General features: G+C 42.3%; 3 protein-coding genes and 1 pseudogene across 11 annotated transcripts; 1 reads left to right on the top strand and 3 right to left on the bottom strand.

Annotated features, from left to right (window-relative positions):
• Positions 1-7,105: 7,105 nt before the first annotated feature.
• Positions 7,106-8,442, bottom strand: LOC101288025 (protein ARMCX6-like). The gene is made up of 2 exons (XM_012538141.3): positions 8,439-8,442; positions 7,106-8,264 (listed from the first exon to the last, which is right to left on the bottom strand). The coding sequence occupies exons 1-2, from the start codon at positions 8,440-8,442 to the stop codon at positions 7,714-7,716; spliced, it is 555 nt and encodes a 184-aa protein (XP_012393595.2). The 3' UTR covers positions 7,106-7,713.
• A 20,433-nt stretch (positions 8,443-28,875) lies between these two features.
• Positions 28,876-33,058, bottom strand: ARMCX1 (armadillo repeat containing X-linked 1). Of its 5 annotated transcripts, none has more exons than XM_033412409.2 (3): positions 32,905-33,058; positions 32,495-32,563; positions 28,876-30,770 (listed from the first exon to the last, which is right to left on the bottom strand). In XM_033412409.2, exon 3 carries the CDS (start codon positions 30,638-30,640, stop codon positions 29,276-29,278), a length of 1,365 nt encoding a protein of 454 aa, XP_033268300.1. In that variant the 5' UTR covers positions 30,641-30,770; positions 32,495-32,563; positions 32,905-33,058; the 3' UTR covers positions 28,876-29,275. The 5 variants fall into 5 exon arrangements, with proteins under 5 accessions (XP_033268300.1, XP_049561174.1, XP_033268298.1 ...); XM_049705217.1 differs by having other exon boundaries at positions 32,495-32,560; positions 32,905-33,005; XM_033412407.2 differs by lacking the exons at positions 32,495-32,563; positions 32,905-33,058 and adding exons at positions 31,024-31,138; positions 31,889-31,991.
• Positions 33,059-46,683: 13,625 nt separating this feature from the next.
• LOC101281379 (60S ribosomal protein L23-like) lies at positions 46,684-47,178 on the top strand (annotated as a pseudogene).
• A 1,476-nt stretch (positions 47,179-48,654) lies between these two features.
• ARMCX4 (armadillo repeat containing X-linked 4) lies at positions 48,655-67,173 on the bottom strand. 5 transcript variants are annotated; one of them, XR_004478961.2, is made up of 9 exons: positions 66,730-66,936; positions 66,177-66,253; positions 65,356-65,433; positions 64,928-65,008; positions 64,561-64,651; positions 64,076-64,212; positions 54,692-54,878; positions 52,135-52,241; positions 48,655-51,618 (listed from the first exon to the last, which is right to left on the bottom strand). XR_004478961.2 is itself a non-coding variant. In XM_049705191.1 (6 exons), exon 6 carries the CDS (start codon positions 64,065-64,067, stop codon positions 57,090-57,092), a length of 6,978 nt encoding a protein of 2,325 aa, XP_049561148.1. In that variant the 5' UTR covers positions 64,068-64,212; positions 64,561-64,651; positions 64,928-65,008; positions 65,356-65,433; positions 66,177-66,253; positions 67,039-67,173; the 3' UTR covers positions 55,440-57,089. The 5 variants fall into 5 exon arrangements, 3 of the variants coding, with proteins under 3 accessions (XP_049561148.1, XP_033268316.1, XP_033268317.1); XR_004478962.2 differs by lacking the exon at positions 64,076-64,212 and having other exon boundaries at positions 48,656-51,618; positions 66,730-66,922; XM_049705191.1 differs by lacking the exons at positions 48,655-51,618; positions 52,135-52,241; positions 54,692-54,878; positions 66,730-66,936 and adding an exon at positions 67,039-67,173 and having other exon boundaries at positions 55,440-64,212.
• Between the last annotated feature and the right edge of the window lie 4,916 nt (positions 67,174-72,089).

The raw sequence follows: 72,089 nt of genomic DNA, 5'->3' as shown, positions 1-72,089 counted from the left end.
CAACAAGGATATATTGTATAGCACAGGGAATTATAACCATTATCTTGTAATAACTTTTAATCTGTAAAAGTACTGAATCAGTATGCTGTACACCTGAAACTAATGTAATATTGTTAATCAACTATACTTCAATAAAAAGTATATACTGTTTATTGATTTTCAATGCATAGAGCTGAAGGCAGAAAGCTTTAATGGAAGACTTGGTTGTTATAGAACTTAATGTAAAAGTTAACTGGAACTCACGATAGAGATAGATAGATAGATAGATAGGTAGATATAGAGAAATAGACATATGGCTATGTAAAGCAAAAAAACTAGGAACGTTTTCTCCATTAGAAGGGCAAGTTCCCCTTGCTTTCAATACCCCATGAAGACACCCTTTTGATGATGATACCACCTGACTCCCTCAGGTGCCTTCACGTGTTCAATGTAGGTCTTTCTTGGGATGCAGAAGGGTTGGCTTTATATCTATTTGGTCACTTCAGACTGTTCTGGGAGCCATGTAGCCATGGTCCACTCATGCACTGTCATCTGGTATGGTAGAACTAGGTGTAAGTTATAAATCAATTTTATCAGGGTATGGATGCAACTTATCCTGAGAATACTTACTTAGTAACTTAGGAGCTCATTCAAGCCTGTACCATCCTAGGTGACATGGCCAGATCCCACAGACACCTAAGATTAGCTTTTGCTTCAATCTGGTCCACTATAGTCACTTAGAAATGTTCTGGAATCCGAGGTCAAGGCTCTTAACTTGAGTCACTTAAAGGATACTGTTGTTAGATTCAAGACTAAATAGATTCTTTTTCCTTATACTCCTTCAAATGCTGAACTCACTCTTTATCTTAATTTGCTGCATATTTGAAGCAAGTACACACTTTGAACTTTTTGGGTTTTTTTAAGTCTGTTGTTGATTGCTGCCTAACAAAGCACTCCAAAACTCAATAGCTTAAAACAGCCATTTTATTTACTCATTATTTTGCGTATCAGGAATTTGCACTGGTTGGTTCTTCTGCTAATCTTGCCTGAGGTCATTTATGTGACTGGAGTCAGCTGGCAAATCAGTTGGGGGCTGATTTTCCTCTGACTAAGGTTGGCAGATGTAGCAAATAAAAATACAGGATGCCCAGTTAAATTTGAATTCCAGTTAAATAATTAATAATTGTTTTAGTATAAGTATGCCCCATGCAATATTTGGGACATACTTATACTGAAAAATGTTTTATGTTCATCTGAAATTTAAATTTAACTGGGAGTTCTGAATTTTATCTGGCAGCTCTTCCTAGGGGTCCTCAGAACAGTTCATGGCTGTTCTACATGGTCTCATCCTCTAGCAGGCTAGTCTGCTTGGCACATGGTGGTTTCAGAGCAGGAAGAGTGAAATGCCCACTGAAAATGCACTGTTCAAGCCTCTTCATGGGTCATGTTTTCTAATGTTCAAACTGGCCAAAGCAAATCACATGCCAGGTCCAGATTCAGTGTGGGAGGGGATTATACAATGGTATGGTAACAAGGAGGCATGGTCCATTGGGGGCTTTTACTGTAATATTTTCTTAGAGGTCCTTCTAATTGTTTTTCTTCCCTTATTTGCCTGTATCATACCCTCTAGTTCTTCTAACCTCGCAATTGATTTTAACAAGTCCCCTTTTGTTCACCTACTACCCCAAATCTTCTGTCTTCTTGCTCCACTTTGGTCTGATAAACCAGGGCCTGCTGTTTAGCTGTCGTCTTAAAATTAACCTTTATTGCTTTCCCAAGTTGTGATCACCATTTCCTTGATTCCATATTTACCTTTGACTTGATTACTACCTTCTTTTCTTGGAGTCCATGTTCAAATAATTTCCTAAGAGAAGGTCCACAAGAGGCAAAATTTGTGTACTTTCCGTCCTGAAAACATCTGTATGGTCATCACATACCGATGTGGTATGTGGGTATGTCTGTTTAGAAGTAGAATACTAGAGAAAAGCATATTTTCTAAGAATTTGAAGGCATTTATACATTGTCATATCATATCCAGTATTATGAATAACATGTCTGATGCCAGTCTGCTTGGTAGATGGCTTTATTCCTACCGTTGAGAAATTTTAAGGTCTCCTTTTAATCATTATTATTCTAAAATTTCTTGGCGATATGTCTAGATGAGGGTTTTTTAATTCATTGTATTCGACACAAAATGCAGGTTTCTTTTTAATTAAAAAAAATACAGAGAAGGGGCTTCCCTGGTGGCACAGTGGTTGAGAGTCCGCCTGCCGATGCAGGGGACGCGGGTTGGGACGCGGGTTCGTGCCCCGATCCGGGAAGATCCCACATGCTGCGGAGCGGCTGGGCCCATGAGCCATGGCCGCTGAGCCTGTGCGTCCGGAGCCTGTGCTCTGCAGTGGGAGGGGCCACAGCAGTGAGAGAGGCCCGCATACCGCAAAAAAAAAAAAATACAGAGAAAAATAATGAGGTTCTACATATAAATCATTCATAATTAACAACAAACATTAACACTTTTTTGTATTTGTTTATAATTTCTTTATTAATAGACAAAATTAAACTACAAAATTGTTAGGGTCACATTTTCCTCAATCTCTTCCCAGACGCAAGTAATATTGTAAAATTGATGTGCATCTTTCAGTACCCAGTTTTAATTTTGTATCCAAAATAATATATAGTATTGTTTTATAGTCTTAAAATTATATAAATGGCATTATATTGTATCTTTCTTTAAATTACTTATCTCACTAAACATTAGGTTTCTGAGAATTGTCTAGACTGATCTGTAGAGATCTAGTTCACCTATTTTTACTGTTTTATAAATTCTATTATATAGATAGATGACATATTATATTATTCAAAGACCTACAGCAAATATCAACCTTACTGCTGAAACATCAGACATTAAAATCAGAAACATGACAAGTATGCACTGTATCATCAATACTGTTGCTCTGGAGGTCCTTGACAGTGCAATGAGATAAGAAAAAGAAATGAGCTATAAAATATTGAATAAGAAGAGATAAAACTGTCATAATTTGTAAACTATGTTTGTCTAGTTAAAAAGTCAGAGAGAGGGCTTCCCTGGTGGTGCAGTGGTTGAGAGTCCGCCTGCCGATGTGCCCCAGTCCGGGAAGATCCCACATGCCGCGGAGCGCCTGGGCCCATGAGCCATGGCCACTGAGCCTGCGCGTCCAGAGCCTGTGCTCCACAACAGGAGAGGCCACAACAGTGAGGGGCCCGTGGACTGCAAAAAAAAAAAAAAAAAAAGTCAGAAAGAAAAAAGAGGCAAAAAATAAATATAATAAGAGAGTTCACCAAAGGAGCCTGACTGTAGAAACAATGTTCCATCAAGAGCTTTTATACAAACAAGCAAAAATCATTTCCCATAATACTTACTTTTGATGGAAAAAAATATATATAAGTACAAAATTCCAAAGGCACAAAAGACAGAAAAATAAAAATGAGTCTTTTACTGACTTTTCCCCATACAAACCCAATATATCCAAATGGAGGCAAAAAGTGTTATGCCTATAAATGTGTATCACTACACAATTTTATATGATGATTTAAAAAAGATAATTTTTACTAAAATAGAAAATTTAAAATCATACACGACAGAATATATTACATAAAATGTTTATAATAATATGCATAACACAGTGTGCTCCAACTTGTTTTGCCGCACAAAAATGAGGCAATTTTGGTGAGGGAAGAAAACAGTCCCATCTCCCTTGGTGCTGAAGCAGGCAGGGCGGGGGAGTTCCTAAGTTTCCTGTGGGCCAGAGCATGTCCTGAGAAGGTACCTGGGGCAGATGCCTGCTCACAGGCACCAACACAGCCTCCCTGCCAACACACGCACCCCACCTGCCACAGGCCACCCAGTGAGCAGAGGGTCCCCGAGTCAGTGAGGGGTTCCTGGGAGAAAGGGTTGTGCCCCAAGAGGAATTCCACAGCAGGCAGCCACAGCGAGGATGCTCAGCTGGGTGCATGAAGGTCCCAGAATGCACCAATTATACCGTGAGAATGGAGTGATAAGTGGTGCTGGGTTAACAGGTTATCCATTTGGAAAAGGAGTCAGGAAATTCCAAGTATATCCCTGAGACAACCCTTTAAGTAGAAAGGTATGAAAGAATTAGGAAACCATATAGGAGACTCCTTTTGTAATTGGGAAGTGGGGAAGGCCGTCCTAAGCCACACGCAAAAGCAAGAGGCAATAAGGGAAAATGAGCCTTCAGGGGAAGAGGAGGTCGTGAGTAAAGTGAAGGGGGAAGCGACAGAGTGTAAGGTGATCCATGCAGCATGAGGAGCAGACAAGGGACTGACTGATGCCCCACAGGACTGTGCTGCAGTGCCCATCACATCTTAGACCAACCGGTGGCCGCTACGAGGAGGTGGGGGGCAGTGCTGCACACAGCTGTCACACTCTTAGCCAAAAGGTGCTGTGGTGGCCCAGCGTAGAGACCGACTTGGTGAGGGCTGTGCCTGTCCCTGGTGACATTTCAAAGTGAGGGGATCGTGGTTGAAACTGCTCTGAGAGTGGCACTAAGGGCCCCCGTGGGGATGCATTGTGTGAGACTGGGTGTACCAGCTGGGAAGCTGGATGTCTGCAACCTTGCCTGCACTTATGGCAGGGAGGGGTGCAGTGGGGGGTCAAATAACAAAATTCCCAGGAGATGTAGCAGGCTGGGAGTTAGTGCAGAAATCAGTACCTACAGGCACAAAGTGTAGACAAGATAATGAGATGAAGAAGAAGGGAATCCAAGGCCCTTTCTGGAGCTGGAGGGCAGTCTGTGGAGGCAGTTCCAGATTTACCAAAGAGACAGCTTCGGCTAGGGCGACCCCATCAAGGCAGGCATCTCCCCACAGAGTGTGACAAGCTCAAGCTTTGATGACCTTGTCTAATGTTTGCCATGGGGAAACCTGGCAAGAAGCTCATTTGGTTGCAGAAGAGAGGTGGGTTAGTTTGTGCTTGGTGGTCCCCTGCTGTTTCATTTTTGAATTAAGCATGGGAGGAGGCACCTTAGTCTTTCCAGTGCTGAAAGCCTCTGAATGTCTTAATCAGGCCCTGACTGGCAGGCATGCGCCCCGCCCCCTGCGCCCCCCTCCACGCCCCCCTCTGAAGTCCCCCTCCGCACCCCGGTAGTAGGCAGAACTGGGAACTGGGCTCCTGCCCTGGCACAGCAACCAACAAATGGATGAAGGGCAGACCAGAGCCCTGTGCTTCCACACGCAGGGAGTGTTTTCGGGAGGGCAGTGCCAGCAAATGGAGAAGGGGCTCTTGACTTGGGCCAAGACCACACCGTGGAGACACATCAATGCTGGCAGGCTGCCCTGTGACAGAATTGCTCAGGAGATGGGCAGAAGGTCTCCGAGGTCCTCCCTGCGATAGGAGTCAGCTGTGGCCTGAAAGTGCCAAATGCCTGCCTTGGAGATGGTGGGCCTACTACCTGTGGCAGGACTCAAAACGGGGGACTCGGCAGAGTGCAGAGCAGGAGGGAAGCACGTGTTAATTTGGGACCCCGAGCCAGGAGGAAGGAGAAATGCTCTGCCTTTGGGCTGAGATTACAGAGGCTGAGCAGTAAGGTGTCGCTGAAGACACCATCGGCCAGCAGGCTCCACTGGGACAAGTGCATGCAGGGCTGCCCGCAGGGCAATCCTGCGTGGGAAACAGACTGCCCAGCCCACCTGAGGCTGGCTTGGGAGAAAGGGGGGACCACGTTAGCAGCTCTTTGGAAACAAGACAGAACCCCAGAGCCAGCAAACAAAGCCCCAGCGGGGTGAACGTTGCTGGGGGTGTGATGTTGCAGCAACCACAGTCACATGCTGGCCCATCAAGGCAGCAGGGCCTGGGAAGGGGCAGAGTCCCTGGCAGGCACCCGTGACTACTAGTCAGCCCAAACTGTGGGGTGGATGAGTACAAGCAGGAGAGTGGCAACCCACCTGCTCCCCAAACTCCAGGAGAAGGGAGGAAAAAATTGAAAAAAAAACCCTAAAAATTTGAAATAAAACTATGCTCTATATGGAGGAGGGCAGTCAGAAGGCAGAGCACTTGTACACAGCTGATGCCCAGGGAGCAGTGGCCCAGAGTCACATCCCAGGGAGACCAGGAGAGGGCACCGAGCTCAGAAGCAGCACCGCCCAAAGGAAGCTTCTTGTCCCCTCTGTTAGCCAGGGCTTTGAGGAGGAGAACCATTTCAGGACACATCAACAACACGCGGGGAACCTGGCTTTGGTGATGCAGGGGCTGAGGCTTGCTGGGAGGGGTCTGTAAATGTTGGGAGGGGGTGGTGGAATGAGTTGCCCAGATTCATGGAGTGGTTCAGTGTGCAGGGCTGTGTTCTTCCTTTCCTCCAAGGGGTGCCAGGGGCTTGGAGGGCATGAATATGTCTCCTGATGGATGGACCAGCCATGGCCATGCCACGCCCCTCAGCATCTGCCCTCCCACCCCTTCGGGGATTCACGGAGGCCTCCACTGTCCCCTTCCTGGATCCCACAGAAGTACCAGGGATAGGGCAGAAAGGAGGTTCTGCCCTTCCTTGGCCAGAGGAAGCAACGGCCAAGCCTTTTCACTCGGCCAGGAATTTGAGCTTGGCATCCCAAGGAAGGGAGGGGGCCTGGAAGTAGGTTTCACAGCTGCTTCTCAGGAGAGAGAACAACACAAAGCAGGCACTCAGCAAGTAGCAACTGTTACTGCTATAACTGTGCACTAACTTGTGCAGGGATGGGTTGCCCTGTGGCCCCCAAGGATGTGTAGACAAAACCTCAAGGATACTGACCTTCCTCTCTAAGAGGCCAGCAGGCGAGGAAAGACAACTTCATCGAGGGAAGGATTCCTCTGCATCAGGCACTGTGCTGCCTGCTTCACAGGTGCTGTCTCCTTTAGTCCTCCCAGCAGTCCTTCTTAATTCCACCCTCCACCCCATTCCCCTGCCCCAGCCCCGCCCCCAGCCCCTTCTGGAAGCTTATCCTGAACCCTGCAGCCCATCTCTTCCACTGCCTCCTGTGGGCACTGCTAGGCGGACATTCTTCAGGAGCAAACGCCCCAGTTAGTTAGCACTGATCATGTATTTTGGGCTTCCTCTTCACGCAGACTATAAACTCAAAGACAAGTACCATGTTCTCGTTTTTGCCAGCTAAAGCACACAGCTTTATTGGTGATACATAAAAATGCAGACTTGGTGGACGAGGCTGAGTCAGTACAACTCATAGAAGGGGAGTGTACATTTTTTGCTGAACAGGTTTACCATCCATAGGCTCGTGAAGAAAAGAGAGTAAATGAAAAAGAATTCAACCTACGCAGCAACCAATGCATTTTCGGCACAAGCTCCCATATGGGTCTGGTCTCCACAAGACGGTCCAGCTTAGACAGGGAGACCACCACAGGCAAGGCATCCCTTGTCAGGCTAGAAAATGTTGTCCTTTCACCACACAGCTGAAATGATCCCTTTACCACAGGAAGAAGGCCGCAAGGGAGCAATTTACAATGCGCACTGCCTGCAGACTGCAAAACCAAGAGGTTACTCAAAGCTCTGTGGGAACCCCTGCCTGGCCAACAAGAGAGTGGTCCTGGATTTAGCAAGTGTAACTTTCACCCAGAGATATGGCTACTGGCTAAGGCTGGATCTTCAATAGCACCCACTGCAGAGTCTTTGATTGAGAACACAAGTGTGTGGTTCACTGATCGGGTTTTGGTTCGGGGTGGATCAGTCCCATCCTGTTGGAGGGGGCCATTTAAGAGGCCGGGATTTCTGGGAGAAGCTGTCTGTTTGCGTTCCTGATAAAGAGGGACAAGAAGGAGAGCAACATCTGGGCTCCCAGCAACTCCTCCGCCAAGACTGGCTTTTCAGACAAACCCATCAAGGGTTTCACAACGTGCCCCTCAGCACATTCACTTCCCTCTGGTATCAAAGGAAACTTCAAGTCTGAAACGGACTTGGCAAGCATGTTATTAATAACTGTCATGATTATTAACAAATTTAATCCGGCCTGCTGCAGAAATGAGTTGCAGCAAAGTGACACAGTCTCCCGACACACTTCGTTGATGTACATCTTAATCTGGCCCTGATTTTCAACACTGGCTTTCAAGTTATCCAGGGCACAGAAAGCCTCAACAGCAGGGTCGGGAATAGGGATCGTGTTTCCAGCAATGGAGAGGCTGGCCAAATGACTATTGATATCGTGGCTAAATGAAAAACCAGTGTCCCTGGGCTGAGCTAACAACACTTTTCCCTGAATGAAAGGGCACTTGGAGAGGCCAAGAACACAACTGAAATTTTCAATATCTTAAGCATCACTAAAAAATAGTCCTCATTTTCATTAGTGAAAGAGTGATTTTTCTTCATTCAGACTATTTCCTCTTTGAGAGGCCCTAGGTTCCTACTGCCCATATCTCATGTCAACCTCATCCCCAGGACTTGGCTTTTCCTGGATCTTTGAGTAAAGACCAGACCCCTTACCCATCCTTATCCATATGAAGTTCCCTACAATTCTGGTTGTTTCTCACTGTGGTTATATCCTCTTCTGATTATTGGATGAACACTGTAGCAACTTCTAGCCCTGACCTCCAGAACTGCTTTCACTAAATCAGCATTTCGAGCATACTCTATATCTGTGAGAAGTCACAGGAGGTTCTCACTATTTTAAAAGCTATCTAATTGTAGTGTTCTAGGTAGGAGACTGTTAGACGTTCTTTTCCTGGACACAAATTGCACTAACTGCCGTCTGACCGGAAACTAGTGGAAATGCAAATACATAGAGCTTTCATATGAGTTTCCATAGATATACATGTCAATACTCAGGATACAAGGGTATCAGTATCTCTCTTTCCTGAGTTAGGGTCTTAACTTTCAAACGTTTCTCCTCTGGTATTTATCTCCTTTAAGCTCATTCCCACTGTTTCCTCAGAGGTACAGCATTTAACTTTTCCAGCACCCAAGTAAGAGGAGAGGAGAACAAAGACAAGGAGAGGTAGCTGAGTTGCCTCTAGACCCTGCATTTTGACTCCAACCTCCCTCCCCAACCCTATCTCCAAGAGATAACAATGTGTAGAGCAATTTCGTTCTTCCTTTGCCTAGATTTATGTCTACTTGTAGACACAGAAGAAAGAATGGAGACTGGTAGATGTACAGGCACATATGTGTCCTCTCTCCAGAGTGAGAAGTCTGGCTTTCAAATGTCTCCCATTTAGGTCTTAGGCACAGCCCCTACCCTGCCCTCCAGACCCTTTCATCACCCCATCCTTCCCCCACAAATGCCCACCTTTTCCATTGCTCTGCGCCCCAGTCACTCTCTTGACCTCGGTTTCTTCCATCAAATGGCCACTTTTCTGTTCTACCCGTCATTTCTGCTCTATAAACACTGCTTCCCCAGAGCCTAAAAGGATTGGGGTTAAGTAATGCTTTTCTGAAGGCAGGATAGTGAAAGAACAGGTTCTGGTTTGGGGCCTGCCTCTACCGCCACCTTGTGACCGGCCCAGGCCCCACGTTTCCTTGAAAGAACTCACTTCAGTTTCTACTAAATATCCTGTATGTAATGGGTTTCCTCTTCCTTTCCTTTGGGTTGTGCTGTCCCCTACAGACAGACAAGCTAACCAACAGATAAAGGTCTGTGAACATTTAGTGCAGGGTGTTAGGCCACAGTTCCTACCTTTTACTGATTCAAGACTGTCAAACGGTCCCCACCTCTCACTCCCAGATCCCAGCATCAGCTCTCCCCCCGACCTCATGCACCATTTAGAGAACTAAAATGAGCTGGTAGATAGCCGGAGGGTGTGGGGAAAGCTGACTCTGCCCCTTCAGGTCTCTGCTACCTAACTCCACCGCGACCCCAAGACTCCCCGGGCAATGCTCACTCTCACACCAACCTGAACACAATCAGAGAAGTCTCTTCCTTCTTCACTTGGCTACAAACACATCTCCCTGATATCAACAGGAAGCTGATGGCCGGACCAAAAAGACCACCTCTCCACAATTCTTGGTCAACTGAGATACGTCACCAATGAGCCATGGTCTCCAAGTTTCTCTCCTACCAGTAGTGATGCAAGAGTATGCCCGCCCCTCTCCTTTCCCCCGCAGCACACCAGACCTGTCACTCATTTTTTCTTTGCCAATCCTAGAGACCAAAAGATAAGGCATTTCCATTTTGTTGAAATTTGCCTTTCTCTAATCTCCAAGGAAGGAACCTATCTTCTCCTGGAGCAACTATTTCAGTTTATACTTCTTTATCTTCTCTTAGAATATAGGGCAACAGCCCATCTCTTCACTTCCCCTCCACTCAGCCGCTAATATCCATTATCTTTCTTGGACCCATGAGAAAGCACATTGCATGAAATAAGACATAGAGCAAGAGATAATTTAGATATTTATTGCCTCTGCTCATTTTCTTGGAAATACTGGCTTTTTATAAAGATTTGTACATGCTTTTATATGTATAAGGAGTGATGTTTGCCAAAATGTCACCACTGATTATTTCTGAGACATATATTTAAGGCATAATACATTCTAGGTATAGTGCCAACTGCTAAGGTCAATGGGACATGGAGATGAACAGACTTGTCTCTTAGTAAAGACCACCTGGTTTCTCAGACAGACCCCCACAAGGCAATATTTACCTTGCTGAGTTCACACACTCCAGAATCTAGATCTTAATTTTGTCTTCAGACTAAAAATATGCACAACTGGTGACCTTATGCACAACACAAATGCATACATATGTTCACCAAAAGACAAGAATAACAATATGCATAGTAGCACTGTTCATATTATCCCCAACTGGAAACAACTCAAATATCCATTAACAGTAGAATGGATAAATAAAATACAGTATATTCATAAATGTGGAGTATATTCATAAATGGCAATGAATACTATATATGCAACAGTATGGATTAATCTCACAATGTTAGCTAAAATAAAAAAGATACAAAAGAATACATACTGTGTGACTTCCTTTACAGAAAGTTTAAAAAAAACACATAAAACTAATCCATGGTTTTAGAAGTCAGAATAGTGGTTACCCTTGGGATGCACTATTGACTAGATGGGCACATGGGGGAAGCTTCCAATGTACTGTTCATGTTTTGTTCCTTACTCACTTTGTGAAAATTTATTGAGCTGAACACTTAGGATTTGTTCACTATTCTGTGTATATGGTATACTTCTACAAAAATTTACCAAAAGTTCTCAATAACGAGTTAGGGAAATGGAAGATGAGTAAATGAAACCAATCCTCCTGCTGATCTGGAGAAGCTGGACAAAACATAGATTTTCATTTCCCTGAAGGCACTAGAGGGCTAACAAAATGGTGAAGAATACCTGGTTCAGAATAGGAGTGGGAAAAGTTGAGCTTAATATTACGGCCACTTTTCCCAATGGCACATATGCAGTTATTGAAGGAACTACTGGGAGGCTATGTAGAATTTTGGGTAGCCTTGGGGGACTAGGGAGACAGGTACTGGAATCCAAATCTTGCCAAGAGGTATACCTGGTAAACCCTAAAATCTTTGGATTGTGATACTGAAAGAGCTGCACCTCAGAGTCAGAGTGAAGGAGATGTAGACAGGCTTTTTTTATTTTTTAACATCTTTATTAGAGTATAATTGCTTTACAATGGTGTGTTAGTTTCTGCTTTCTAACAAAGTGAATCAGTTATACATATACATATATCCCCATATCTCTTCCCTCTTGCGTCTTCCTCCCTCCCACCCTCCCTATCCCACCCCTCTAGGTAGTCACAAAGCACCGAGCTGATTTCCCTGTGCTATGCGGCTGCTTCCCACTAGCTATCTACCTTATGTTTGGTAGTGTATATATGTCCATGCCACTCTCTCACTTTGTCCCAGCTTACCCTTCCCCCTTCCCGTGTCCTCAAGTCCATTCTCTAGTAGGTCTGCATCTTTATTCCCGTCTTGCCCCTAGGTTCTTCATGACCATAGGGTCTGTCATACAGAGTGAAGTAAGTCAGAAAGACAAAAACAAATACCATAAGCTAACACATATATATGGAATCTAAAACAAAAAAAAAGGTCATGTAGACAGGCTTTTACAAGGACTTCAGTTTAACTTTAAGTAATCCCAACCATTGGAAATTGGATTAAGGTAATTCCAGAGTGCTAATGCCTCTAGGTGCCTTGCAGAGACAAATACAAATTTTCTTCAGAGAGAAACAATATCAGCCTCAAATTTTTTCTGAAGTTTCGTAAAATACTATATCTAGCATACAATAGAAAACAACCAAGTACACAAGAAGACAAGACAAAATTAACAAAAGTCATCGGAAATGACACACAATAGAAAAAGACACATCAGGGCTTCAGATATTAGAGTTATCAGATATATCAGACATAGATTTAAAATAAATATGCTTACTATGCTTAAGGAGATAAAGGACAATATAGAGAATTTCTGCAGATAAATGGAAACTATTAAAAAGTATAAAACAAATTCTAGACCTGAAAAATAGAATAATCTCAATTAAGAACTGAATGGAAGGATTTAACAGCAGAGTACATATAGGTGAAAAGAAAATTATTGAACAGGAAGGTAGGTTGGAAGAAACTATCCAGAAAAAATGCCAGAGTCACAAAAGGATGAAAACATTGAGTAGCTAAGAGACAGAGAATACAGAAAGATTTCAAGTAACGTATGTATACTTGAAATCCAGGAAGAGAAGAGAATGAATAGAGGAGAGAATGAATGAGGCAGAAGTAATATCTGAGGAAATAATGGTTGACAATTTTCTGAAACTTTCCAAAATGTCAAGCTACATATTCAAGAAGCCATTCAAATCTCAAGTAGGATAAAATTTAGGATTAGAAGATGTGGTATATATCATGATTTCATATATACTTATTTTGTATATTACCACTGAACTCTCTTATAGTTCTTATAGTTTTATATCTTTTTCGGTAACTAATTATGAAATATGCAATATGTGGCATAAATGTTGCAAGTACTTTCTCCAGGGTCAGTGTCAGAAATCATTAATTGGTCATCTGATCGAGGCTAGGTGCAATAAATCCTTCTCAAGCTGCACTCTGTTGGGAGACAATTCTCTGTGGCTTTGTCATGTGCCTGCACATATTCTGAGTAAGGCACTCACTGCCCATTGTTCTGAACTATCTTTTCAAGGTTGTATAGCAAACAGCCTTGGAAGATAGAGATAGTGTCTCCCTCATGAGCAAAGGTAAGATTTGCTAGTAAGGATAAAAGACTCAGATTCTTTAAGCTCAGAGTTCTTCTGTGACACACCTCATTGTGTGTGTTGGTGTCATCTGGCTCTCTTCATATCACCAGCTGGGAAATGGGATCCAGGAACTGGTGTAAAAATGCTGATACTCTGGCTACTGCTATTGATGTGAGTAATAAATTGTCTTTCATCTCTGAAAAAAAAAAGATGTGGTATATAAAGCAAAAAATGGACAGAACTATAAGAAATAATAGAGGTGCCCAATCATAGTGGGAGATTTTAAAATATCTTTTTTTGTAGATGAGAGAATAAGCATATAAAAATAGCAGAAATATAGAAGATTTGAACATGATTAGCAAATATGATTCAATTAGTTCAATCCCTAATTGGTATAAAACTACACTCAACAATCACAAAAGTTTCATTCAAAAAAACATATGGAACATATACAAGGTATACCTCATTTTATTGTACTTCCCTTTATTGCACTTCGCAGATACTACATATTTTACAAATTGAAGGTTTGTAGCAACCCTGCGTCAAGTCTATCGGTACAATTTTTCCAATAGCATTTGCTCACTACATGTCTCTGTGTCACATTTTGGTAATTCTCACAATATTTCGAAGTTTTTCATTATCATTATATTTGTTATGGTGATCTTTGATGTTATTATTGCAAAAAGAGTACAACTCGCTGAAAGCTCAGATGACAGAATTTTTTAGCAATAAAGTATTTTAAATTAAGGTATGTACATTATTTTTTAGACATAATTCTATTGCACACTTAATAGACTACGATACTGTAAGCATAACTTTTATAGGCACTGGGAAACTAAAATATTCATGTGATTCACTTAATTTTGATATTCACTTTGTTGTGGTGATCTGGAACTGAACCCACAATATATCTGAGGTATGTCTGTATCAAAATTGGTCATATACTGGGACATAAAGCAAGTTTTAACAAATTTCAAAAGATTGAAATCATACGGTGTGTGTTCCCTAACCATGGTGCAATAAACTAAAAATCAATCATAAAAATATAACCAATAATCTGCATATTTTTTGGAATTAGGAAATACATTTTTAAATAACCCATGGGTCAAAGAAGAAATCAGAATTAAAATTTGAAAATATTTTGCATGGGATGGTAATAAAAATATTACATTCAAAGTTATAGAGGATAGTTTGCTTCTGGCTATGACAGCCTACTAATAGAAGACCAATCCTCTCACTTAGAAGGACAAGAAAAGCTGAAAAATCAATTGTTATTACATTTAAACAAGTTAAATTGTTTAAAGACATTGGAGAGGGACTTCCCTGGTGGTGCAGCGGTTAAGAATCCGCCTGCAAATGCAGGGGACATGGGTTTGATCCCTGGTCCGGGAAGATCCCACATGCCGCGGGGCAACTAAGCCTGTGCACCACAACTACCGAGCCCGTGCTCTAGAGCCTGTGAGCCACAACTACTGAAGCCCACCCGCTCCAGGTCCCGCGTGCCACGACTACTGAGACAACGTGTTGGAAGCACTGAAGCCCACGCGCCTAGAGCCCACATACCGCAACGAAGAATAGCCCCTGCTCACCACAACTAGAGAAAGCCTGTGCACAGCAATGAAGACCTAACACAACCAAAAAAAAAAAAAGACATTGGAGAGCTGTGAAAGCAGCCAGGATTTGAAGTACCAAAATCGTGGAGAGAAGGGAAACTGAAAGAGGTGAAACACATTTGACACCAATTTTCCTCTTGAAGCATTTGTCAATTCATTATCAACATGGGTGGAGAGACTGAAAAATAAGCTGCTAAGAGTCAAAAAACCTTAGTAGAACTTTCAGCAGTTACACAGAGTTAAGGATTCAAAATCTAGAACTTAGGGCTACCTACACATCCAGGATTTGATGGGCTAAGATCTTGGAGAAAGGAAATTACAAAGAAATGAAACTGATTTTCTCTTTGAGGCATTCACCAATTCTTAAATGGGTGTAGAGCTAGAAGCAAAGAAACCAAGTAGAAAAAGGCGATTAAGAGGCTAGGAAGATAAACTGAGCTTTTGGCAGCTTCATAGTGCAGGGAAGATAAAAGTTGGAGTTTGTAGATTTCCAAGATTGGGGGAACTAATAAATTCCCTAGGCTGTCAGTTAGAACCCCTGATGGATTACACCCTAGGAATAAGGGTGAACTAGAAATAGAATAGGTCTGACAAAGATTGAAATCCAAACTCAAATTAGTTCAATTCTTGATTAGCTTAAGGTAATTTACTCTTATACTGCTTTGCCAAAGCCAAAGCAAATCTTCTACAAATCAAGACAAAGTCATCTACATTTTCTAGAATTTTTCATTCATAATATTTAGCACTCAAACAAAAGCATACCAAGAGATATGACAAACAGAATTTTTTTAAAGGAGGAAAAGAAATGAACAATAGAAATGGACCTATAGAAGATTAAGCTATTAGAGGTATCAGACATAAACTTTAAAAGAATTGTGATTGATATGTTCAAGAAAACAGAAAACAAGATAGATGTTTTCACCCAATAACTGAAATGTGGGGGGAAAAGAATCAAATGGAAATTCTCAAAGTAAAAATGTAATAGTGACCTTCAGCTTCAGCTCCAACATATGAAGAGTTGAAAGTCCTCATTGCCCTCCTTACAATAAGAAAAATGTTGAACAAATAGAAAATCAACAACTTCTCTAAGATTGATCAGAGAATTGAGGTCACAGGGCAAAACAACACCCCCAAAGTCTGGAGATATAGGAAGAATCACAGCTAAGATGAGACTACTTGAAGCAGTAACTGGTCAGAATACCTTCAATGGTCATTTTGAATTGCTAGAGGCTGGATGTAGACTAGCTTAAGAGTTAAAAATCTATGGGCAGGGTCACTTTCGATGGGATCATCACATTTTCACTATTTTCTTCCCTGATGGAAGCCAACAGGTTCTCACAATGAAGATCAGAGAAAATTTCCCTCATATTTCTGTCAGGGGGAGGGGAAAATAACCATTTTGAATTATGCCCAGGGGAAAAATAACCATTTTGAAATACATCCAAAATGTTCTCCATAACAAAGGCTATCCTGAAAGGGAAACTACTTTACCAGGGCCTTATCTGACCTGGGGGAAGGACAACTGGCTGGTTCCAGCTCCATCTAGACTTCCTGTCTCATGTAAAGGGAGAAAAAAAACACCATTAATCAACCGGATCTAATTAACATTGGTAGAATATTTAATCCAACAACAGCAAAAAATACACATACTTCTTAGGCTCACATAAAATATTAACCAAGACAGACCACATTTTAGGCCATAAAACACACTTAACAAGTTTAAAAGAGTAGAAAGCATACAAAGTATTCTCTCAGACCACATGGAATTAAACTAGAAATCAATAACAGAAAGATAGCTGCAAAATCTCTAAATATTTGAAGATTAAACAACACACTCTTAAAACGTGTCAAAGAAGAAGTCACAAAAGAAATTTTTAAATATTTTGATATAAATGAAAATCAAAATATTGATACAACTTATCAAAAATTATGGTATCCAGTGAAAACAGTGCTAAATTTATGGAAATTAATGCATACACAAATTTCCCCTGCTTTTTGAAAGTTTGCTTCATGCTACTTGCTTTTTTACAAAAGACCTACATTAGTACCTGTTTTCACAAACTGAAAGAAATCCAAAGGCAATTTTTGCTTTTATGGAAAAAGATGAAAAGAGAAAATAGCATTCAGCATTTGTTTTGCAGCAAGCCAAGCTATTATGGAAGCAGCATGTACCCCAAGGAGTGAGAGTAGCATTCACTGCCAAGCTCCTTCCCTGTGAACTACACTCATCATCTCAGCATCAAGGTGCCATAGCTTTGAACTGTGTCTGTGAGCATCTGTGCTTTATCTCAGTTTATTTTGTGCATCCATTAACAATATTTCTCCTAAGGTAATTGCTTCTTCACTTTAAGCCATTTTGGCTTGTGAACACTCTACTTTTGGACAACAGTGGAAACCTGTATTAGAAAATAAGAAAGAGGGGAGGTGTGGCCAAGATAGTGGAGGAGTAAGCCCCTGAACTCACCTCCTTTCATGGGAACATCAAAATTACAACTATTTACAGAGCAACTATCTATGGGAATGACCTGAAGACTAGCAGAAAACATCTTCCACAACTGAAGATATAAAGAAGGAACCACAATGAGATGGGTAGGAGGGGCAGACACACAATATATCCAAGACTCACATCCTTGGGTAGGTGACCCACAAGTGGGAGGATAAACACAATCACAGAGGTTCTCCCCAAAGAGCAAAGGATCTGAGCCCCATATTGGGCTCCCCAGCCTGGGGGTCCTGCACCAGGGAGACAAACCTCCAGAATGTCTGACTTTGAAGGCCAGTGGAGCTTGCAAACAGAAGAGCCTGAGGGGTATAGGAAACAAAGATTCTGCTCTTAAAGCTCGTGCAGCTGTTTTGGGAGTTTCCTCGTTAGCATCAGTGTCCTTGTAGTAGAAAGAACTCCCACATGCCACAGAGCAGCTAAGCCCGTGTGCCACAACTACTTGAACCTGTGCTCTAGAGCCCACGCACCACAACTACTGAGCCCACGCACCACAACTACTGAAGCCTGCACACCCTAGAGCCTATGCTCCACAACAAGAGAAGCCACCGCAAACGAGAAGCGCACACACTGCAACAAAGAGTAGCCCCTACTCACCGCAACTAGAGAAAGCCTGTGCATAGCAATGAAGACCCAACATGGCCAAAATTTTTAAAAAGTACACTAGAAGGAATCAACAGTAGATTAGATGATACAGAGGAATGGATCAGTGAACTGGAAGACAGTGTAGTGGAAATCACACAAGCTGAACAGAAAAAACAAAAAAGAATTTTAAAAAATGAGGATAGTTTAGGAGACCTCTGGAATGACATTAAGCTACCATTTGCATTATAGAGATCCCAGGAGAAGAGACAGAGAAAGGGGCAGCGAACTTATTTGAAGAAATAATAGCTGGAAACTTCCCTAACCCAGGGAAGGACACAGACATTTCCTCTAGTATCAGGAACAAGACAAGCATGCTCACTCTCACCACTTTTATTCAACATACTATTGGAAGTCCTAGCCACAGCAGTCAGACAACAAAAAGAAATAAAAGGCATCCAAATTGGAAAGGAAGAAGTAAAACTGTCACTGTTTGCAGATGACATGATACTATTTATAGAAAATCTTAAAGATGCCACCAAAAAACTATTAGAACTAATAAATTCAGTAAGGTTTCAGGATACAAAATTAATATACAGAAATCTGTAGAATTTCTATACACTATCAACAAACTATCAGAAATAAAAATTATGAAAACATTTACAACTGCATAAGAAAAGAATAAAAAACCTAGGAATAAACCTAAGCAAGAAAGTAAAAGACTGGTACTAAGAAAACTATAAAACATTGATAAAAGAAATTGAAGACAACACAAACAAAGGGAAAGATATACCATGCTCATGGATTGGAAGGATTAATATTGTTAAAATGGCCAATCTACAAATTCAAATGGAATCCTATCAAAACACCAATGGCATTTTTCAAAAAACTAGAACAAATAATTCTAAAATTTATATGGAAATACAAAAGACCTGAAATAGCCAAAACAACTTTGAGAAAAAAAGAACAAAGCTGGACATATCACATTCCCTGATTTCAAATTATACTACAAAGCTACAATACTCAAAACAGTATAGTACTGGCACAAAAACAGAAACATAGATCAATGGAACAGAATAGAGAGCACAGAAATAAATCTACACTTACAAGGTCAATTAATCTATGACAAAAGGGGCAAAAATATACAATGGGGAAAAGACAGTCTCTTCAATAAATTGTGTTGGGAAAACTGGACAACTACATGCAAAGTAATTAACTGTACTACTTTCTCATACCATATACAAAAGTAAACTCAAAATGGATTAAAGATTTAAATATAAGACCTAAAACCATAAAACTCCTAGAAGAAAACATAGACAGTATGCTCTTTGAATCAGTCTTAGCAATATTTTTTTTGATATGTCTCCTCAGGCAAAGATGATAAAAACAAAAATAGACAAACGGGATTACTTCAAAGTAAAAAGCTTTGCACAGTGAAGGAAAATATCAACAAAAGAAAAAGGCAGCCTACTGAATGGGAGAAGATATTTGCAAATGATATATTCGATAAGGGGTTAATATCCAAATATGCAGATAATTCATACAAATCAATAACAATAAAACAAACAACTCAATTAAAAGATGGGCAGACAACCTGAAAAGACATTTTTCCAAAGAAGACGTACAGACAGCAGACAGACACTTGAAGTGATGCTCAACATCACTGATCATCAGGGAAATGCAAATTAAAATCACAATGAGATACCACCTTACACCTGTTGGAATAGCCATTATCAAAAAACACCAAAACAAAACAAAAAAAGAAAAATAAATAACAAGTGTTGGTAAGGATGTAGAGAAAAGGGAACCTTCATTTACTGTTGGTGGGAATGTAGATTGGTGTAACTACTGTGGAAAACAGTATGGAGACTCCTCACAAATTTAAAAGTAGGACTACCATGATCCAGCAATTCCACTTTTGGATATTTTTCCAAAGAAAACAAAAACACTAATTCAAAAAGATATATGCACCCTTATGTTCACTGCAGGTATTATTTACAAGATAATATGGATAATATACCAAGATATGGAAGCAACCTAAGTGTCCATTGATGGGTGACTGAATAAAGAAATTGGGGTATACATATATACCATTGTGTTAGTTTCAGGAATACAGCAAAGTGATTCGGATACACACAATGAAATACTACTCAGCCATAAGAAAGAATAAAATCTTGCCATTGTGACAGCATGGATGGACCTTGAGCGTATTATGCTAAGTGAAGTAAGTCAGACAGAGAAAGACAAATATTATATGACATCACTTATATGTGGAATCTTAAAAAAAAGTACAAATGAACTTATTTACAAAACAGAAACAGACTCACAGATATAGAAAACAAGCTTATGGTTACCAAAGTTGAAGGGGGGAGGGATAAATTAGGAATATAGGATTAACAGATATACACTACCATATACAAAATAGGTAAACAACAAGGATTTACTGTTGCACAGGGAACAATATTCAATATCTTGTAATAACCTATAATGGAAAAGACTCGAAAAAAAATATAATATCCAAATCACTTTGCTGTACACCTGAAACTAACACAGTATTGTAAATTAACTGTACTTCAATTAAAAAAAATTTATTTTTTAAAATATTTATTTATTTGGTTGAACCTGGTCTTAGTTGCAGAAGGTGGGCTCCTTAGTTGCAGCACGTGGGCTCCTTAGTTGTGGCAGGTGGGCTCCTTAGTTATGGTAGGTTGGCTCCTTAGTTGCGGCAGGAGGACTCCTTAGTTGTGGCACGCAAACTCTTAGTTGTGGCATGCATGTGGGATCTAGTTCCCTGGTCAGGGATCAAATCTGAGGCCCCTGCATTGGGAGCACAGAGTCATATCCACTGTGCCAGTCCCCAATAAAAAAAATGTTTAAAAACTTTTATCTATCCAGAAATAAAAAGAAACTTCCATAATTTGATTAAAAACTATCTACAAAAATAAAGGAACAAACATCACAGTTAATGTTGAAATATCAGGAGATTCCACCTGAGATATGTAATAAGAAAAGGATGGCCACTGTCAACACTTTTATTCATCACCATGATGGGGATGCTAGACTTTGCAAAAAGGGAAGAAAAAGAAAAAGTACAAGAATTGAAAAGGAAGAAAGACAATTTGCATACAAAATTATTGTGTATGTAGAAAATCCAAAAGAATCTATAAATAAACTATTAAAATTAATAAATGATTTAACAAGATCACACAATACAATGTCTCTCTCTCTCTCTCTCTCTCTCTATATATATATATATATATTTTTTTTTTTTTTTTTTTTTTTCGGTACGCGGGCCTCTCACCGCTGTGGCCTCTCCCGTTGCAAAGCACAGGCTCCGGACGCGCAGGCCCAGCGGCCATGGCTCACGGGCCCAGCCGCTTCGTGGCACGCGGGATCCTCCCGGACCGGGGCACGAACCCACGTCCCCTGCATCGGCAGGCAGACTCTCAACCACTGCGACACCAGGGAAGGCCCTGTCAATATATTATTAATAATCAGCTCTATTCCTATAACAGCAGCAAGAAATTAGAAATGAAATTTTAAGAACAAAGTCACAAAAACCCCCAAGTCCTAGAAATAATTCTAACAAAATATGTGCAAGTCTGAAGATGAAAATTCAGACATTATTGAAAGAAATTAAAGAAGACATAATTAAAGGACAAAATATACCATCTTAATGTATTGGAGAACTCAATATTGTAAAAATGTTAATTCCTTCCAAATTGATCTATAGATTCATTGCAATCACAATTAAAATCCAAACAGGTGATGTGTCTGTCTGTGTCTGTATCTGTGTGTGCATAAATTGGCAAGCTTATTTTTTAAATCTATATGGAAAAACAAAGTGCCAAGAATATCGAAGACAATTCCAAAAAAAAACAATAAAGAGGATTTATACTACCAAGTATTAAGATGTATCATAGAGTTTATTTTTATAACTTAGAGGTAAGGAAAACTTTCCTCAGGATGAACAAAAGTCCAGAAGCCATAAAGGGAAAATATGAAAAACTTGATCACCTATAGGTGATCACTATAAAGGGGAAAAAAAACATGAATGACGCTAAATGAATTAGATATCCATCTACTTTGAGAGCACTAATTTCTACCTAAGTCAGCTTGCCCTGATTCCCTGAGCACAAAATAAACAACCTTCTGATGATAATTTGGTTTCTGCTGCACATTGATCTTAAGGACAGAATGTTCTGAGCAGCCAACACTAAGAATCTGATCTATTTCGTAATTACATTTCTTATAGTAACATAGACTGTCATTCTGTTTTATTTTCAAAAAGAAATTCCACCCCATTTAACAACATGTTATGTCCATGTGCAAACTTAGAAAAATGCTCAATAAACAGAAGGCTCTAATGCCCAAACAAAGATGCTTGTATTACACTTACTCTTTCACTTTTTAAAATGTAAATGGTCAACAGGGCCAAAAAGTTACACTTAGCCCACTGCCAGTGCTGGATTGAATTCCATTGGCATGAACCTGTTAGGATAAAATTACCCATCCAATAAGGCTTCTTTCTCACCCCCTACCTTCTCCCTCCACTCAGGCTTACCCCCAAACCTAACATTGCCCAAGCCCTTAACACAAGGCCTGAGAGGGACCCAATGGAGAGGGGAAAGCATGGAGATACACATCTCTGAAAGTAAATATGTGTTGACCTGCTTGACACCACACCTCAGGGCAGAGCAAACCAGGGGTCATTACCCTAGTCTTCTGCACCCCAAGATGGCAGCACGATAGTTCTGGTTTAAAGGCAAGAAAGAGCCACAGTTTAAACAGAGAAATCAGAATAAAACGTTCAACCTGGGATGTGATGTAAAATGAATGTAAAAAGATAGCATTGAAAATAGTCATAATCACTCTTCAAAAAAAACATTCTCAAGGGAATTTAGCAGAGAAATTAACCAAACAGAGGCATAAACACAAAATTTGCCTGAACCACATCAATTTGCTAAACCTACACTTAGAATCTCTTTTGAAACAAGGCAAGTAAAATATGAATTTAAAAATAGAAAACCAGTTTCCTGAGCCTTGAAATATTATGCTTTGGGTGACAATTTATAAGAGAACTATACTCCATCTTTGTAAAATTCCCTTTGAACACATTTGACTGGGATAGACCCACTTAAATTCCTAAAACAATTAGATGAGAGAAAAACCAAAATAGCAAAATATCCTCTGAGTTTCTAATTTCCTCAGTTACCCAGAAGTTGTCATCCTCTCTAAAGAGAGGACACTGCCCCCTCCCTGCCCCGATGAGCTGCCACAATCACAGAACTGTGCCCTTCCCAAAATGTTTGAGAGTGGCAGCCTCCGATGTGAAAGCATGAGGACATCTGCGTGTGGCTGGGCCGGCCCTGTGGCCTCCCTGGACCAGGCAGTCACATATCTGTCTCACACAGCACTTACCAAAGTCTGGGTGATTCTGTGCCAAACAATACCAGGTGTGGGACATCAAAATTGCATGCAGTGCACATAGGGCTGTGCCACGTTAAGACTGGTGCCTTCTCAGTCTCTGTTCAACAAAGGTCCAAAAAATCTTGGCATCCAGCCACACCCAGGTCACCGTATTACCACAGCAATGACAAATATTATTCTGTATCAAATGCCCACCGGTGCATCACCTGGTGTCAAGGGAATTAAGCGGTCATCCACAAAAGACACAGAAGCACAGAGACTACTGCCAATGGTCTCTCAGAAGGAGGAAAGGAAAAGACAAGTCCGAGGGAGGGAGAGGGAAGAATGGGAAGGGATGAGAAAAGAGACCTGCAGGAGCAGATGGACACTGGTCAGACCTGTGCCCCTGCTGCACGGTGGCTTTTTATTATGCAAATTGACCTCATTTTTCACCGCATGTAGAAAAGTCACTCAGCACCCCAAGTTCAAGATATCAATACAGAAGTTTTTATTGTTTGCTCCATTCTCCAACTGCTCACCCTACCTGACACATAGGAGCAGCAAGATAAATATGAGTATCTCTGTTTCTCACCCAAGTCTCGCCTATAGGCAACCCCTAAGACTTTACTCTTTCTTCTACACCTTGCTGTGTGGGTATCTACAAAGTTACGTAGTCAACATACAGAATCTCATCTCCGTCTCTGTCTTCATCAAGGGGAGTTTTGTGTTGGGTATCTATGGAGGCATTATACAGATGTTTGGCTCCATACTAGGCAACTTTAAAGCAACCAGTTGCTCAGGTTTGGAAGGCCACTGGCTCTGCCTCTTACTAATGGAGTGATCTTGGGAATCTTATCCAACTTATCCAAATCCCATTTCTTCTTCAGCAAAAATATAATAATATTTACTTGACATGATTATTGAGACTAAGGTGGGGGTGGGAGGGAAACATATAAAATGCCAATGTTTGACAAATGCTAGGTACCACCCCCCTCTTTTCTTCTATAATATACATGTCTTTGACATACATATCTTGCTTACCAAATTTGAGTAATATTATTCTAAAAAGGAGAAAACTCAAGGGCTTCTAATATTGTCTGAAATTATTATTATTATTATCTTATTTAATTATTTACAACCTAAAATTAGGCATCAATGCCTTTACTTATAGCTCTTGGAGAGAAAAACATCTTTCCTCTACCCATCTTGGGTTCTGGGCTGGGACTCTGTGACAAAAGACAGATTAACAAGAGAAAAGCATACACATTTATTTAACACAAGGTTTGCATGATATGGGAGGCTTCATAAGGAAATGAGATCCAAAGAAGTGGCAAAACCTAAATGCTTATATATTGGATTGAAGGAAGAAAAGCAATTGTGCAAAAGAAACTAAAATATGCGGAGACTAAAGGAAGATAAAAGTTATTTTGACAAGAACTGTTTTACAGAATTCTCTCAGCCTCAACTCCCCATCTCTGGAGACAATAATATGTCTTTCTTCCTGGTATAGGAAGGGCATCGTTCACATTGGACTTTTATCTCTTGTCTTCAGGAAGAAAAGGGAAGTTCAGAGCGCACTTCTTGTACCTGCTATTTTTCAAGTGCTTTTAGCTCAAAATAATCCTTATGCCAAAGTGGCATATTTTGGGGTAGCATATTCTGCCACTCTTCACTCTCATACAAAGTACAAAGCAAAAAACTCACAAATTAAAAATACATCAAGCTACATAACTAAACAAATTTAAATTAACATTAATTCCATGAGATTGATAATGTTGCTTTGGTGGCTCTAAATCAGTCTGCAACATAAATATGATACCAATGGCAAGAACACAGATTCTCTTGATTTAAACATTCCTTCAGTAGGGTGAGTCTGATGACTCCCCCTCAACCCTCTGCCAGTTTTGTAACTCAAACTACTGCCAAACCTCTATCAGTACAAAGTGATACTTAACTTACTATGGAGCAAATGCATCTTCTATGTATTATGTCTTTACGTAGTCTCATTGATGAGAAACAATTTCATTGATCTAAGATGCCTTTGATTTTTAGATACATCATTATTATATATACCACTAAGAATGAAAAAAATATACTTCTATTTAAACTATGACACAATGCTAAGGTGCCACCAACTATAAGATCTATCATAACTTCAGAAATACTAAAACTGGGGAGCAGGGGGTGGCAGGGAAACATCTATCGTATGATCAATGAATACAGTGGTGCTCACACTTAGTGCCATGACAGTATTTAACATAAACACAAAATTTGGCTCCCAAGTCACCAGGTGACACTTGAAAATACAGAATATACTTATAATGAATTTCTTTAATGAAAACAGAACGCTTAAAAAACATGTATAGGAAATGCCTTAAACCCAGAAACATGTACATGTACTCCCAGAATTCCACCAACCCTACTTTGAGAAATACTTAGGCTTCATGTCTCATGTCTAAACCCAGGCATTAGGAATGTTGTAAAAATTGATGAGATGGAATTGAGGAAACATATTCAGTTCTTAGAAGGGAACAAAGACCCTATTCCTCAGAGGAATTATTTTATCAGTTTATTTATTAAAATCCACTGGGCCAACAGGTACACGAAAAGGTGCTCAACATCCACTAATCATCAGGGAAATAGAAATCAAAACCACAATGAAATATCACCTCACACCTGTTATAATGGGTATCATCAAAATGACAAGAGATAACAAGTGTTGGAGAGGGCATGGAGAAAGGGAGCCCTTGTGCACTGTTGGTGGAAATGCAAATTGGTACAGCCACTATGGAAAACAGTATGGAGGTTCCTTAAAAGAAAATGAAAAATAGAACTATCATATGATCCAGCAATCCCACTTCTGGATATATGTCCAAAGGAAATAAAAACAAAATCTGGAAAAGATATCTGCACATCCATAAGCATTGCATCATTCTTCACAATGGCTAAGATATGGAAACAATCTAAGTGTCTATCAACAGATGAATGGTTAAAGAAGATGTAGTATGTATACCACAGCCATGAGAAGAAGGAAATCTTGCTGTTTTCAATAACTTTGGAAAAACTTGTAGGCAATTATGCTAAGTGAAATAAGTCAGACAGAGAATGATAAATACTGTATGATATCACTTATATGTGGAATCTAAAAAAGACGAACTCAGAGAGTAGAGTGGTAGTTACTGGGGACTGGGGGTGGAGGAAATGGGGGGATATTGGTCAAATGGTACAAATTTCCAGTTATAAGATTAACAAGTTCTGAGGATCTAATGTACAACATGGTGATTATAGCTAGTAATACTGTATTATATATTTGAATGTTGCTAAGAGAGTAGATTTTAAATATTTTCACCCCAAAAAAGAAATAGTGATTATGTGACAGGATGGAGGTGGTAGCTAATGCTATGGTGGTAGTCATTTTGCAATATATATATATATATATATATATATCAATCAACAGGTCATACACCTTAAACTTACACAATGTTATGTCAATTATATCTCAATAAAGCTGGGGAAAAATAACACTAGCGTATGGCAGAAGGACACCTTAGAAAAAAAGGTAAATTAAAAATTATCCACCCTGTCTTTTAGCTAATTAAGGGTGTTCGCTTTTATCAATTAACTCCTATGTTCCAGCACTACTTTAGCAGTTTACCCACATTACCTCATTTAATCATATGATATAAGGACTCTTAGTATCCACATCTTGACAGCTCATCTATCATTTCAACACATCCTCCTTTTTGGTCTAAATATTTTCCCACTCAATATGTGGGAAACATATCCATATAAACCCCACCCATTCTCCCATTCTATCATCTCCGTCACTTCCAACCGAGCCTGTATCCAACATTTTTATTTTCCAACAATTACACAAAACATCAATATACATTACAGATAAGAAAATACAGATGAGGGAAAAGATTCAAATATTAAATTCATGCACTGTCTTATTACTCATAGCCATTTTTCTTATTTTGGTATATAGCCTTATAGAAGTTTTAATGCATGTAAATATTTTATATTTCTCAAAAATGGAATACACTATGTATATGGTCATGTAACTGGCTTTTCCACTTAAAATATATGCTGAGGGCTTCCCTGGTGGTGCAGTGGTTGAGAGTCCGCCTGCCGATGCAGGGGACACGGGTTCGTGCCCCGGTCCGGGAAGATCCCACATGCCGCAGAGCAGCTGGGCCCGTGAGCCATGGCCGCTGAGCCTGCGCGTGCGGAGCCTGTGCTCTGCAACGTGAGAGGCCACAACAGTGAGAGGCCCGCGTACCACAAAAAAAAAATAAATAAATAAATATATATATATATATATATATATATATATATATATACACTGAATTTTCTCCATGTAAATAAGTGTAGTTGCCCATCAACATTTTCAAGAGCTGAATAATGTTTCAATACCTTAATTTCTTAGCCAAGTGCCTATTTCAAGACACTTGGGTCATTCACAGTTTTCCACTCTTCAAAACAGTGCAAAGATGCACAAACTTGTACAAGCCAGTTATTTCTCCTAAACCAATTATATCTCCTAAGGACAAATTTGTATAAGTGGAATTACTGGGTCAAAGAACATGCACATCTTGAAAGCTTCTGAAACATGTATCCAAATGGATCTTGTACCAAGTATGCTCCCACCAGCACAGTTTGAAGGTGTCCCTCCACCCACACCCTCACCATACTCTGGGTTGGAAGAGAGGTGGATCTTCTCCAGTATGGATGCCAACAGCCCTCTCGAGGTTCCATAAAGACCCTGCCCCAACCAATCTTGTAAAAGAAATCTGATAGAAGCACTAAAAATTATTCTTTTATATTTTCTCATAATTTCAAAATAATCACTAACATATTCACTCCCATAGACACCAGAGTTGGACAAGAAAGAGGATGTTTTCCTATCAAATGCCCTCAGGACCCTACAATAAAATTGTCCCTCTCTGTATGTCCCCAGGATAGGTTCCAGCACTTCTTCATTCAAAGCAACTCTCACTTCCTTCCTCCCATTGCCACTCCCATTGCCACCAGTGAAATTTCACGCCTTTAGCATCTATGCCTGAACTATGGTGGTAACTTCCTAAGTGGTGTTCCAATCTCCAGTGGCCACTCCTGTCCCCACTCCAACTCTGACCCATTCTGCACACAAGTCAGCCACATAACGTTCCTTTCATCCTGTCACTCCTCTGGTCACAAAAGGGTTTGGTGTCTCCCAGGGGTTGGTGGAATAATATACAGACACCTCAGTTTAGAAATCAGGGATCCTCCATGAATGGAACTCATCCAACTGCTAGACTGTATTTTCCATCACTCCCCTCCCCACACTTTATTCCACAGAGGAGGCACAGCCTCCTTCTTCTGTGGAGAAAAATTCCCACCTCCATGCCTTTCTTCCCATCACTCCTCCTTCCTCCAATGCCCTTCCGCCCTGTTTTTATCCCATCCTTCATGCCCAGTTCTACTTAAGTATCCGGAGGAGAGCACTGTTGCCTGCAGAAATAGGAAACAGATGGCCATGATTAGAGGTTCTCAGTTTTGTTAGTATCTTTTTGTTTCCATACATCTTGCCTCTCCAAATATATCATAAACTCAAGAACATGATAATTTTTTTTTTGCTGGTTAAAACACACAACTTTATTGATGAAACACAAGATTAACAAATGTAAACCAATACAAAAGTATAGCTTATTCGTGATTAGTTCGCTGTCAGTTTAAGTAGAGGAAAGAGTAAAAATATCTCAATCTAGGTAGCAAGATGGAATCAATAAATGCTTTCTTTGTACAAGCTCTAGTATTCATCTGACATCCTTAAAATGGTCTAGCCTAAAACCAACCATCACAACCAGCATCACTGTTGATATGTGATATTCATTATTCCAAAATAGCAGCTGAAAGGATCTCTTTGACATATAAGCACAGTGAAAAGCAAAGAATTTACAAAATGCATTGTTCCCAAGTGCAAACTAAAAAAATTACCTCAGTATTGTTTGGGACAGACCCCCAGTTAAAGTTTGGTCAATACTTTTAGGACTTTTACTTTCACGACCAGATCACTGTGATTTGCTAATGCTTTGATTTTCTTAACACACACTCCAGATTCTTTGAATAAGAAAAAAAGTGAACTTCTGCTGAATTCTTTCCTGGATGAGGCAAGCCCTTCATTTTTTATGTTGTCATTTATATTCTCAAATAGGGTAAGGATATTAAGAAGAATCTCTCTGTCCCATTCTTTATTAAAGAGGGAAATCAATTCTGATGGTACTTTACAACTGACCAGCTCTCTTGTCATGGCTGGATTTTCAGTAAAGTTTATGATTAGTTTCATAATCTGAATCTTGGTGAAGTAATTTCCCAGGAATAACAAAGCAAAAAAGTCTGGAAAAGAATAGGAAAGCAAATGTTGGTAGTGATTTGTCACAGTCATGTTGGTTAACAGCCTTAGACCAGCCATCTGCACAGCTGAGTCCAAACGACAGATCATGGTGTCATCACACACTTGACTGATATATGTCTTAATCTTGCCCTGATTTTCCGCGTTCACACTCAAGTTATTAAGGGCATTGTACGCCTTTTCCCTAATAATGGGATCTTTCGTTTTTATCAGTTTTGCAATAATTGGGAGACCACCCAATTCACGAATGGCATTTTGGTTAAATGAATATGCTGCATTGTTACCCAGAGTGACCAAGGCTACTTCCTGAATAAAAGGATCACTAGTTCTTTCTAGGATGTTAAGGACCTTTTGAAGGTCAGTAGCACCCAGAATATCATCAATTTTATAGGGAAAGTTGAACTTGCCCCTTCGAACAGGCCATGATGTAGCTGGAGTCCTGGCGCTCTTACCTCTGGTCCTTCCCTTGGACTTGCCACTAGTCCTGCCCCCAGTCCTAGCTCCATTCCTCACAGGGTGGCAGCCTCCACCCCTGACTCCTGGGCAGGGTAAACCAGGTGTAAGGGTCCTGGTTCCGGAGATGGTACCCAACCTGGCCCCTTTGCCCGCCTTTGCACTTGCCTGTTCCTTCAGGGTGCTGAAAAGGGCCTTGGCCTTGGCCTCTAGGCCACCTCCACTCTGGGCCTTCAAGTGGGCCTCTGCCTTTACATTAGATCCACTCCTGAGTTCCACGGACACCTCAGCCTTGGCCTTTGAGTCACCCTGAAGTCTGGCTCCAGCCCCTGCCCCAGCATTAGCCTTAGCTCCTTTCCCAGTCTCTGCAATATCGCTAGATTCCTCCTCATCATCATCATCGTGGTCGTCCCAGATTTTCTCGCTCTCATCTCTTCCCCAGGTCAGTCTGTATACGCAGTAGCAGGCGCCAGCGCCGATCACTACACCAGCGGCCAAGCAGCCAGCTTCCCGAGTTCGGCCCATGCTGCCACGAGTGTCTGGAGGGTTTGCTCTGGCCAGAAGAGTGCTCCCAAGTCAGGGGTCAGGGGGAGGGGGCTGTGGAGTCTTCAGCTACAGCCAGCAGGCTCTGCTGCAGCTACAGATACTGGGGGACCTAAGAATGAAAGAAAGATTTGAGGCTTCAGTCTCCTCCTTCTGTGCCTTTGCATGCAGACAGACTGAACTACAGACCTACAAAGAGACAAAACAAATGGGGACATGGCAGGGACTCAAGGGTAGATCACTGATCCCTTTTTTAAATCAGGAAGGTAATTTTGAAAATTTTCCCCACCTCCAGATTCTCCAACCCCATGTTCAACCACCCCACCCCAGTATGTTAAATTTAAGATAGCTAATCAGTTCCCTACCTCCCCTGTCCCTCCAGATGTCCTGGGGGCAGTGGCAGCCCCACATACACCCTCAGGGGTCCAGGCAGTTTCTTCCTTCTATTTCTTGCCTGGAAGTACACTGAGTCCTGCAAACCTGCATACAAAGCGGTGGGGGGAGTGGTGCTGAGAGCTCCTGGGACAGACAGATGAACTTCATCCGGGACAGGACACACGTTCCTCTGCGGAATCACTGGCCCTAGTCCCGCGGAGCCCAATATTTCCCACGTTCGGTTCCCCCGCTCTCCTCACTGAGCTGCGGCTTTGAAGTTCATTATGAGCCGCCCCCGCCCCCCCCGTTCCTTCGATCTCCTCCAATCCTCCACCCAGCCCCCAGCCCCGAAAGTCACTGCCTTCGAAGGTGAGTGCCACAACTCCTTCCCTGTAACGAAATGGATGGTGGTGGAGGGAGAGTGTCTAGAAGCCAGACAGGCGTAAAATGCACAGAAGTCTCGAACTCCGCCCTTGCCTCCGCCACCCCCACCAACCCAGAGGTACCAGGATACTCCTACCCCCACCCATTATATCCACGGCTCGGGAGCAATTTCCTTCCTCCCTCATCTCGGTTTCCGTCTCCACCTAACCTAAGGACTGACAACTCTGGTACCAAAGAGTAATTTGGAGAAAGGTCCTCCCCACCCCCACCCCAGGACTCTCGTGACACCTTCGTCCTCCCAGCCACTTCTTTCCGTGCAGAGCACTTTCTTTTGCAAGCTCCGAAATGGTCCAGAGAGGAGAGGAGGAGGGGTATGTGGGGGAGGTCCACAGGCCCACTGGAGTTTGCAGTCTTCACCATTCTCCAGCCCAGGGATCCCTAAATAGTGCCACCACTCTCACTCTGACATACTTGTTTCTGGACAATTTTCCTCTTCTTCCTGCTCCTAGAGTTGGATTGGCCTTCAGCCGCAAGATCCAAAGACACAGACAGGCGACAGGGCAGAGACAGACTGCTAGGCAGACAGAACAGCACTTCAGACAGTCCCAATACCAGCCTTTCCGAATCCAAGGTCCTGGTTGTCAAACGGATTTCACCTTTTGGTCTCTCACCCTATCCCCACTTCTCAGGACTCCGCTAACAGCAGCCCTCTTCCAGCAAGGGCGTCCATCCACCCCCTCCCCCCGCCCCCAGTCCCAGCCCCAGCCCCAGCCCCTGCCCCAGCGGTCGGCCATTTTCCCAGGAAAAACCACACCCCTTTCGAACAACTGGAAAGAGGGGAGGCGGGGCGAGGGAGTGAGAAAAACCGGAGGAGCAAAAGAAAACCCAAAGATCTCTTTGATTCCCCTGCACGAAGCAGTCATAGCCCCAACGACAACTATGTTTCCTGTACACGCTGTCATCTCCTATTTCCTATATAAAAGAGCAGGGAGGTGACTGCGGAGTCAGTAATGCGCCCGAGTTAGGAGGAGGACCCCAGCCATCCCCGCCCTTCTGGGGACCGCGGGGCAATCCCACCTTTACACTGACTTGCAGAGGTTCGGGGCAGATTCTTTATTCCTTTGCTCCGAGTGGTACAGCGCCCTACTGAAAGACACGGGGAATGACAAGACAGACGCCTAGCCCCAAGATACTGGCTTGCTAGATGGACCAGCACACAGGACAAGAACCTTAACATCGGGCCTTCCCGATTCAAGGCCCTGGATGCCAAAGGTTTCAGGTTTCCCCCCTCCTGGTCTGGGGTCTCCCCTGTAATCTGGCCCCCAGGGTCCACCATTCTTGTTCTTGAAAGGGCCGGGGATAGTGCAAGGGTGTGGAGAAAGCGAGCCTCGTCCTTCTTTAGTCTCCACCCTCCTCTACCCGCACCGCAGGAATCCCCCGGGCAAGCACCCATCCACACATAGACTGGCTGGGATCAGGGAAGTTACCTCCTCCTCCTCCTCTCCTGGCCACAGGCCCGCCAGCCCTCGAGGTAATAGGGAGATGGCAACCGGACCAAACGAAAGACCTGGATTAGAAGGACGTCTGCACACGTCGGCTCCTGCTCACGTGAGAGCCACGTCACTCGTGAGCTCAGAACCCCAATTACCACTCCCACCAGCAGTGCGGCAGGAGCCGGCCCACCCGTTTCCTTTCCCTTCACAGCAGGTCCTGCGACTCATTTTCCTCTGCCAATCCCAGAAACCAGAAGTAGCTTATCTTGTGGTTGGCATTTGCCTTTCTTTGGTTAGCAGAGAGAAACTACCTCTGCTCCCATGTCCATTGGTCTTTTCTTCCTCTTTGAGGAATAATTTTTCTCTCCTCTACTCCGTGTCCACGCACCTCTCCCTTCACGCCCCCCCCCCCACAACGCAGCCTCAATGCTCAGCGTTTCCCCTGCACCCCTATATGAAATGGGATTCAAGATCTCAGAAAAGGATATGGGTAGTGGGAATGTCTTACTTTCTTAAACTTTTCTGTTCATTTTTTAAAAATCAGTAATGCATTACTCTTATATTGAGAAAATAAAATGATGCTATCTTCGTTTGATTGGAGAAGAATTTAAGTCGGAGGGGAAAACCCAAAAGGCCTCGCTAATTTTACTATATTTATTTATAACACAAGGAAAATGTTTCCACTGGTTACAGTCAAAAAGAAGCTTTCAAAACGTAGTAACCTGTTTTAAAATGGAAAACTGTTATTTTTCACATGGTCTATGAATTAGTCCACAAAGATGACTAGTTGTCTAATCTTTGCCATTTTACATAAATGATCTATTACTTTTTCTAATTTTGGATCAACTTACAATTTGATAAAACAAAAACATTAAAATCTTGTATTGTTTGATTAAAGAAAGACATGCATTCAATGTCGCAAAGTCTTGGCTGACTGCTGTGTGAACCTCTTGTGATTTGATGGCTGTTCTGAACACCTGCTCCAGATTAGCTTTTAGTCTACTAAAGCTGAGGAAGCTGAGGGTGTGAGGGATGCAGAAATCATCCGATCTTCCCGGCCTTGTCAAGAAGGAAGGGTGGAAGGTGATGCCCTCCCATCTCTCCTATATTCCAGAGCTTCTCATCCCCTGCGTTATAGAACCTGACTCTTTTTGCACACTCTAAAAATATACATGGTGACCAAAGTGGTAAATGCCACCTTTACTCAGGTGACAAAACTGAGTAAACACCTTTGACTTCTTTCCTCCCTCCCTCCCTCATATTCCCACAGAGGTAACTCAGGGATGCAGAGAAGAGACTGCTGTTCCCACCTACTCCTGTAGCTGCAAGTTTCCATGAAGCCTAGAAAAGCAATTGCTGGGGGAAGCACCCAGGCCTGCCTGTCCTGCTCTGCCCTGATTAATGGTGGCCCAGTTAACCTTGTTCCTGATGCCATGTGCTGCTACCACCTAGCCTGAGAGGGGCAGCCTGCTGGCCTCCCACCCCTGGCCTCCTTACCTCAGGGCACCCAGGGAGAACCCAGCCCTGCTGCAGGGTCATTGCCCGCAGCCCACACCCACCTTGGTGCTCCCTCAGCCAAATGTATGCCTGGGCCTGAAGGACTCTCCCCACTAACCATACTGATTAACCTAGAGTAGGAATTCTCAACTGGCCACCTCTTTGTTCTACCTAAAATTGTATCAAAGTCATGTGCACGCATATGTCCATCTTAGTGGGAAGAGGGGTCATAGCTCTCATCACATTCTCACAGGCAACTAAGACTTAAAGAAAACTAAAAATAACTCACTTTGAAAAAAAAGATACATCCTCTTAGTAGAAATCAATCTCTGTCTCTCTCTCACACACATTATACACACTATTTTTTTAAAAATGTGCAAACAACACAGAAATGTATAAAGTAGAATGTGAAAGTTCCCTGCAATGCCTGTTCCACCACCAACCACTGATAACAATTTCCACCTTTCTTCATGCAAATACAGAGTCTATGTATGCATATGTGTTGAACAACAATATACAGAACAACTATATACAGAACAAAAAGGCTCACACTGAGTGACATAAAGTGCAAAGAATCTGCACTTTAATTTGAGAACTGGTATCTTTAAAAATTGTGTCTTTCTATCCATGTCAACTTTTATGATCTTCAATAAATTTTATGTTTCTTCAGATAGGTCATACTCATTATTTGTTAAGTTTATTCCTAGATGTTTTATGGTTTTGTTGCTTTGGGGGATGACATTCCTTTTATGATTATATTTTCTATCAGGTTATTGCCGAAGCAAATAATTCTGATATATTTACTTTTAGTGACCTTTCTTAATATTTCTAATAGAGGCATAACTAATTTTATTGCACTTTGCTTTATTGTGATTCACAGACATTGATTTTTTTACTAATTGAAGGTTTGTGGTAACCCTGTGTCAAGCAAGTCTATCAGTGCCATTTTTCCAACAGCATGTGCTCACTTCACGTCTCTATGTCACAGTTTGGTAATTCTCGCAATATTTCAAACCTTTTCATTATTATTATATCTGTTACACTGATCTGTGATCAGTGATCTTTGATGTTACTATTGCAAAAACATTACAACTCATTGAAGGCTCAAATGATGGTTAGCATTTTTTAGCAGTAACATATTTTTAAATTAACGTATATACATTTTTAAAGACATAATGTTTTGCACACTTAATAGACCACTGTGTAGTGTAAACAAAACTTTCATATGCACTGGGAAGCCAAAAAAATGTGTGACTCACTTTATTGCGATACTGGCTTTATTGTGGTAGTCTGGAATTGAACCCGCAATATCTCTGATGTATGCCTGTAGTTTTTCAGTTGATAACTGGTTTTTCTAGGTATGCATACATAATCATTTGAAAATGATGATTTTTAAAATTTTGTCTTTTCCAATCATTATTATCTCTTATTCTTTCATTTTCTGGATGTACTACATCAACCAGAACCTCCAGAACTATGTTGAATAATAATGGTGATTTGAGAGCCTCCTTATCTTGTTCTTGAAGTAAATGAGAATGCCCCTAATATTTCACCATTTAGTGTAATGTTAGCTATTTGTTTCTGCTGTGCTTTTCTTCATCTGTGTTTTTGTGATGGGGAGAGATGTTTAAAACCTGCACTCTCATAACACTTTATGTAAGACTGAGAAAATGTAACTGTCTACATCAAAATATTGGGAGGGGGAGAGAAAGAGGGAGCATTGCCACAAGTGCTGTGCTTATTGTGAATATGTTGATGAGCAAAAACAGACACTAATTCTGCTCTCATAGTGAAAGCAAGACCTTAATGAAATAATCACATATACATACAAAGTGAGAAAAATACTTTGAAGGAAAGGAACACTGTTAATATAGTAAAAGAAGTGGCAGAGTCTGGGGATCAGGGAAGGCTTCCTTGATGGGGAGAGGAGTGAAACTTTGAACTGAGATTAAGGGAAGCAGGTGCTAACTAGGAGAAGAGAAGAAGAAAATAAAAATGTCTCAAATTCTCCACCTTGATGAACCATCTACCTCAATCCTAGGATAAATCCTGTGAAAACCGCTGCTAACTTTTCAATTGACTCTTTCAGGGTTTTTTTGTTGTTTCCTATATATCAACAAAAAAATTATGTAGATATATGTGAATGTGTGTACATGCATATCTTTTAAAAATAACTTGGAATCATACTATGCAAACTATTCTGCAAACTACTTTTTCACCTAATATAACATGTACATCATTTTATCAGCTACAATAATATTCTCTAGTGTGGAGTTATCAAAATTCAACCAATCTATTACTGGTTGATATTTATCCTCTTCCCAAACTTTGTCTATTACCAAAATGTTACAGTGGAGACCTTTGTTTACATATATATTTGACAATTGTGGCATTATTTCCTTAGGATAAATTCCTAGAAGTGAAATCACTGGGTCAAAGTGGAAGTTCATTTTAAATTTTATCCATGCTGCCAATTCTCACCTCTTAAATTTTGATATATATTTTCCATGTTGTGCTCCAAAATTTTTTGATTTTTTAAATTATAAGTGAGATTAAGCATCTTCCCATAGGTTTAACCATTTGTATTCCTGTTTCTATGAACTGCCTTTCCCAGTTTTTCCACTAGGTTTTTCATCTTTTTCTTATTAATATATGAGAACTTTCTGTAAATTAAGGAAGTGAGCTCTTAGATTGTCATAAGTATTATAAATATTTTCCCAGTTTATAATTTTCTTTGGACTTCGGCTATATAGAATTTTAAAAATCTTTATGATACAAACTGTATCAATTCTTTCTTTACATTTTTTGGGGTTTGTGTCCTGCTTAGGATGGCCTGTATGTTTTTCTAATTTTATGTGTGTTTTTTGATATTTAAATTTTGGTCCATATAGAATTTTTTTTGTTGCGTTGCTTCTATTATCAGTAAGCCAGAAATTTTATCCACCCTTGCTTTTGCACCATTTGTATAAATGTCAACACAGTGAAAAAAGCAAATGACATCTCAGTGTTATTATGAATATATTTTTTCCAGCTTTATTAAGCATATGGAATTAATATTTTCCAAATAGTTAGCAAATTTTCCTGATACCCGTTATCAAATAATACCTTTCTAGCTCCTGATTTTAAATGCCACCTTTATCATGAGCTAAATATCCACATATATTTGGATCTACTTTTTCATTCTCTATGTTCCTTTAATCTGTTATTTTTTTCTTTTTATGTCCCTAACTGTTTTAATTACAGTATCTTTATAATATGTTTTAATATCTGGAGGATAAGGCCTCTCTAATTATTCTTCTTTTTCATAATTTGCCTGTCCACTCACATTTGTTTATTTACAGATAAAATGAATTGTTTTGTTAAATTCCCTTTAAAATCCTGTTTTTGTTTCAATTTGGATGAAGTTAATTCTAAGGTTAACTGAGGGTTAATTGGAATTTTTATAAGAATATGTTACCACTTCACACCAGTTAGAATGGTTATTATCAAAAAGATAAGAGATAACAAGTGCTGGTGCAGATGTGGAGAAAAGGAAACCCTGTTGGTGGGAATGTAACTTGGCGCAGCCACTACAGAAAACAGTATGGAGTTTCCACAAAAAAATAAAAATAGAACTACTGTACGATCCAGCAATCTCACTCTGTGTACATATCCAAAGAAAATGAAATCACTCTCGAAGAGATATCTGCACCCCCATGTTCATTGCAGCATTGATCACAATAGCCGAGACATGGAAACAACCAATGTGTCCATCAATGAATGAATGGATTAAAAACAAGCATCATGTACATATGGTACCCTGTAGGTTATCAATAAATAGTTGTTGAATGAATGAGTATATCTTGCAAATTTTTTGTTATTCTTAAGCTTACTTTTTATATGTATAGTGGAATATTATTCAGCCATAGAAAAGAAGGGAATTCTGCCATTTGCGACAACATGGATGGAACTATATGTAGAATCTAAAAAAGCCATGAAAACATAGAGTAGAATGGTGGGTGCCAAGGGCTGCAGGGAAGGGGAAATGGGAAACTGTTGGTCAAAGGGTACAAACTTCCAGTTATAAGATGAATAAGTTCTGGGGATCTAATGAAGGGCATGGTGACTATAGTTAACAGTACTGTAGTGTATACTTGAAAGTTGCTAAGAGAGTAGATCTTAAATGTTCTCACCATAAATTATAAAAAAATGGTAATTATGGTAGATGTGTTAACTAACCTTATTGTGATACTCATTTTGCTATATATACGTGTATCAAATCAGCACACTGTACCCCTTAAACTTACGCAATATTTTATGTCAATTATATCTTAGTAAAGCTGGGGAAAAAAGAATATTTTTCTACCCAAGAACCCAGTTTCTCTAGTTATTTGTCTTCATTTATTTTTCCAGCAGAATTTATACGTTAAAAAATATAACTGGGCTTCCCTGGTGGCGCAGTGGTTAAGAATCCGCCTGCCAATGCAGGGGACACAGGTCTGAGCCCTGATCCGGGAAGATCCCACATGCTGCAGAGCAACTAAGCCTGTGTGTCACAGCTACTGAGCCTGAGCTCTAGAACCCGTGAGCCACAACTACTGGGCCCACGTGCCACAACTACTGAAGCCCAGATGCCTAGAGCCCATGCTCCACAACGAGAGAAGCCACCGCAATGAGGAGCTCGCGCACTGCAACGAAGGGTAGCCCCTGCTTGCCACAACTAGAGAAAGCCCGCGTGCAGCAACGAAGACCCAACGCAGCCATAAATAAATAAATAAATTTATAAATATATAGATAACTCCTAGAACATTGCTTAGCACACTGTAGGTTATCAATAAATACTTGTTGAATGAATGAATATATCTTGCGTATTTTTAAAGTTTCTTTTTGCCGTACGCGGGCCTCTCACTGTTGTGGCCTCTCCCATTGCAGAGCACAGGCTCCGGACGTGCAGGCTCAGTGGCCATGGCTCACGGGACCAGCCACTCCACGGCATGTGGGATCTTCCCAGACTGGGACACGAACCCGTGTCCCCTGCATCGGCAGGCGGACTCTCAACCACTGCGCCACCAGGGTAGCCCTAAAGTTTCTTCTTAAGTAGCTTACCTTTTCTCATGATTATTAGAAATGGAATCATCTTATATTTTTTATTATTTTTATATATGAAAGTGATTGTTTTTTGCATATTGATTTTATAACCAGCCTCTTTATGGAGTTCCTAAAGTTTCAAAAGGTTGATTTTCTCAGATTCGTTTCATTTGCAGTAATGATAATCTCACCTCCTATCCAATATTAATATCACATTTCTTTCTTTTGGATGATTGTATTAACTAGTATTTCCAGAACAATGTTAAATAATTGTGTGAAAGCTAACATCCTTGTCTTCTTGATTTTTATGGGAATGCTTCTAGTGTTTATTCCTCAAGCATGAAGGACTTCTTGTTAGAAACTTATGTATATTTTTTATCATATTAAAGAAGTGTCTACCTGTTCTTACTCCAATAAATTGTATTCAGAAGATATATGGCTTCAAGTACAATTTTTTAAATTTTTATTTATTTATTTATGGCTGCGTTGGGTCTTCGTTGCTGCACACGGGCTTTCTCTAGTTGCAGCGAGCACGGGATACTCTTCGTAGTGGTGTGTGGGCTTCTCATTGCAGTGACTTCTCTTGTTGTGGAGCACGGGCTCTAGGTGCGTGGGCTTCAGTAGTTGTGGCACACAGGCTTAGTTGCTCTGCGGCATGTGGGATCTTCCCAGACCAGGGAACGAACCCATGTCCCCCGCATTGGCAGGTGGATTCTTAACCACTGCGCCTCCAGGGAAGTCCCTCAAGTACAATTTGATTAATAGTCTCTCTGCTATGTCCTTCCTTACATATAAGCTTCATTCTTGAGCTGGCCACTCTGATGGAACCAAAATAGCTGCAATAGATCTAGGCCTTACATCAGCACATTTTATCATACAGATTCCCAACAGGAAAAAGAATCCAACTGAGCTGGTTCAAGAAACTCGAATGTAGGGACTACTCAAAGAGATATATGCAAGGTTAAGAGACCAAATTAGGGATTTTGAGGTACCCAGAGACTAGCAATAGCAGGAAGCTGTTACCCTGGGCCTAAAATGGCAAGAGCTTTTTTAAAAAAAATGGACCCTAGTGAGAGCTATAGCTATAAAGAAGGTACCTTATGGCAGGAGATGAAGTCTTGGCCCATCACTACCAGTAACCACCACCGATCCAAGAACCACCACCAGCCAGGGGCCAATATGCCCTGGGCGAGATGCCCACTTGGGACTGCCATCCCATCTGAGTCTCCAAAATTTTTACCAAATCAAACTTGTGTCAGCTTGCCCTCATGCAGTAAAGCCAATCTACTGCCACTGGGTTGTGGTGAAGGAAAGTGCAGCATTTATTACTGCAGGACACAAAGCAAACAGTACAGGCAGCTAAAGCTCAAAAGACCCCAAATTTCCCAATGGCTTTTATGGAAAGGTTTTTTTAAGACAGGGTCAGGGAGATGGTTGTGGGGTGTATGATCAGCTCATGGACATTCTTCTGATTTGTTGGTGGTGAGGTAATCAGAAGTCAACATCATCAGCTGGTCTGGGATCTATGTACTTGTGGTCAAAATTAACTTCTTCCACCTGGGGGTGGGGGTTCAGTATCTGCAAAATAGCTCAAAGAATATGGCTCAGAATATTATCTACAGCCCTTGAGAAAGAACTAAAGGTCCTTGACTTTGTTTAATGGCTAAACTACTATTATTTTGTCTTGCTTGACCGTTTTCCTTTGTTTCTGCATTTTCTCACTTTTCTGATTAAGTTTATTCTTTGGAACTTGAGGAAGGCCTAGGAGGCTAAAGGTTTTCTACAAACAAGAGGCAGGCAGAGGACATGGGGGATATCTGCCCTGGGAAGACCCCATAGGGTCCTACTTGGTTATACTCTTATCACTCAGCATCCATTCTTGTCCTTTATTCCAATGAAGAAACTCTCATCTCCAACAGGGAGGCAGGGACAAAAATCCCTTCAGCCAATGTACTGTCATGGAGTAATGCTAATTCATATTCTCCACCTGAAACCTAATTTATTACAACGATCTCCAGTATTTTTCATATATTAGAGAAAAGAAGGGGAAAATAGTAAATTACAAAGATACATCTAGCTGCTACCTTTCCCCTCTGTAGCTGTTCATGAGGCCAAAATCAATAATCATAACTTCATTCTTCCACTGTTCACTTCATACTCCCTTTAGGTGGTCAGAGTTCTTTCCCTGATGTAGTGATCCTAACCTTCAGTCCTGTCTTTATGGGATATCTGCACTTTCCCATTGAACAGGACTATTGGGCAAACGAGTATTAAGTGGTGTCCCAGTGACTATCCCTGGGCTCCAAGCATACTTCTCCTTGTTCTCATTGTATAGCAGCAACCCTGTTTCCCCTTGGTGATAGGATTTAATTACTCCAGACAGTACAATAGTCCCTGTCTCTGCTTATCAATTCAATAGCATGAGGAGACCAAAATGGCCAGGGTGCAGTTTCAGCTTTCAGTTTAATGGAACCATGGCTTTATTCCTTGATAGCAGCATTCATTCCTTGGAAAAATAGGACCTCCAAACCTGCTGAGCCCAAGGTTGTGGAGACAAAACAAAATAAGTCTTTATTGGGTTAATTGGTATAATAGTGAAAGGGACCACTCCCTCCTCCACCTTCATTCCCAGACCTGTGTATTCTTACTATGAGGGAAATAGCACTATATTTTGGTCACTGTTTTTGAAGCAACTATTGTAGTCTTATAGCACAGCACTGTCAACCCAGAACAGGTGATCTCATAACTAAGCCTTCAGTAAGTCATTTACTTTCCTATCAGGCAAGCTGCTTCTGCATGATGGAGTAAGTGATAAAGACTAGTGAATATTTGGATATGACTCCATTATTGTACTTCATTTATCATTAAATGAGTTCCCTGGTCAGAGACAATGTTGTATGGGATACCCTGATGATAATTAAGACATTCTGGAAGTCCACGGACGGTGGCACTGACAGAATCATTGTAAGCAAAGAAAGCAAATGTGTGTCTGGAATATGTAGTTATTCTCATGAAGAAAAATTTCTGTTCTCACTGTGATAAAAGGTGTCCTATATAATAATCTTACCACCATGGGGCTGACTAGTACCCCAGGAAATAATGTCTTATTGTATTGAATGATTCATCTTCATCTTATTTTGTTGTCAGGTTGGGTATTCAGCAGTGTTAGTAAAAGATCAGCCTTGATGAGTGGAAGTCCATATTGTTGAGCCCATGCATAACCTCCATAACACTGATGCTAATCTAACAAAGGGAAAGAGAGGCAGAAGAGTCAAAGAAGATGTGGTGATAGAATCAGAGGTCAGAATGATGTGGGGTGATGGGCCAACGAATGCAGGCAGTCTCTAAAGGCTGGAAAAGACAAGGAAACAGATTCTCCACTACAGCATCCAGAAGGAACACAGCTCTGTCAACCCATTTTTGACTTCTGACCTCCAGAACTATAAGATAATAAATTTGCCTTGTTTTACGCCATTGAGTTTGCGGTAATTTGTTACAGCATCAATAGGAAACCAATACAATGTTGCTGTTGTTGTTGTTGTTGTTTTAAAGAACAGAAGAGAAAGTCTTCTATATTTACCCAGATATTTACCATTTCTATTGCTTCTCCTTCATTCCTGAATTCTAGATTTCCCTCTGATATCATTTCCCATTAGCCTGAAGAGCATCTTTTAACATTTCTTGTAAAGCATTTTCTGCTGGCAGAAAATTCTCTTGGTTTTCCTTCATCTGATAACATCTTTATTTTCATTTCCATTCCTGAAGGATATTTTTGCTGAATATGGAATTGTGTGTTGGCAATTATTTTCTTTCAACACTCTAAAGATATTGTTCCAATGTCTTTTAGCCTTCATTGTTTGTGATAAGAAAACCACAATCTTTCAAATTGTTGTTCCCCTACAGATAATGTGTTATTTTTTTCTAGCTACTTTCAAGGTATTTTTCTTTACTTTTGGTCTTCAGCAGTTTGGTAAGATGTGTCTACGCATGGTTTTCTTTGAATTTATCCTGTTTGGGATTCATTAAGTCTCTTGAATCTGTAAATTTACGACTTTCAACAAATCTGGAAAATTTTAAACAATCATTTTTCTCAAATATTTTTTCTATCCCAGGAGGGGAAAGCCAAGATCAGGAGCTGTCACCCCTTCCCAGCACCATCTCACAGACCAGGAGTGTCACTCAGGTAAAATGAGGTCCCTGCCTTCAGCTCTGGTGCAGTGATTGAGGCTCTTCCCAGGAGAAAAGGCGGGATATAAGGATGAAGAACTCTGCAGCTCTGCCTGAGGGAACTGACTTAATTTTGAAAAGGTAGTAGAAAATTCCATGCCTACAGGCATTGTCAAAAACAACGGAGATCATGGTGGAAGATAATTAAGAAGAGGCTGGTAGCACTAACACAAGAAAAATGTCAGAAGAGTCACAAGTTTATTGAAGAAAACCAGGGAAAGAGACAACCAATAAGAGCCCTCCTGGGATCATACACAATTGTAAGGGTCAGGAAGACTGTGTGCATATGCTAGGCTTCATGGAAAGGCATGGAACAGGCTTGAAGGGTGTAAAACAAAGAATGTTGCTCATTACTTGTTTCTACAAGGATTAAGTCATAAACCACTGCAGTTGCTGACCAACAGTACAGCCTAAAAAGAATTCAGGATGAAAAACAGGATGAGGCACTTTGTACTTTGGAAAAACAGGGCCCTTAGATAGCACCTTAGATAGATATATCTCAGGAAAATGTTCAATTAACCCAGATTCTTACATCTTCCCATACATAAAAAAGCACTAAAATCATTAACTGAGATACCTATTCCTCATGACAAGCAGTAACCTTTTACTGAGATGAATGCTTGACTGCATTTATTCCCTAGTCAAAATCATATATATACTGACTTCTCCCCCTACCTCTTCGGAGTTGTCCTCTCAGAGCTACTGAGAGGCTGTTTCCTGGGATCAGTCCTCAGGAAAACCCTGAATAAAACTTAACTCACAGCTCTTACATAGTGTGTTTTTTCTTTCCATTGAAAGGGGATTCCCCAAGCCACACACAAACCCATAAACACCAGGCAAAAGCCTTACTGGCTCAAGGAGCTTAAACACAACCTCTGACCAAGCACTGAATGAACCGTAAGTTACTCTGACCCAGGGAGGAATCCTAAAAAGCCAAGATTAAAAATAAAATCACAGTCATCCTTGGCAGTCTGGAACAATGTGTGAATGCCCAAGGCTATGCCTTTTCAGGAGCAATCAGAGAAGGAACTTCTGAGCTAGTAGTCCCAGTTTGAATGAGTTAGGGGCAAAATATGTAAACTCACTGAAATGTAAGAGCAGCCTCCAAGCTACACATATATCCAATGGCAAAAGGTAAATATCTAATTGGGCTTAAGCACAACCTTTGACCAATAAGTGACTTATGCTAACCCAGGGGCAAAACCCAGGTAGACAAGCTAAAAGATAAAAATAAGGGGGAAAGATCTGAGCTGGGAAAACAGAGGTGTACACTATGGGAGGAAATAAACTCCACAGAATTAGTCCCACCAACTCAACAAACAATAAACAAATGACAGCAAACAACAACAACCATTGGGAGGAGGATCAGTATCCAGAGTTGCTAATAATATGTTACCTAAAATGTCCAGTTCTCAACAAAAAATTAAAATACATACAACAGCTACACAGGTAAACATGAAAGGCAGTATAAATGTATTTTGTTGTAACTATTTTTTCTTCTATCTGATTTAAAAGACTACTTCATAAAGCAATATGAATAAATCTATGTTGATATATATATAATGTATAAATATGTGAGTTGTATAATAACAATGCAAAGGAGTGGGGAGGGAATGGAGACATTAGGAGCAAAGATTTGAAATTGAGTTGGTATTGACCTGAACTTGATTTTTATAAGTCAAGCTATTAATTGTAATCCCCAGGGTAACCACTAAGAAAATACATTTTAAAATACAGTAAAAGAAATGACAAGGGAATGAAAATGGTACACTAGTAAATACCTATTTAACATAAAAGAAGGTAATAGTGGAGGGATAGAGGAACAAAAAAGACATAAGACATATAGAAAACAAATAGCAAACTGGCAGATAATAATTCTACTTTATCAGTGATTGCATTAAATGTAAATAGATAAAACAATTTAAAGGCAGAGATTGGCAGAATCAATTTAAAAAATATGATCCATGAAAATATACTGTCTACAAAAGATATTCAGAATCACAGATACAAATAGGTTGTAAATAAAAAGTTAGAAAAGATGTACCATGCAAACAGTAAACAAAAGGGACCTGGAATGGTTATACTAATATCAGAAAAATTAGGCCTCAAGACAAGCATTGTTATTAGAAACAAAGAAGGGCCATTTATATTGATGAGAGGGTCAATCCATCAAGAAGATTTAACAATTGTAAACATACATGCACCTAATGATAAAACTCCAAACTACATGAAGCAAAACCGATATAATTGAAGGGAAAATAAAAATTTATACAAGGCATAACAATAATATATGATATATGCCAATTACTATGTGCCAAGTACTACTCTGAGTATTAATCTTTTAATCATCACAGCAATTCAATAAAATAGGTATTTTTATTCCCATTCTAAATATGGGGAAAGTGAGGTAGAAAGAAGAGAAGAGATTTGCCCAAGATCACATAGCTATTAAGTGACAAAACCAAGATTTGAAGCCAAGTTACCTACTGGCAGAGTTTATGTTCTTAACTACTCTTTCTCATGGCTCAGCTGTGAATAATATTTATGTAGCCATAAAATAAACATAGAATATTGATTTAGTAAAATATAGTGATGTAGGGCTTCCCTGGTGACACAGTGGTTGAGAGTCCGCCTGCCGATGCAGGGGACGCGGGTTCGTGCCCCGGTCTGGGAGGATCCCACGTGCTGCGGAGCGGCTGGGCCTGTGGCCACTGGGCCTACGCATCCGGAGCCTGTGCTCCGCAGAGGGAGAGGCCGCACCCATGAGAGGCCCGCGTACCGCCTATATATATATATATATATATATATATATATATATATATATATATATATATATATATATATATATATATAGTGATGTAATAACAATATAGTGGGAAACTGTGGGAGAAGTGTGTATATGGGATGGGAGGTTTAAGATAACTGAATCTTGGGCTTCCCTGGTGGTGCAGTGGTTAAGAATCCACCTGCCGTTCCTTTTTGTCCCTTTCCAGCATTTCAAGATGTCGAAGCGAGGACGTGGTGGGTCCTCTGGTGCGAGATTCCGGATTTCCTTGGGTCTTCCGGTTGGAGCCGTGATCAACTGTGCTGACAACACAGGAGCCAAAAATCTGTATATCATCTCTGTGAAGGGGATCAAGGGACGACTGAATAGACTTCCTGCTGCTGGTGTGGGTGACATGGTGATGGCCATAGTCAAGAAAGGCAAAGCAGAGCTCAGAAAGAAGGTACATCCAGCAGTGGTAATTCGACAACGAAAGTCACACTGGAGAAAAAATGGTGAAGATATTTTTTTGAAGATAACGCAGGGGTCATAGTAAACAATAAAGGCGAGATGAAAAGTTCTGCCATCACAGGACCAGTTGCAAAGGAATGTGCAGACTTGTGGCCCAGGATTGCAGCCAATGCTGGCAGCATTGCATGATTCTTCAGTGTATTTGTAAAAGAAAAAAATGATAATAAAAATTATTTGCTCCATGTCACTCTTCTTGACACCACCTAACCCTTACCCCCTCTGTAAAATAAAACTACCCAGTGCAAAAAAAAAAAAAAGAATCCACCTGCCAATGCAGGGGACACAGGTTCAAGCCCTGGTCCAGGAAGATCCCACATGCTGCAGAGCAGCTAAGCCCGTGTGCCACCACTATTGAACCCGCGTGCTGCAACTACTGAAACCCATGTGCCTAGAGCCCGAGCGCTGCAACTAGAGAAAGCCCGCGTGCAGCAACCAAGACCCAACTCAGCCATAAATTAATTGATTAATTTTTAAAAAAGGAATAAGATTGTCAGAGCTGCAAGGGATTAAAAAAAGATAATCTTTTCATTGCAGAAAATCATAGCTGATGTGTAAAAATTAAAAGTCAAGAAATAAAAGTATAAACAGATTATTTAGAAATATGTAGTGATACCAGAAGAAATAGTTATAAGATTTGAAAGTGATTCTCTCTGAGGAGGAGAAATGTGGGATGGGGAAGGATGAAGCAAAGTTCTGATAGATTTTTATTGTTGCTGTTATAAACCTTATGGTACTCTATAACTATAAAAATTACATTTTAAAAAACCAGGACTCCAAACGTGTACAGAAAACTTAAAGACTGTTATGGGCTGAATGTGTGTCCCCCCCAAATTCATATGTTGAAGGCCTTACCCCCAGTATGGCTGTATTTAGAGATAGGTCCTCTAAGGAAATAATTAAGGTTAAATGAGTCCATAAGGGTGGATCCCTGATCCTATAGGATTAGTGTCCTTATAAAAAGAGATATCAGAAAGCTCACTCACTCTCTCTCCACACACATGCACCAAGAAAAGGCCATGTGAGGTCATAGTGAGAAGGCGGCTGTCTACAAGCCAAGAGGAAAGCTCTCACGGAAACTGTTTACCAGCACCTACTCTTGGACTTCCCAGGCTCCAGAACTGTGAGAAAATAAATTTCTGTTTTTCAAGCCACCCAGTCTGTGGTATTCTGTTTCAGCAGCCCAAGCAGACTAATACAGAGACATTATCCTCAATGAAATAAGCCAGTCATAGGGACATTCCTGGCAGGCCAGTGGTTAAGACTCTGCGCTTTGACTGCAAGGGGCATGGGTTTGATCCCTGCTTAGGGAACTAAGATCCCACATGCTGCGTGGCGTGGCCAAAAAAAAAAAAGAAGAAGAAAGAAAGAAGCCAGTCATAAAAGGGCAAATACTGAACGACTCCACTTAAATGAGGTACCTCAAGTAATCAAATTCATAGACAGACAGTAGAATGGTGGTTGCCAGGGGGATGGGATAATGGGGAGTTATTTTTTTTAAACATCTTTATTGGAGTATAATTGCTTTACAATGTTGTGTTAGTTTCTGCTGTATAACAAAGTGAATCAGCTATATGTATACATATATCCCCATATCCCCTCCCTCTTGCATCTCCCTCCTACCCTCCCTATCCCACCCCTCTATGTGGTCACAAAGCACCGAGCTGATCTCCTTGTGCAATGCAGCTGCTTCCCACTAGCTATCTGTTTTACGTTTGGTAGTGTATATATGTCAGTGCTACTCTCTAACTCCATCCCACCTCACCCTTCCCCCTCCCCGTGTCCTCAAGTCCATTCTCTACGTCTGCGTCTTTATTCCTGTCCTGCCCCTAGGTTCTTCAGAATCATTTGTTTTTTGTTTTTTGTTTTTTTGTTTTTTAGATTCCATACATATGTGTTAGCACACGGTATTTGTTCTTCTCTTTCTGACTTAACTTCATTCCGTATGACAGACTCTAGGTCCATCCACCTTAATGGGGAGTTATTGTTTAACGGGTATAGAATTTCAGTTTGGGAAGATGGAAAGAGTTTTAGAGATGGATGGTGGTGATGGTTATGCAACAATGTGAATGTACTAAATGTCAATGAACTGTACACTTAAAACTGGTGAAGATGGTAAACGTTTTCTGTATTTTACCACAATTTTCTTAAAATGGAAAAAAAGAATGTATAGAGGTATGCATTGTAATATAGATCGGAAGCTGTACACTTGGTTTCAGTTCTGCATTCCTGCTTGCCAAAGTCTCACACATATAGAGCTTCCTCAGCATTCTGCTCTCAGTTTTTCAGTCTGTACTCCTTGCTGGGGCTACCTGACTCACTCCTTGGCTTCAGTTATCATCTACAATACATATCGGTAGTCAGACCTTTCTTCTGTGCTCTATATCCATACTTTTCAAATGAAAACTGAGCATCTCCACTTGAAAGTCCCAAAAGGACCTCAAATTCAAAGAATTCAAACCAGATTCATTCCCTTCCTCTCCCAATTCTACTCCTTCATGTTTGAAAAAGAGAAAGAGAAGAGAAATGTTAATACCCTTCCTCCTTCATTCCATACTCCAGACCGTACTCTTTCTCCTACACCACACTGCCTTCAGGGCCAATTAGTTCATGTGTTTCCCAGAAATAGGCCTTTTTCCCCTATAAGAAGGACTGAATTTTCATCTTCAAAAAGTGATGTTAAATTATACTTCATATGTGCATGACCCAGCAAGGCCACTGTACCCAAAACCTTAAACCAACCCCTTATCCCTGAGTATGCTATAACAACAACACTAGAGTAAGAATCTGGGGACCCGGTGCCACAGTCAGACCCAGAACTGGCTATAAGACCACTTAACTTTCCAAAACATCTAGGAATGTTATCCACTGCTATCTTAGCCTCATTGCTGCCCCTAGAACTGGGGATGAGGGCCACCCTAAACCCCATGCTTTGAAGGGTCCTGCATATCACTCACACACACACACACACACACACACACACACACACACACACTTATTAAAGAACACAAGGGTGCCTGTGTTACATGGGATCTGGTGCTCATTGTTGGTACAGTGCAACTTATAGGCCTAAACATCTGTACTTTGACTAACACTGTTCTGGCTCCAGGAAAATGCTTCTCCACATCTGTTTCCCTGTCTCCTTTAAACAAAAGGCAACTGTGTCCAAATGCCATGAAGATTTGTGGATTGTGCCACTGCTGACATAAGAAATAGACATTATTTCAGACTAAAGGGAAGATTCTAGCAGTGAACCACTCAGGGAAGAGAAAAAAACAAGCTACCTTGTCAGAGCCTTCTTCTCAGATACATGAATGCCATAGATTTTTGCTTAACAAACTTTAATTTCCCAGTAGTGTCCATTTTCTTGTTTATATTTATTTTCTGGTTTGTGGTTCCAAAGTAATAAAAAATTAATGCAATATTTGCAACAGTTGCATATATAGGCTAAAGAATATTTCACAATATTAAACAACAGATATGACTCTTGATTTGGGGATGTATGGAGAGAGAGAAACACGCATGAATCGTTGTCACAGATTGGATCCCCAGTAAACAGATTATGAGACAAAGATTAGTATAGGAGGTTTATTGGGGAGAGCTCCTGGGATAAACATTTATGGAAGAAAAGGGAGAAAATAAACAGGAATGAAAAGAGGAAGAAATCAAATGTCAGTGCACTATCAGTAGAATGCCTCAGCATACACTGTAGGGAATTCTGAACTTAGGATGAAACTTCAAAGCTATCTCAAGTAGGGGCAAGAGGACCAGGCCTTTATACACAGCATCAGTGAGCCATTGGATGTGGGACACTCTGAGAATAGGGTGTGATCTTGAACAAGACAATTCTCAGCTGATGAGATGCCTGAATGCGGCTGGCATCCAAGGGCTCTCTGATGGCAACATTCTTAACAACTGAAGTAATAAGGCCTTTATTGCTAAAGGGAACTCTGGGCAGGGCATTGCAGTATCCACCACAGTCCACCCTTTGTGCCTCTCAGATCTGCTTTATATAAGTTCCAGGATCAGCTCTTCCAGGGGTCTGGTAGGCCTCTCTTCCTAGGGGAAACTTAAACTATAGCCCCCAACACTGCAGCTGGTCTCAAAGCTGAAAATGACCATCCCTCTCTTCCACTATCAATTACAGATCCCAATCACTCTTAGGGTCTTGGTGGTTTGCCTGGTGGTATGATCCAGACCCTCACTCCTGATCATCATGGGTTTCTCAGGCTGGAGTTGCTGTCCTTGATGATACCCACATACCAAGCCCACCAATCTATACATAAGGCTGGGGTTTTTCCTTCTCAGTCAGCTTGTCAAAAAAGATCCCCCGTGAGGCACAGGTGTAAGGAGTGTGAAAGGTGCTAGCGCAACAGTGGTGGATATCATGGAGGATCTGCTCTAGCTGATTGTGCAGGTGCTTATACCCTCCAGTCCTGCTTGTGCTTGATCCTACGTGTAAAACTTCCATCTTGTTGCTGGGCCTGCCCACACTTATATCTTGGAGGATCTGACAAAACTCAGTTCATAATGGGCAGTTCTGGTTGTATGGTCAGTTGCATGGTCATTTGATGTCCTATGACCATGTATTCCATATCTACCAGGACACAGTAGCATATCAGGAGCTGTTTTTAAAAGATATATAATTATCCACTGCATGTGGCATGACTTTATTCCAGAATCTAAGTTCTGGTCTAAGTTGTGACCTTCCCATTGGGGCTTACCAAAAACTCCACATGGCATCTTCCACCAACACAGATATCTCTAATACCTTAGAGTCTACTGATTTCATGGTCCAAGTGGCAGGACTGCTTGAAACCATGGCCTAGACCTGCTATAAGGCCTTCTTTTGTTCTAGGCCCCACTCAAAGTTGGCAGCTTTTCGTGTTACCCAATATGTGGGTCAAAACAGTAATTCCAGATGTGAAATGTGCTGCTTCCAGAACCCAATAAAGCCTACAAGACATTGAGCTTCCTTCTTCATGAGGAAGGTGGAAAATGCAATAATTTGTACTGTACTTTTATAGGGAATCTCCTGGCATGCCCCGGACCATTCAACCCCTAAAAACTGTACTTAATGCAGCCAGCCCCTGGATCTTTGTAGGGTTTATCTCCCATCCTCAGGAGTACACATGTCTTACCAAGGCCTCCAACGTGTTACCCACTTCTTAGCCATTTGGTCCAACTAGCATGATGTCATCAACACAGTGGACTAGTGTCATATTCAGATGGTCCAGATCTCTTCATACTATACCATGACAGAGGACAGGAGAGTTAGTAGAGTCTTGAGGAAAAACTATAAATGTATACTGTTGTCATTCTATGTGAATGTGAACTTTTATGATGTTCCATTCTGATAGGGATAGGAAAAAAAATATTTTCCAAATCAGTAGCTGATTACTGTACTAGGTACCTAAGGCCATGTCATCCTGTTCTAGCAAAGATATCGTATCTGACATGGCAACTGCCCTTGTGCCACTACTTGGTCGAGTTTACAGTAGTCTACTGTCATCTACCAGACTCTGTCCACATTTTTCAGGGGTCCAAACTGATGCATTAAATGGAGATATGATGGGGACCACATCCCAGCATTCTTTAGGTCTTTAGGTGGCACTAACTTCAGCCATCCTCTCCAAGATGCTATCTATATGTTTTCATTTATCATCTTTGCCAAGGAAGAGGACAGCAATTTCAAAGCTTCCACTTGGCCTCATCTACAAATAGCTCTGACTCCACATGCCAAGGAACCAATATGGGGCTTGTACCAACTATCATAATGTCTATTCCAATTTTATATTCAAACACCAGAAAAATAACCATTGAGTGAGTCTGTAGACCCAGTGGAGCCACTATAAACCCAACATAGACTAGGAGCTTATATAATTTCTGGTTTCCATCTGCCCCTATTCTAACAGGGGTGAGGCAAGATGATACGTTAGGTCTCTGGGTATCAATAGCAACTCACAACCAGGGTCCATCAGCCCTCAAAATGTTTGGGTATTCCTCTTTCCCCAGCACACAGTTACCTTCGTAAATGGAAGGACTGGAGGAATCAGTCCTGGGTACCCCACTCCTTCAAACAGTGCTCTCTGGATCAAAAACTGACTTAAGGCCAAAGCTGAGCAGGAGAGTGTGACTTATTGAGGTACCTTCCCTCAGACTTCTGAGTATCTTTGATTTTTTTTTTGATTGTACAGATCGAATACAAATTGTTGGACGCTTATTTTCCCTAGGACAATGTGTTATATTGACCACCCACATTCTATTAACTACCTCTTAACCATCTATCTACCAGGAGGAGCACTGTGTTCTATTAACCCTCTCCAAAGCTCTCTGCAGATCAGGCCTCCCGGCCTATTACTCTGACCCTGTGGTGCGTTATGGTATTTGCACCTACCTGACTTCTGACAATTGAGCACAGTTATCCTGTCTCTATTGTTTCAGTGGCATCACCATTTCTATCAGTGATCTTCATCCTATAATACCCTCCCCTACTCTGAGCCCTGGTCTGCAGAGGCAAGCCACCACTGAACTTCTCAGTGATGCTGGTAACCCTTTAACCAGTGCATTCCTTATAGCTTTAGCAAATGGTGTGCCCTTTGGGTCCTCCTCCATAACATAGTCCTCTGGAGGGCTTTCTGGCTTTATAATATATTTATTCTATTCCCACTTCCCTGAGCCTTTAATCCCTTCTCCCACCACCTGCAGTGGCAACTCTGGCCTTTATACCTCAATGTGGGCCATTGGTTTTTTTCTATTCTTTGAGGAGCCATTCTAATAGTGAGTTCACATTGATCTCCTGGGATCTTTTCCAGGATGTTAAATCCTGTATCTTGGTAGAGAACTCTCTAATCAATTAATACTCCCTTATTCAATTTTATATTCTAGCTCCCCTGATCAAGGCCCTCAGAATTCAGTCCCATGCTTACTCCCTCAGCACCTGCTAGAACATGCTGGCTAGGTCCTGCAGCTCCTTCTTGAGATATTCCCTTTCCTTCCTTATTAGGCCCAGAACACCACCAATGAAGTTATGTAACTTAACCCTAGACATAGGCCCAGTGGCCAGGATGGGAGGTGGGGGCAGATTCTGTGGGAAACACACATTATCTTACAAGGGAAAGGGCTCTGCATGTTCAAGCAAGGTGAAGCACTAACGCTTAATAGGAAGGAGTGGGACACTTCTGAACGCTCAAGGAGCTCAGGGAAATCTGAGGATATAAGACTTTTAGGGACATCAATCCAGATGTCCCTATTCCATGTGTCAGGGTCACATTCCTTCCTAACCAGGGCCCTGGTCTTGGCATAGCAGACTTGTCTTGGTTTAGATTTTAACTTTCTTTGAAGCTTGTTTCAATAAGTCCTGGGCTTGGTCCTCAGATTTCTCTCCTCTCTACCTGAAAAAGATGAGGACCTCTTTATATGCTGTGAATGAAACCCTCTGGCTTTCACACAGAGCTTAAATTGTTGACTAATTTAATTCAGCTTTTCATTATCTTTTCCTAGAGGTCCATCAAGCTGAGCAATAGCCACCCAATTTTCTGGACTTCCTTATATTTAATATACCTCACATATTTCTCAAATGCCTACCACATGGCACCAGTTAATGTATTCCCTTCCATGAATGCCATTCTAGTTCAACTCCAGTGAAAGCTCTAACTCCTCTGCTACCTGTTCCACATGTCTATCTACTCCACCTACCACAAATGATGGGGTCCTCATTGGCAGCTGGGCAGCAGATGATCCATCTCCTAAATTTCATCACAGTGTATGCTTTTCTGAACCTCTTCTTGTACCAACTGTTGTAGGATGGCTTCCTGGAGAGCAGACTCAGAGACAGGGTTCAGCATGAAGGGCTTTTATTAGGGAATGCTCTTAGGATTAAAACCTGTGAAAAGGAAAAGAAGGAAGCAGGATTGGACAGAGGGAGAAGTTAAGCTGTCCCATTTGGGGCAAGAAGGCCATGTAGATCAGTCATTGAATGTGAAGTACCCCAGAAAGGAGTTATGACCTTGGGGGAGGTGGCTTTCTAGCTGAGGCAATTCCCGATGAGGGCTGACAGCTGAGGGCTGTCTGCTGGCAGCACTCCTAGCAACTGAAATAATAAACTCTTTATTCATGAAGGAGGATTAGGGCAGCAGATTGCAGAATTCACCACAAGTATGACATCATTTTTTCCACTGGAAAGTTGGTGACCATCAAATGCTAGAATTGAGAACAGCTTTACTTTCAAAACGATTAATGAAATTTAAAATTTCAAACATTTATACTTATATTTATGGCTTTATTTAAGTAATATTTATTTTAAAATTTTATTTATATTCCAAATATTCAGACATAAATATGTGAACCTCCATTTATACTTTTGCTCTAGTGCCCTGAAATGCTATTAACAGGCCCGCTTAGCCTGAATTCATCCGTTTCCTTTTAGTAAATTATGCAAAAAGTCCTGGTTTATTATAGTTGTAGTTGCCCATCAACATTTTCAAGAGCTGCATAATGTCTCAATGTGTAGACATACCTTAATTTCTTAGCCAAGTGCCTATTTCAAGACACTTGGGTCATTCACAGTTTTCCACTCTTCAAAACAGTGCAAAGATGCACAAACTTGTACAAGCCAGTTATTTCTCCTAAACCAATTATATCTCCTAAGGACAAATTTGTATAAGTGGAATTACTGGGTCAAAGAACATGCACATCTTGAAAGCTTCTGAAACATGTATCCAAATGGATCTTGTACCAAGTATGCTCCCACCAGTACAGTTTGAAGGTGTCCCTCCACCCACACCCTCACCATACTCTGGGTTGGAAGAGAGGTGGATCTTCTCCAGTATGGATGCCAACAGCCCTCTCGAGGTTCCATAAAGACCCTGCCCCAACCAATCTTGTAAAAGAAATCTGATAGAAGCACTAAAAATTATTATTTCTTCTATTATATTTTTTCATAATTCCAAAATAATTACTAACATATTCACTCCCATAGACACCAGAGTTGGACAAGAAAGAGGATGTTTTCCTATCAAATGCCCTCAGGACCCTACAATAAAATTGTCCCTCTCTGTATGTCCCCAGGATAGGTTCCAGCACTTCTTCATTCAAAGCAACTCTCACTTCCTTCCTCCCATTGCCACTCCCATTGCCACCAGTGAAATTTCACACCTTTAGCATCTATGCCTGAACTATGGTGGTAACTTCCTAAGTGGTGTTCCAATCTCCAGTGGCCAATCCTGTCCCCACTCCAACTCTGACCCATTCTGCACGCAAGTCAGTCACATAATGTTCCTTTCATCTTGTCACTCCTCTGGTCACAAAAGGCTTTCGTGTCTCCCAGAAGTGGGTAGAATATACAGACACCTCAGTTTAGAAATCAGGGATCCTCCATGAATGGGACTCACCCAACTGCCTGACTGTATTTTCCATCACTACCCTCCCCACACTTTGTACTCCAGGCAGGCCAGTCTCCTCTGTGGAGCAAAATTCCCACCTCCATGCCTTTCTTCCCATCACTCCTCCCTCCTCCAATGCCCTTCTGCCCTGTTTTTATCCTGTCTTTCATGCCGAGCTTACTTAAGTGCCCCCTCCTCTGCAAAACTTTCCCTGAACACTGTTGCATGCAGAAGTTTCTTCTGCCTTTAAGCACTAATAGGAAACAGCTGGCTATGATCATAGGCTCTTGGGTTTTGTTAGTATCTTTTTGTTTCCATACATCTTGCCTTTCCAAATAGATCACAGATTCAAGGACAAAGACGTGTCTTTTTTTTCTGCTTAAAACACACAACTTTATTGATGACATAAAAATAAAGTCTCAAATGTATAAGCATAAGTCCACACAAAGGACCAAAGATTACCTTACTTATGAAGAATCAGCTCAGTTTCTGCTCATGAAGCATACCAAAAATATCTCAATCCAGACAAGGTAAAAATCAACACATGTATTTTCAGTACAAAATTGAATTCATTTGGTGTTCATAAAATGGTCCAGCTAACGACCATCATAAGCAACATCACTTTAGAAATTATAATGCAATTTACAATGTGCATTACTTCCAGGCTGCAAAACCAAAATATTACTCAAATTTGTTTGGAAAATTACAACTAATCAGAGTTTACTTAATAATAGCTCAACTCTTTCTTTCACCTCAGGGTCATTGTATTCTGCTGCTAAGACTCGAAGTTTCTTGGCACATGCTTTAGGTCGTTGGAATATGAAATAAAGGGAATTTTTACTGAACTTGTCCTGGGTAAATACTTTTGCTCTTTTTTTAAAATGGTAATTTATATTTTCAAATAGTGAAAGAGCATTAAGAATATTTTCCTTTGTCTCTTTCTTGCTAAAGATATTAATCAGTGATGCTGGTGCATTGGCAATGAGCAAGTCTTTTGTCATAGATGGATTTTTAGAGAAATTTAAAAGCATTCCCAAAATATGGTCTTTAGTTTCTCCACTTCCCACAGTTAACAAACGAAGAAATTCTGAAATGTAATTTGTAACCATATGCTGATATTCACTAATAATAGTCAGGTGCTTTATCAATCTCAATCCAGCCAGCTGCACATTTGAATTCAAGGGATAGGTGATGGTGTCTTCACATACTTGGTTTAAGTATGTTTTAACCTTCCTGTGATTTTCAGCAGCCACCGAGATGTTATTCAGTGCATTTAAAGCCTTCTGCCTAACACTGGGGTAGGGATTATTGAGCAAGCCTTCAATAATTGAGATTCTACCTGCATTACGAATGACTTCATGGGAGAATGGGTAATCACGGCTGTTATACAGAGCATTATTGGCTATTTCATGAATAGAAGGATCTTCAGTCATCTCAATCATGCAAATGAGTTTTTCAAGCTCTCGTGGATCCATATTAGTTTCACGTCTACAGCGGCAGGCCCAAGGCTGAGTTTTCTCCCCAGACCTGATCTGCTTTCTGAGCTCATCTTCAGGTGGGAAGCAGGATTCATTTTGATATGGAAATTTCATTTCTGTCCAGATCATGGCTCCCGCCCATGACCCCATTCCTGCCCCAGGGACCATAGATGGATATGTGACTCTTGACTCAGCTGACTTTTTGGCTTTAGTCTTAGGTGCAGATTTGTCCTCACTTCTGTTTTCATTACTATCCCAGAAACAAGACTTTACATCGACTCCACCAGCAGCTTCAAGCTTATCCTTGGTGCTGGCCTTATCTCCAGCCCTACGCTCAAAATTGACATCTTTCTCACGCTTAGATCTGAATGCATTACTGTTCTCACTCTCAGCCCAAAACAAGGACCTTAAACTTATCTCCTCAATATCAGGGCTGGATGCTCTACTTAGCTCATCCTCATCTACATCCCCAGCCAAAGTCCAGGACCCCATGCCAGCCTCTTCCCCAACCCCAAGCCTAGACCCTGTAGTGGCTGTATCTCCATCCCAGAGCCAAGACTCCTGCCTGACCTCAGCCCCAACCCCAGCCCCAGCCTCAGCCCCCACACAGGAATCCATACAGGCAGCCTCATCAGATCTGATCCAGGACCCAATACTGTTTTTGTTCTCAGCCCCAAATCTAGAACTAATGATAGCCTCTTCCCTAACCACTGAGCTGGATTCAATACTGGCCTCATTTTTATCTCCAGGGCTAGACACAATACCAGCTTCTTCCCCTCTCCAGAACCAAGACCCTGTACTAGCCTCACTCCCAGCCCCAAACCAGGATCCTTCATTGGCCTCTGTCCCAGCACTCACCTGAGACCTTCTACTGGTCTGGTCTCCAGGCCTAGCCCAGGAACCTCCACTTTCCTGCTCTTCAGGCGCTAAGCTAGACCCTCTACTGGCCTCATTCCCAGGCTTAGACCCAGCCCAGGATTTTCCACAAGGCTGATCCCCAGTGCCAGCCCAGGAGCCTCCTCCACTGGCCTGATCCTCAAACCCAGGTTTGGAACAGCTACCAGCTTGATTCCCAGCCACAATCCAGGACGTTCCACTGGCCTGACCCCCAGTACCAACCCAGGACCCACCACTGGCCTGGTCTGCAAGCCCTGGACTAGACCCTCCCATGGCATGGTCCTGAGCACCAGACCAGAACGCTCCTCCACTGGCCTGATCCTCAAATCCAGGTTTGGAACAGCTACCAGCCTGATCCCCAGCCCCAGCCCAAGACCCTCCACTGACCTGACTCCCATTATCAGCCCAGGACCCACCACCGGACTGGTTCATGGGCCCAAGCCCAGGCCCTCCAATGGCCTGGCCACTAGTCCCACCCCAGGACCCTCCTGTATTGGCCTGACTCCCACTGTAAGCATAGAACCATCCAGTGAACTGATCCTTGAGCACTGGCCTGGATCCTCCACTGGCCTGGTCCCCAATGCCAGCCCAGGAATCTCCAACGGACTGGTCCCTGGGCCCCAGTGTAGACCCTCCACTAGCCTGGCCTCCACTAGCCTGGCCCCCACTGTCAGCCCAAGACACTCTTCCAGATTTGGCCTGATCCTCATATCTAGGCTTTGTCTCACCACCAGCCTGATGCCCAGGTCCAACCCAGGACCCTTCATTGGCCTGGTCCACAGCCCCAACCAAGAAACCTCCACTGGCTTGGTCCCCAGAGTCAGCCCAAGACCCTCCACTGGACTGGTCCTCAGGCCCCGACCTAGTCCCTCCACCAGCCTGGCTACCAGCCCCAGCCAAAGACTCTTCTTCACTGACCTGATCCTTAAATCCAGGCTTGGACCCACCACCAGGCTGATCACCAGTCCCAGTCCAAGAACCCCCACTGGCCTGATCCACGGCCCCCACCAAGAATCCTTCACTGGCCTGGTTCCCAGTGCCAGTCCAGGACCCAACACTGGACTGGTCTGCAAGCCCTGGCCTAGACTCTCTATTGGGCTGTTCTCCAGCTGTAACCCAGGACCCACCACTGGACTCATCCACAAGCCCTAGCCCAGACCCTCCACTGGCTTGGTCTGCAGTGTCAGCCCAGGCCCTTCCACTGGACTGGTTTTCAGGCCCCAGCCCAGCTCCAGCCCAGGACACATTTTCATTGGTCTGATGCTCAAGTCTAGGCTTGGATCCACCACCAGACAAATCACTAGTCCCAACCCAGGATGCACCGCCAGACAGATCACTAGTCAGAATCCAGGACCCTCCAGTAGCCTGGTCCACAGCCACAGCCCAGTACCCAATGTTAACCACATTCCCAGCTGTAGCCTGAGCCCAGGACCCTCCATTAGCCTGAATCCCAGCCACATCCTGGGACCTTCCACTGGCCTGTGCCTCAGCCCCAGCCCAGGATGCTCCATTGGCCTGATTCTCAACCACAGTCCAGGACACTCCAATGGTCTCTCCCCCAGTCCAGGATACCCCACTGGCCTGGCCCCCAGCCCAGGAACTCTCACTGGCCTGAGCTCCAGTCCAGGGCACCACAACAGCCTGGTTGCCAGTGCCAGCCCAAGAAGCCCCACTGGCCTGGTTCTCAGCCACAGTCCAGGACCCTCCAACAGCCTTGTTCCCAGCGTCTACCCAGTAACCCCCACTGGCCTGGCCTGCAGCCCAGGACTGTTCACTGGCATGACTCCCAGCCCAGAGCCCTCCACTGGCCTGGTCCCCAGCTCCAGCCCAGGATTGAATACCAACCTCATTCTCACCCCTAGCTGCACTCCAGGATTCAACATTGGCTTCATTCTCATCATCAGCCCAGGACATGCTATTCTCCCAGTATCCATCCCTAGCCTGAAACCTAAATTTGATCCACCGCTCAGAAGCAATCCAGTCCTCAACACCAATCCCATTCCAGTAGTAGTCATGGACCTTAGGCTGAGACTTTTTGCAGGCCTGAGTGCCTGCCCCACCCTCACTCTCAGAAGTGGGCGTGGCCTTAGCCTTCGGCTTTACAGAGGCATCTCCTGTGGCTTCTGCCTCAGACTTACGCATAGCCTTGTCCTTTGCCCCAGACGAGGTCTTACTCTGGGAATGGGCTACAGACTGACGCTGGTCAGAGCCCATCGTACATGCTCCAGCCTCTACCTTAGACTCAGCAACATGATTGCCCCTAACCTTACTCCTGGCACCAAGCAAGGCCTCACCCTGGGAATTGGCCAGAGCCTGGGGTGGGGCAGAGCCTGTTGTACCTGGTCCAGTCCCTGCTTTAGACACAGCATTGGGATTGCCCTTGACCTTACTCCTGGCACCAAGCAAGGCATCACCCTGGGAACTGGCCACAGCCTGGGGCTGAGTAGAGCCTGTTGTATCTGTCTGAGGCTGGGCAGAGTCTGCTGTATCTGGCCCAGCCCCTGCCTTAGGCACAGCACTGGGATTGCCCCGGACCTTATTCTTAGTACCACACAAGGCCTCACCCAGGGAACTGGCTGCAGCCTGGGGCTGAGCAGAGCCCTTCGTATCTGTCTTAGACCCTACCTTAGACACAGCATTGGGATTGCCCCGGACCTTATTCTTAGTACCATATAAGGTCTCACCCTGGGAATTGGCTGCAGCCTGGGGCTGGGCAGAGCCCTTTGTATCTGGCCCAGACCCTACCTTAGACACAGCATTGGGATTGCCCCGGACCTTATTTCTGGCACCAGGTAAGGCTTCACCTTGAGAATTAGACTCAGCTTGGGGCTGAACAGAGCCCACTGTATCTGGCCCAGACCCTACCTTAGATACATCATTGGGATTACCCCTGACCTTATTCTTGGCACCAGGCAAGACCTCACCCTGAGAACTGGCCACTGACTGGGGCTGGACAGTGTTTGCTGTATCTGTTTGAGGCTGGGCAGAACACGTTGTATCTGGCCCAGCCCCTGCTTTAGACACAGCATTGGGATTGCCCCGGACCTTATTCTTAGTAGCAGACAAGGCTTCACCCCAGGAATTGGCCACAGCCTGGGGCTGAGCAGTGCCTGTTGTATCTGTTTGAGGCTGGGCAGAGCCCTTTGTATCTGGCCCAGCCCCCGCCTTAGACACAGCGTTGAGATTGCTCCTGACTTTAATCTTGACACCAGGCAAAGTCTCACCTTGGGAATTGGCCACAGCTTGGGGCTGGGCAGAGTTCTTTGTATCTGGTCCAGTCCCTGCTTTAGACACAGCATTAGGATTGCCCCGGATCTTATTCTTAGTACCACACAAGGCCTCACCCTGAGAATTGGCCACAGCCTGGGGCTGAGCAGAGCTTGTTGTATCTGTTTCAGGCTGGGGAGAGCCCTTTGTATCTTGCCCAGTACCTGCCTTAGACACAGTATTGGGATTGCCCCGAACTTTATTCTTGACACCAGGCAAGGCTTCCCCCTGGGTATTGGCCATAGCCTGGGGCTGTGCAGAGCTCTTCGCATGTGGCCCAGCCCCTGACTTAGACACAGCATTGGGATTGTCCTGGACCTTCTTCTTGGCACCAGGCAAGGCCTCGCCCTGGGAACTGGCCATTTCCTGAGGCTGACCACAGGCCCTTAGTTCTGCCTTAGCCCCTGCCCCAGAAATAGTATCAGGATCGCCCCTGCCATCAGTCCTGGAATCAGGGAAAATTTCAGCTTGGGCCTTGACCCCAGCTTGAGGCTGTGCACAGGTTTTCATGTCTGCTCCAACCCCTGCCTTACACTTGCCTTTGGCTTTGCCCCTAGCTTTACCTCTGGTACTAGGTAGAGCCTCAGCCTGGCTCTTAGTGGAAGTCTGAGACTGTGCCTTTGTGTCTGTCCCAGCCTCTTCTTTAGACTTGGTGTTGGCATTGCCCTGAGCCTTAATCCTGTCATCAGGCAAGGCATCAGCCTGGACATTGGCCTTAGGCTGAGGCTGTGTATAGGACTCAGTGTCTGTCCCAACCCCCACCTTAGATACAGCATTGGAATTGCCTCTACCCTTACCCCTGGCATCAGACGTAGCCTCAGCCTGAGCACTGGCTACAGCTTGAGGCTGAGCGGCAGCCCTCGTGTCAGCTCCAGTCATTGCCTTAGGTGTGACATTGTTATTTCCCCTATCATCAACCCTGGCACTAGACATTGTCTCAGCCTGTTTCTTGGTCACAGTCTGAGATTGTGTAGAAGCACTTGTACCTGCCCCAACCCCTGCCTCACACATGGCATTGGTATTAACCCCAGCATCAACCATTGCCCCAGGCACAGCCTCAGTCTTGGCTACAAGCTGAGGCTGAGCAAAAGCCCTCGTATCTACCACAGACCCTGCCTGAGACGCAGTTTTGCAATTCCCCTTGGCCTCAACCCCAGTACCAAGCATGTCGCCAACCTGGATCTTGGCCACAGCCTGAGACAGTGCACAGGACTTCATGTCTGCTCCAGATTCTGCCTTGGACTTGGTGTTATGATTTCCCTTAGCAACAACTGAGGTACCAGACCTGGCCTCAGACTGAGTCTTGGCCACACTCACAGTCTCTTCCAGGGCTCTCAACTTGGTCTCAGCCACACTTCCAATCTTGTTTATGGTACCCACCTTGGCCACTTCCCTGATTACTGCCAAGGCCTCATTCCGTGTCACCATCACTCTGTTCATTTCTGTCTCTTTTTCAGCCAATATACAAGTTTCTGCTTTGGTCTGGGTCATTGCTTCTTTCTTGGTCTCTGCCCTAGCACCAAGTGCCCAAGCTTTAGCCTTGGTCTGGGTCACTGCCTCTTTCTTGACTAGTCTCCCAGACTCAGAGTCAGTTTGGGTCACTGCTTCTTTCATGGCCACTTCACTGGCTTTGGCCTCAGTCAGAATCACTGCCTCTGTTATGACCACTGTTCCAACCACTGTCTTTGCCTCAGATTGGGTCTCTGTCTCTGCCTCAGCCCATGCCTTGGCTTGAGAGTTGGCTTTGATTCTGGCTGTAGCAGTGGTATTAGTCTCTACTTCAGCCCCAGCCCCACCTCCTGCTCCAGTTTCTGCTCCAGTCTTGGGCTTGGATCTAGTCTCAATCTCTGTCCCAACCATGGCTTCACACATCGCCAAGGTCTGGTTCTGTATCCCAACCACAGTCTCCATTTTGACTCTGGACCCATTTCTGGCAAGTCTCCTCACACTCTGGGCTCTTCCCTTGGTTAATCTGTAAATGCAGTAGCAAGCACCAGCCCAGATCATCAGTCCTGCGGTCACCCAGCCCACTTCCTGAACACGACCCATGTAATCACCCTTGCTGAAGACACGAACAAGGTACAGAGGGGCTCAATCAGGCTGTGAAAAGTGGGTAGTAGGTCTGCGCATAGGCCTGTGAGGGTGTTGGTCTTCAGCCACTCAAAGGCCACTACAGTTGCCACTGGAGGTGGACCTAGAAGTGGAGGAAGGAAATGCACTGAAATTTCTCTTCTAATTCTGTGCATCACACAGATAGATACAGAAGGACAGGAAAGTGTAAAAATGGTGTGCTTGGTGGAAGAAAAGGATGATTAGCAAATTCTCTCTCCATCCCTTTTATTTTATCTCCTCTCCATCTTCCCCAGTGCCCAATAATTTCCCCCAAGGTACTTCCGTACACATTTCCTTATACCAAATGAACAGTGGAAAGGATGGTGGTAAGGCTGACTATGAATGGTAAAGACTGGGAAGCCCTCAGACTTCGATTTTTACTGGACCTACTCTGGTCACCACTCCCACAGGTCCCCACCCTCATACCAACCTGTAATGATCAAGGCAGTTCCCTCCTCTTTCCTTCTCTTGATTGGAGATATACCCTAAAGTAGATCTATAAACTCATGAGATCTGTGGACCTAGAGACAGACAGATAGACAGGCGGAAGTGAAGATTTTGCTCTTGTTGTGACAGATATATTATTAGCAAACTACCTCTCTATCCCCTTCAATTCGCCCCACTCCCTGTGCCAAAATAAAGGTGAAGGTGTGGGGTAAGTGAAGAGATAGTGGGAAAAGTGACTGGAAAAAGGAGAGACTGAGGATCCTCCAGACTGGACACTGGCCCTACTGGATGGGCACTGGTCTCCAGCAACCCACCTTTGATGTCTACCCAGCCAGTCCCCAGCCTCTTACCAGTCTATACTGATCAGGGATAATTTCCTTCTTGTTTCTTTGCTTCCAGTGATCTCAAACCTTTCAGACCTGTAGACCAACCTGTGGACAAGTAAACAAACAGATAGTAGAGACCAGGTCCTTCACAGAACAAACAAGCACCTTGATCCCTGACTCCAGTCCCTGCCTTGTGAGAGCACATGTCCAGTTTGCTAAAATGATCCATCCTTTCAAGTCTTCTCTCCGTCACACTCCAGCCCACCCTTACCCCAATATTTCTACTATTTCCTGCACTGAAATCAGTAGTGGGGGTAGCAACACTGTGGAAATCTGGCAGAGTGTAGGAGAGGCAGAAGAAACCTCCACTGAGAGGACCGTCTCAAGTCTCAGCCACCTCATATGCCCACCCTCTCTTATTACCCCCAGGCACTGCCCATCTTCACACCAACCTCCACAGTCCCAGGCCAGTCTCCCAATTTCCCTTGCTTTCAGTGGTAAACAGCCCTACTGTCGCCCTATGGGAAGACCTAGGAAAAAACAGAGAAAAAAGGGAAGGTGAAACTTGAGTGCTTGTGACATCCCAGCATCTGAAACATGGGTCCCAGTACCTGCCTTACTGGATTTAGAGATCTGTTCTCTGGCAAGCAAAACCTAGGGCTTCTCCAGCACTGAAATGTGCAGGGTGGAAAGGGGAGGCAGGAAAAAGGGGAGAGACAGAGGCGAATTATTGTAAAACCACCTGTAGGATTCTAGGGCTTCTCTCAAAAGTCCATCTTTTCCTTCACCTGTGCAGACAGGTGGGAAAATCTGAAAAACTGGAAAACCAGGAGACGCATAGAGGCCCCCATATCCCATATTCTAGAATCACAGCCTACTGCCATCTACTTCTCTTTAAACCCATCTCTAGGAATCTCCAGCATAAGAGACAAGGTGTGTGTGTGGTGGAGGGAGGCTTTTGCTTCTGCAAAATCACCATCCCTGCCCCACAAAGGCTATCTCCAAAAAAAAAAAAAAGTAATTCTTTGAGACAACAATTTGTATTTTCTGAGGCACAAATAAAAGCATCCCTAGAAAAGTTGCTGTCTTTATTGGTCTTCAACATACACTTTACGTTAAAAAGCCCAAGCTTGGTAAGTAAACGCAGGTTAGGGAAAGTCCACTATAGCCCCACCCTATATCCCAACCAAATAGAGGCGCCTAAGTTCCTGTCACAGAGAATATTCATAGAGCGCTTCAACTGTTCACAACGGGTGCCCGTGCCCACACCAACCTCCGCAGATCCTGTGCAGTTGTCTCCTTTCCTTCTTCCCTCGCCTTGCCGCGAACAGTGCCACCCCGAATTACTGTCTTCAGATAGGAGATAGTAAAGGCACTGAGTGCTGGGACCAGTACCCAGGACACAGATCCCAACGCTGGATTCAGGAACCCAGTTATCAAACGTCCCTCCCCACATTGCAAGACGCCACCCTCACCAACCCTGCCGTCCAGTCACTAAGGCCCACCATTTTCTCTGCAAACGCCACCGTGGCGTGTCCCTTCCACTGAAATGAGCAGGAAGCGGAGCAGGCGTGTGTGGTCTGTGATTAGATTCAGAGAGAATGGGGCATCTCAATCTCTGCATTTCCCTCTTGAGACACTCCCCCCACCATTCGCCCTGTCAAAGCTCACGGTTCCCCAGCACAGACGTAGGGAGGAGGAGGAGGGCTCGGGAGAATCTGAGCGAAGGCTCTGGGAACTTGAGCCCGCTTTGTCCGCCACCCCCCGACCAGCTCCGGGGATCCGCAGTCCGCTGCCGCCCTGGCTTCGGCGCACGGGGCCCTTACCTGCTCCGCTTCCCCCGGGCCCAATGCCAGCCCGCCGTTCGCAGGGCAGCGGGGAGCTGGTACCCACACACGAGTGACGACTGCACCGAAAGCTGCGTCGCTCTGCAGCTCCCGGTCACGTGAGGGCCCCGCGTCACCGCCTAGCTCGCCCTCCGATCCCCCCCCCCGCGTAACCAGGGCCGGCGGGGAGTTCAACAGGACCCTCCCCTCCACCTCCGCGCGCAAGATCTCCCCCTCCACCCAGCTGTGCGCGAGGCCCGGTCACTCAGCTCCTTTCCCTCCAATCTGAGAGCCCACAAGTGGCATCACCTCCCTGCGGTTGGAGTTTGCCCTTCTCCTGTTACCAGGGAGGGTCTGCGTCCCCCATCCACCCTCAGGCCTTGGCTCCGGCCTTTTCGGCTGCTTCTTTGAGGACTCTCTCTTTCTCTCTTACGCTGTTAAGACTAGCGTCCCCATTGGATACGTTGCTGCACCAAAATGGGCTAGGGAAGAGGTGTCAGGAAGGGGAGCAGAGAGTGCAAGGAGAGGTTTAACTTTCTTTTTTATGTTCCTTTTTTTTCCCTTTTAACGTCACATTCATTGTTTTTGTAATGGGGAAATGGCGTCAAGCCATTTTCGTTTGACATTTACAAATTAGGTTGTAAAAATAACAAAAGACTCATCCATTTGTTGACGTTATTTTGTGCCACATTAAGAATGTTTTCGAATTGCTATAAATTATTTCACAGCTTTCAAAACAGACTGGTAATTATTAACATTTTAAATATAAAATTTTCCTGAACAAAACCAATAGGTTTTCAATGTGACCTATAAATTCATCTTTGGAAAGACCAATCTTGGCAATTTTACACAAGCGATTTACAACTTTTCGAAGTTCTGGTTGAATTTATTGATGATCTTGTGTCAGGTGTCTGAGAACTTCTTCATAGATGACTCCTGGGTGATGGAATGGAGACCCCACTCCTGATGAACCCAGCGCCTGAAAACTAGTGACTTCCCAGATTAACCTGTTTTCCACTCAAGGAGTTTTATTGGGATTTTACATAAGCGTGTGATCAAATCAGTCTCATCACACCCAGGAAAGGACCAACTGTGCTATCCCACTAATGGAAATGAAGCTTAACAGGTGGATTTTCATTAGATCATGACACTGGTGAGATATCTCCACTATCTGCCATTCATGCACTGTATGTCCCCATAGCAGCTGGGACCTAACCCTAACCCTAGCAGCGGGGGCATACAGTGTTCAGCATCTTTCAGTAGAGATAGGGGGTAAGGTCTGTGGCTGACTATGGATCTGTGGGCAATACTCCTGAAATCCATGTCATTTTTCTCTCACAAAAACCAGTTTACAGGATCCCAAGCAGTCGCCAGGGGGAAGTCCCTGCCTTCTGTTACAGTTTCACTGCACCACCCATACAAACCCCTCAGAATAATCCCAGAACTCAGGGACAAAGTATGCATAACTTAGTCCCCAGACATCCAGCTGCCCCTGCTGGGGAGTCATACTCTAAATATAGACCCTTCAGGCAGCCTCTTTCTTAGGTTGAAATCTGACACCCCAGCAGGAAGCTCCCTGCCTGAGGGGCCCCTGTGTGGGGGAGGCCCCTCTAGGAGGTGAAACAGGAAGCCCAGAGTGCCTTAGACCCTTACTAATGGCTTTTCAGAACTCAATCGACTGTGACCAATTTATGTTCCTCATCAGAGGGAAACATTTAGAAATTGATTATGAAGACATTTAAAATTTTAGTAAACTTAAAAACACAAACTCATGAGGATAGGATGTCAAACAGCTTATTTGTAATAATCTAAAAACTCTTACAAATCATTAATAAAATGGTAAGCCAATAGAAAGCATGCCAAAGATGCAAATGGATTTGTTTGCAGAAAAGAAATACCAATGACGGATAAACATATGAAGAAAAGCTCAACTTCAAAGAAATGCAGATCGAAACAACTATGTGTTGCCATGTTTCATCTAGGAGTGCCAAAATTTAGAAATTTGATAATGTTATTGACTGGTTTATGGGGAAATGGGCACTCCCACGCTCTGTTGGAAGCAGATACTGTGATGCAACAGTTTTATAGAGAGCTATTTGGCAAAATCTATTATATGATAAATATAATATCCCACAAATTCTTTGACTAAGCAATTCTATTCCTAGGAGTTTAGCCAGCCTGATACTTACACAGTTTCACAAAGATTCATATACTAGGATATCTATTGCAGTGCTTGCAAAGGTTAAAACAACTGAAGCAACATAAAAAGTCCATCAATAGGGAAAACATTAAATAAATTAGGTTAAATTTATGCAATACGGCTGATAAAAAGATTTAGATCTACGTATCCTGATGGAAAGATACTTAAGGTATTTTACTGTTTGCTTATTTTCTATTAAACTATTTGTTTATTTGTAATTGCACGGAAATTCTGCAAGAATACATTCTAGTATAAGATTCAAACCCAGAAAAAGCACTAGTACAGCTTTAACACCACTGTCCTCATCAAAGCACAGTTACCTCCCCTTTTTATAAATTTTCTGTGTTAAATGCTTTTCTATACATTACACATACATGTCTTATTAAAATATATAAATGGGTCTCTTCAGTAAGTGGTGCTGGAGCTTGCCTGGTGGCACAGTGGTTAAGAATCCGCCTTTTAATGCAGGGGACATGGGTTCGAGCCCTGGTCCGGGAAGATCCCACATGCTGCGGAGCAACTAAGCCCGTGTGCCACAACTACTGAGCCTGCACTCTAGAGCCCTCAAGCCACAACTACTGAAGCCCGTGTGTCTAGAGCCCGTGCTCCTTAACCAGAGAAGCCACTGCAATGAGAAGCCCGCACACCACAACGAAGAGTAGCCCCCTCTCGCCACAATTAGAGAAAGCCCACGCACAGCAACGCAGACCCAACACAGCCAAAAATAAATTAATTAATTAACTAATTTTTTTAAAAAGTGGTGCTGGAAAAACTGGACAGCTACATGTAAAAGAATGAAATTAGAACATTCTCTAACACCATATACAAAAATAAACTAAAAATGGATTAAAGACCTAAATGTAAGACTGGATACTATAAAACTCCTAGAGGAAAACATAAGCAGAACACTCTTTGACATAAATCACAGCAATATATTTTTGGATTCGTCTCCTAAAGTAAGTCTTGATTTCCACTATTCATTCCCTCTAAAAGCAAATCATAATTTTTTACCACTGAATTTGAATTTCAGACAAAATGGATCATATAAGTTATCAAAATTGGCTCAAGAAGAAGTAGAAAACCTGAATAGACCAATGAAGGTGATAGCCTGTTCCACATCGCCTCCTTCAGAGGAACCACTGCCTCTTTCCACGTTCCTAGCTAAAAGTAAAAGCTTTACTTTTTAAACTTTTCCACTAAAAATACAAGCCAAAGTTGTGAGATTTCTAGCAGAAAACATAGAGGAACATATTCATTACCTTGGAGTAGGCAAAGATGTCTTGGACAGGATACAAGAAGCATTAATAATAAAAGAGAAAGGTAGACTTTATCAAAATATAAATTTTCTGTTCATCTGTACACATTATTAACAAAATGAATATGCAAGCCACAGACTTGGAAAAAATTATATATGCAGTTCATATATCTGACAAAGGACTTTTATCCAGCATATGTAAAGACATACAAATGAACAATCAAAAGGAGAACCCAACGTAAAATTGGGCACAAACTTAAATGGACACTTCACAAAAGAAGATACCCAATCCTCAACATCTTTAGTAATCAGGGAAATGCAAATTGAAACCACAATGAGATATCACCACACACCCACTAGAACGGCTAAAGCCAAAGACTAACAACACCAAATGTTGGTGAGAATGGAGAAACCAGACCTCTAATATATTGCCATTAGGGGTGTAAAATGGTACAAGCACTTTGGAGAACTTTTCTGCAGTTTCTTACAAAGTTTAATGTTCACTTACCCTACAAACCAACAGTTTCACTTCTGAGTATTTAGTAAAGAAAAATGAAAACATATGTCCACGCAAAGACTTGCACATGAATGTTTATATTAGCTTAATTCATAATAGGCTAAAACAGAAAACGACAGGAGAAAGGATAAACAAATTGTTGTATGTATATACAATAGAATACCACTCAGTAATAAAAAGTAATGAAATACCGATACATGCAACAAGATGGATAAATCTGAAAAGCAGTATGCTGAATGAAAGAAGCCAGACACAAAGGAGTACTATAGCATTCCATTTATATGAAACAGAGAACAAACAAAACTAATCTGTGATGATAAAAATGAGAAAGTGGTTGTCTGGGAGATAGAGGGGAATTAACTGGAAAGAGGTACAAGGGATCTTTCTGGCGTGATGGAAATATTCTGTATCTTGGTTTGTGTGGTAGTTACATGGTTATACACAATTGTTAAAACTCTAAAAACTGAACATTTAAGATACGTGTGATATATTGCATATAAACTATACCTCAGTACACACCAATTTCTTCCCCAGAGAGGGTTGCCTTATTAGTTTGGGTATAGCACAACAGACCTTTTTCTATGAATTAAGTACACATATGTGTACCTACAGAAATACTGTTGGGGGGCATCATATTGTACATATGTTTCACAACTTAATGGGTTTTGCTCATCAATGTATCTTGGAGCTCTTTACATGTCAGTAAATGTGGATCTTTTTAACTGTTGTATTGTATTCCATAGTGTGGCTATAGCATGGTTATTTACCTATTCCTCTACTGATGGACATTTATGTTTTCTTTAATTTTGAATAATATTAAACAATACTACAAAACTTATCTTTGAAAATTTTGCCAATTGGAAAACTGAGAAGTGGTATAGCAGTGTTGTAGATTACATTTTGCTTTTAAGTAGTGAGGTTGTGCATTTGTTCACATGTGTGTTGGACATACATAGCTCTATGAATTGCCTGCTCACATCCTTTTTCTATTTTTCTGTTGTATTATCTTTATCTTATTGTCTTTGCAGAAGAGCTGTATTTAGTGTGGATAGAACTTGTTTCTCTCTTTATTATGTTACAAATATTTTCTCCCACTTTGTAGCTTGTTTTGATATTGTTTATGTTGTCTTTCCACGTACTGAAGGTTTTCAATTTTGATGTGATCAAATGAACTGTTTTTTTCATTTATGGAATTTTTAATTTTAAAATGAATAATTACATAGTTATTGACTATATTCCCCACACTGTACATTTCATAACTGTGACTCATTTATTTTGCACCTGGAAGTTTTTACCTCTTAATCTCCCTGACCTACTTTCCTCCACCCACCCTCCTTTCTTCTGGCAACAACCTCTGTATCTATAACTTTGTTTCTGTTTTCTTATGT

Source organism: Orcinus orca, chromosome X (assembly GCF_937001465.1).
Source record: "Orcinus orca chromosome X, mOrcOrc1.1, whole genome shotgun sequence".
Lineage (NCBI taxonomy): Eukaryota > Metazoa > Chordata > Mammalia > Artiodactyla > Delphinidae > Orcinus > Orcinus orca.
Note: the sequence above shows the minus strand (reverse complement) of the source record. Positions and strands in the feature narration are given on the sequence as shown.

Bases quoted from the DNA above. Each gene is read 5' to 3' on its own strand.
- ARMCX4 (XM_049705191.1), bottom strand. From the start codon at position 64,067: ATGGGTCGTGTTCAGGAAGTGGGCTGGGTGACCGCAGGACTGATGATC.
- ARMCX1 (XM_033412409.2), bottom strand. From the start codon at position 30,640: ATGGGCCGAACTCGGGAAGCTGGCTGCTTGGCCGCTGGTGTAGTGATC.